Source organism: Schistocerca gregaria, chromosome 3, assembly GCF_023897955.1.
Source record: "Schistocerca gregaria isolate iqSchGreg1 chromosome 3, iqSchGreg1.2, whole genome shotgun sequence".
NCBI classification, from domain to species: domain Eukaryota; kingdom Metazoa; phylum Arthropoda; class Insecta; order Orthoptera; family Acrididae; genus Schistocerca; species Schistocerca gregaria.
Window position 1 is genome coordinate 189,272,705 of NC_064922.1, and position 72,089 is coordinate 189,344,793.

The window sequence follows — 72,089 nt, forward strand, 5'->3', positions numbered from 1 at the left end:
ATATAGTTTAAGTCATATAGTTCGTCAGATATGACCTCATAAACATTCGCGTGCACGACCAACAAACCTTTCTTAAGACTTATCAAACGCCTAATTTTTGAGTAGTACGTGGGTGACTAATGCGGAACCAATAAAACCAAAGTAAGTGGGATTTTTCGTGTTGTACCCTCAAGATTTTGCATGTTTAACGTCAGATAATTTACACATTAACTCATCTGCAAAGTAATGAGACCTCTGAAATTGTTTTACACATAAGAGCGCACTTCCTTAAGGAATGGGTTGTTAGGCAGTTACTGATTCCCATAAGAATTTTATGTAAATGAAGAATACATTAGTGTTAATCACACTTACTTGGAAAGCGCCGGATTTAACTTGGGTTTCAAAAGATACGTTTCCATCCATTACTATATTATAGCACGATCCCTCTCAAGAAATAGTGAATATGCAACGATTTTCCACATACTGATTCAGGCAAATTGGACAGGCGGCTATTAGTAGAAAGTTTTCCGGTCTACTGGAAATATAGGAATGTGTCATATTTCCTGTAGTTTCATTAGCAGTAGTGAGTAAGTTGTTATTCATAGGAACAAAATACGTCGGTGAATGTAAAGTAAACAAAGTAGACTGAAACGTTTCTATCTCTTACTTTTCTCTGACAACTACCTATCTCTGTTGAATCAGTTAAGAGAGTCAACGGAGAAGTCACACAACTAACCAGTTGCAAATATTTGTTTAATATATTGACCCAGGTTTTGACACCTGTAAGGATTTCTTCTTCAGAATTAAAATATCATGCTGCTGAAGACATCCTTACAGGTATCGAAACCGAGGTCGATGTACTATTTGCAATCGGTTGGCTGTGTGATTTCTCCCTCTAATCTTATGCACAGTTGCTGAGAAACAGCCATGTTGAAAACTGTAATTTGAGAATGTTTCACACATTTTAATTAAGCTTCTAGGTCATTGATAAATATCACAATAAACTTACTGTCATGAGCAACCTAAATAATTACTTTCACCTCCCTGCCTCTAACTCACAGATAGTAAGTGTTGTGGTTGGCAGGAGAGCCAACCCGTATAACTAAAGGAGGCCGTAATGCACGCGTTTTAGCTCACGCAGGCTGGCGTGAGGTCTGGAACATGACAAGGGAATTAGAATTGAGAAAAACGGACGTAGCTGGTGGAATACTTAACTTTAATCCATTAATGGAGGACGTCGCTCTTTATGGTACATGATTCACAATATCAATAGTACGGATACTGACGCCTTGCTAGATCGTAGCAAATAACGTAGCTGAAGGCTATGCTAACTATCGTCTCGGCAAATGAGAGCGTAGAAGTCAGTGAACCATCGCTAGAAAAATCGGCTGTGCAACTGGGGAGAGTGCTAGGACGTCTCTCTAGAGCTGCCGTGTGGCGGCGCTCGGTCTGCAATCACTGATCGTGGCGACACGCGGGTCCAACGTATACTAACGGACTGCGGCCGATTTAAAGGCTACCACCTAGCGAGTGTGGTGTCTGGCGGTGACACCACAGTAAGAGTTCGCTAGACAGTCACAAATTGATAGCAAGGTGATGCACCGCATGGCCACAACTAAACCTGCCTGACCAAAATTGATTCATACTACCACGATCGTTTTTGACAGATACATCTTAACACGGAATGCTTTACATCAGAATGACTATATCTATTAAATCATCTGGTGGCTAGCTTTCCTCTTACGTCTAACTGCAATGGGCAAAACAACAGTCCAACAGATAACATGCACTCTTACAAGAGAAAGAATACGAAGATATTCATAGATCTAATTAAATATGCCAGAAGATCTACTGTGGTGGTACTTACTAAAACGGTAACTTTGCAATTGAGAATGCTTATGTACTGAAATATATCAGTTACTTTTGATATAACATTGTGCAAAAAAGCAGGTTAATAGATGTGTTCTACCGAACCGTATTGACTGTCCGGCACCATGTAAGATATTCGGAAGTCGGAAGTAATATTAGTTTCTTATGAATATGCGAAGCTTAACAGGAGTTACGTTACTGCAGTATAGAATAACAGTTTTCCCAGTGAGAAAACTATTTATAAATAATAACCAAAGAGCACGGTTGCTACGAAACGGACGACGTACGTGTAGATAACTTTGTCGTATCTCATGATACGTCCCACCATTAATCTCGTTTTGTTGGGCGACACTACTTCAGATTTTCAACAATATAGGAAAAGACAGATTGCTACTTAACGTAAAGTAGGGAAGTTGCAGACAGGCACCACTAAAAGACACTCACTCAAAGACACACACATGTAGCGTTCGGCTACAGCCTTCGTCAGTAAAGATACACACACACACACACACACACACACACACACACACACACACACACACACAATCATTCACACACACACACACACACACACACACACACACAAGCAAGCACACCGCCAACTCCAGGTTCTCGGCCCGGAGTACCAGTTTTAGTATCTTGCGGAGGAAGCAGAGGTGGCACTGGAAAGCCTGTGCCATGAAGATTTGTTTTTGTAGTACCTGGTTTGTGAGGGTCAGGGATCGGCAGAATCTGAAAAGATTTAAGTCAGTGTGAAAGGAGGGCTGGGATTCAAAGAAAGGAATCTTTACAGTCCGGCCGTGAGTGTAGGTGTGGGGGGGGGAGGGGGGGCGGATGGGGAGGGGGGAATTTCCATGTTTGAGGCATCACTTGAAGCACTTGAGAAACAGGATGTAGGACTGGGTTTTAGCCAGGGAAAGGGTCACTTTTTTAAACTGTTACAGATAGATGGTGCAAGGACCCAGGAATGGTGCAAAGGAAAATAAATATGCCAAATAGGTATTGACTGTCTTGAGAGGAGCTGGATACGCTGAAGGTCGCGTATAGAATACGTAAAGATACGTAGAAACACGCACAGATACGTAATACTACGCACCAAACCGTAAAAACACGCAAAAATTCTTGAAACCACCTGGAACCACTTAAAACTACGCACAAATACGTTAAAAACGTTGGTGATATGGAAAGATGAGGAACGGTAGTGTGTGAGTGTGTGTGTGTGTGTGTGTGTGTGTGTGTGTGTGTGTTGCGACAAGTGATGAGTGGGGGTAGGTGAGTGGGTTATTTCGAAGACCATGTGCCACGGGCAGCTGTGGAACAAAACTCTAAAGAACGTTAGGATGCAGGGCGAAGTGGGATGAATGGGTATAAGTGCAAGTAACTACCGGAGGAAGTATCTACGGCATTAGATGGTGAAGTAACAATCCGTGAGCTCACGGAGTCTCTACTGAACGATCGAAGAAAGCGTCTTATATGGCAAGACCGAAAATTTTGTGAGAGAGCTGTGAGTACATCATGAAATTCATATGGAACAGAATTCCGTTGATTCACTGTGAACTGTGCAGCTGCTGTAATGTGTCGTGTACGATAATACTTAAAGGTGAATGTGTTAAAAATACTGATTTTTCAGCTGATACTGTTTAGAACGCATGTTGTAATGTTTATTGACCTTTGTACGAGTGTACATGTATAAAAGTGGTAATGTGATGAATAATACAAAAAATAAATAACAAAGTGTATTAAATATATTCTGTCTCCGGCAGATTCGGAATAGTGTATATATCCTGTTGTGTACATGGTACACAACTTTCCCACTAGAGCGCGCCCCGCTAAGTACAACAGCGCAGGCGCAGGCTCTCGTCCGTCTCCGCACTACGAGATGGCACTGTCTTAGAGACGGACCAAATTCTGCTTCCGCCGATCCGCGTATTAATATGTAACGCAGCCAATGAGATTGCTGCAAACGTAGAAACTTTTCTCCTTGCGGATCACACTTGCGCAGTGATACCTGAACGCGCGAGGTATTATAATGAGCGTACAGACCTCCGATTAGTCAGTCTGCATTAGTCTGTAATCAAGTTTCAGTCTGCGCCTAATACGACTATCATATTCGTGTACATAGCCATGAAGAGAAATGTATAGACACTTTGTCAAGTATCAGAGATATGTGAGAATAAGATTAACGTACCAATACCAAGGTAACTTCAGATTGTCAATTGTAAATAGCATCCAGAACCAAGTTAAGTAACTTTTATGCTTGTTATTATTTTAATAAATGTATGTGAAAATTAATCAAGTTGTGCTTAGTGTTGGTCACCGTCAATATGCTACTCTAAGCGTGCAAGTGGCATTTCTATCATCTGACCTAACGGCAGAAGATAAACACGCCACGATAAGACCACGACACATATTACTGACACTCGCCAACTTCGCTAGACCGACGAGTCAAACAATCTGATGGTGTGTGTACCTAAGGTCTTACAGTACGCACACCACATATTCGTTTCAAGTTTCTTGCTTCAGATGATCGTTACCGCCATATCACCCGATATTGACCTTACCCCCTGGGACACACTTCTCACCATCTGTCCTCTGACATTGAAGGAAGTTCTTTGCTACCATCGTGCTGCTGTTGCTTTTAAAGACTGCAGGGGCACAGAAAGCTGACGGTTTCTATCTCATCAGTCCATACATTATTTCCAAAATGCAAACTCTTTCAGTGTAGGATGTGGGACTGGATACTGCTGGGTAAAGATTTACGCACGACTTTACCCTTGCAACAATGATAACGGTGCGCATATGCGTATTACTAGCGAATCGTTTGTTTCGTTAATCTCACTTTAAGCAACGCTTGCTTTGGCCCTTACACAGATCAATGTGGCTAGAAAAAAACCTCATGGTTCAACACCCAAAACAGTAACTCTCCGTCTCCACTCATAAAATAGCCCATAGATTGAGTATAATTATGTCCTTTCTCTGCTGTGATGTCCGAACAAGACGTGGCAAGGACAAAAGCACCATAGGTCCAAAGATGCGAGCTGGTGCCAGTGGCATACAGACTCGCCACATTCGCGAGGCTGAAGGTATCGACTTCGCCTCGGCGAATTGCCGGCCGAGTACAATCCGTCAATGACTGGACGACACCGGACAGAAGCCTACTCGGAAGACCAAAGAGCAGCTCTCGCCCAGTTGGTCATAGATCATCGTCCAGGGCTGACTTACACAGGGGCCGTCGTTAAGTGAACACTTAGAAATGAACAGACAGTTGCTGTTAATTGCATTTGCCATGTACTGTGACTTATGCCGACGATTATTTACGAGGTGCGACAATAAAGTAATGAGACTCATGTGAATAAAAATGTTGCTTACCGCTTTAGTCAAGTTTAGTGTTCTCTCCTTCAAAGTAGTTCCCTTCAGATTGCAGTACTTTTTGCAGCTCTTCTGCCATTGACGGTAATATTTCTGGAACTCCTCCAAGACATTCGTCACAGCTTTTTGGACATCTTGTGTTGTTTGAAAATGTTGTCCCTTGACCGCCGTTTTGACTCTTGGGAATAGGAAAAAGTCATACGGAGCGATATCTCGTCAATAAGGTGGCTGTGGTAGTACTGAAATTGGTTTTGAGGTTTAAAATTGCTGTTCTGACAGAGCATTATCGAGATGCAGAACCAATTATCAGTAAATTTGGCACGGACACGAAGAACCTTTCTAAAATTTTGTTGTAGTAATATTGGTTAACTGTCTGTCCAGGAGGCACCCACTCTTCATGAACAATTCCTTTGGAATCAAAGAAGCACACAAGCAAGCATTTCACTTTTGACTTGGACAAGCGACTTTTTTCGTCTGGGCGATCCCATTGAGCACCAATGCGAAATTTGGCGTTTGGTTTCTGGATCGTACTGAAAAAGCCAACTTTCATCACCAGTGATAACACAGCTCAACAATTCTGGACTTATTTCCGTTTGATCTAACAGATCGGCTGCCTCATTTTTCCGTAATTCTCGCTGTTGTGGTGTATGAGTTTTTGGGACCATTTTTGCACAAATCGTTCTCTTACCAAGCTCTTCAGTTATTATTAGACGAACCGTTTCTCGATTGATGTTCAGTTCTTCTGCAATCATTTTTGGCCAAGTTGGCATCTGTCCGTGAGGTTGATGGTCGTCCACTGCGGTCTTCATCTTCAACATTCGTTCTGCCTTCACTAAACGTTTTATACCAACGAAGAACTAGAGCTCTTGACATAACCTCCTCTCCAAAAGCCTTCTGAAGTTTACCGTAAGTTGTCGTCTCGTTTTCAGCCAATTTAACGCTAAAAGAAATGGCATACCATTGCGCAATATTATGGGGTTCCATTTCCGTGACAAGGGATACAAACACATTTTAAAGTATTGCAGTACAACTCACGACTCAGCAGTTGCATCGATGTGCTGCTTGGACTAGAAGCAGCGTATAGACCAAGGTCAAAGATATTATGCCTACGCAAGCCTGCAGGATTGCAACATCTTGCAAAGAAAATCAGCGTATTTATGGTTGCACCTCGTACACTTAGACATTGAGGGGCTTTTTTGTGTTATATTACATGAGGTGTTGCAGACTTATTCTACAAATCACAAAGATAAGCAAACTTTTTAACTCATTTTTGTGACTTTGTTACTAATTTGTTGGAACATTGCAGAATCTTCGTTCTCCTATCCTGGTATCAGACCTTGGGGCATAGCTATCAAATAGTGGCAGGGACAAATTGTCTTAGCAATGTACGGCACCAGATGCCATTTCACGAGCCCGCAAGCTCGGCCTACTATAACAACAGTGGCAACTCGGCGACCACAATAGTAGAGACGAGACCTTTACGTAACTGGCGACGAGGGTTTAAAAAATCCTCTGTCCAATATAACACGTAATGTACTTCGATATACACCTTGAAGTAATCAAGGTGTATTTGCGTCCTCTTGATGTGATTGCTTCTGAGTGCAGGTTGTGTTAGGTAACGACTGCTTCATCTCCATGTTTACTGCGCTGGATCATGAAATAAAAGTTCTCTCCTGTAATTTTTCAGGGCGCTTCAACTGTTGCATAATCCTCTTTCTGGTCGGGATTCTGAACAAATCTTCTCGAGATATTGGTAAGTTATTGCAAGAATAATGAATCTACTTCTTTCGGGAAAGTTCTGAAGTCTGCTTTATTCTTCACCTTACTACTGACTTTTCCATCTTTATTCACTGTCCCTGTTCTCTCCTTAGGCCCTTTCATTTTTCATCCCTACAGTTACTCTTCTACCTTCAAGAAAATAAGTCAAGCCCTCCCCCACCCTCCACCACCGCCACAAAAAAAGAAAAAAAATACGCCATAGTTACATATAACTATATTGAAAGAATGACATTATTCTTTATACAGTTTTCTTTATATAATTCGACGGAACAAATAAAGGAAGGATACACCTTTGTAATAAATTCCTGCTAGGTATTAAATTGGTGAGACGATATTGAGTAATTCACACAGAAGGTTGGAGATATGCCCGTTATAAGGCAGGTCAACAGAGCACATTAAATAAAAATGCTAATCTCTTAAATAAACATGATAGCTACAGTTTCACCAATGAGAATTACATAGACTGGAATCTAAACTGAAGGAACTAGCTTGTCTTTTTGAAACATAAACTGCAAAAATAGGGTCTTTACGAACTCCGTACCTTTTTAATTCTTCTGTTTATAGCAAGCAAGTAGGTGAAGGGAGATACCCCTAAAAATTAGGTGTACCTTTAAGTAGACTATGTTAATTCGAAAATGATCTTGAATACCATAATATTCTTCAATAAGCAAAGCACACACTACACCTCAGGTACACGATGCTAAACTTCATTGTAACGCTTCTCTGCGTGGTCAGATGGGGCGTTGCATCCTCTTGAGTATCGGGCAGCATCGATCTATATTAAGTGCACGAATATTGACACTATGGACGCGTGCAGAATAATAAAGCTTGCAGTGTCATCAGTTTGTCGACTCTCTGTAGCCACGCGAGCAGTTACATTGTGTAATAACACATTTTACGGCTGGCGGAAACATGAGGTGTCACGTTTCGCTCGGTAACGATCATGCTGCAAGTTTGTTGTTAGATACTGTGTTACGGGAGCTTTCGCTTATGTGAGCTTTAAAACGACTGTGCACTTCTGCCGTATACGTACTGGGCAGTAACTACGCTCTGGTGTAAAATGACAGGAAGCAGTATACGGTTCCGTAACAGCCATCTAACCGTGGCGTAACTGATTTGCATGTGAAAACATGTTTGCAGGTGTCGGATGTTCATTTATTCTTAAATATTACTTGTATTTTTCGGCAAGTGTGAGTTGGTGGCGGCTATGTACATGCTCTTCAGCCACACAGTCTTTGAAAACAATGAAGCTGGAAACTACACTGTGTGATCAAAAGTATCTGGTAGCAAGCTTTTTTATAGAAGACTGAGAAGAAGGCACCTGATATCGCAGAACATAAATAAAAAGACTTGTCAGTCCGGGGAAGGGAAGCTGTCACGCTTTTTGCAGCATATGCATTGTATCCACTAGAATATCGAGTTTACAATGGAAGTGGAGAAGGGCGGCTGTCTGACATATCTGGAAATCTTGACAGTCGGAAACTGAATGGATCGCTGGGGCTCTCAGTTTACCGTAAGTCCACACATACAGTCCTCTTGAGTATCGGGCAGCATCGATCTATATTTAGTGCACGAATATTGACACTATGGACGCGTGCAGAATAATAAAGCTTGCAGTGTCATCAGTTTGTCGACTCTCTGTAGCCATGCGAGCAGTTACATTGTGTAATAACACATTTTACGGCTGGCGGTATTAGCAGGTATCTAGTTGCCGCAACCCATTACAAAGTATGGGCGTCCTTCGAACGTTGGTACACCGGGCATGAATTTTGTCTGATGGCATTGCAAAGGAACTGGAACACCAACGATCGCCGTGTCCAGATAACGGATACTCTCCACATGATATCACCACAGCTCTAAGGAAGAAGAAACGTGACCAGCCACAAGATGAAGAGGACAAGGAGCGGATCAAGTCCAGGGCGGTTTCCCTGTACGTCGGCAATATTTCGTCGAAATTAGACAGAATTTTAAGAGAACATCACGTCAAAGTAACCTTCCACTCTCCAGAGACTCTTGTGCTCTTCTACGTCCAGCAAACCGAGCGAGGTGGCGCAGTGGTTAGCATACTGGACTCGCATTCGGGAGGACGACGGTTCAATCCCGTCTCCAGCCATCCTGTTTAGGTTTTCCGTGATTTCCCTAAATCGTTTCAGGCAAATGCCGGGATGGTTCCTTTGAAAGGGCACGGCCGATTTCCCTCCCAATCCTTCCCTAACCCGAGCTTGCGCTCCGTCTCTCATGACCTCGTTGTTAACGGGACGTTAAACACTAAGCACCACCAACAACGTCCAGCAAAGGACGATCTGGCATTGCAGAATGCTGAAATCTACAGAATAATGCATAATGCGTTCAAAATGATCACCACACTCACCTTTCCCATCCCAGAAAGTCAGCCATAGCCGAGCATTGTACCTCCACAGGATATTCTGCACGGAAATCTTTTCCTCGACGAAATAATTCAGGGATTCAATTATTAAGGAATCAATGGAAATACGTTTAGTGCAAGATCCTATTAATTGTTATGGCGGCCTTCAGCTAGGTAAGGCGGGAGACCAGATGTTTTCTTTAATTTCTTCAGAAAGAGAATATTTTATGACCAATGACACTTTTTATCACCAATGGCACTTCTAGCGACAGTTACGTTTATTAATTCCGACCTTTGAATGTTAGCTACGCAACTACATATTGCAACAGAGAGCGCGAATCTAGTATCACATTACGCATGCGCCTGCGAGCCACAGATGGAGCAGTAGTGGAAGAGGACGGAAAGCTAGGAGGAGGTCGTTCATGTAGCTGCTACCTTTGCGCATGCGTCTTCACACCAACTTGTGGTATAAACATAGAAATGCGAACTAGCCATCCACAGGGCAAAACACTCAACTGAAGCTGCCTAAATTGTTGTCAGTCAAATTGTGGTGGCAGGAATTCTACGTTATACAGCCGCAATTACTAAACTTCATAGAATACTCTTACTCCGATAAAATTTCAACAAACAGAACAAAAAACCTAATACACTACTGGCCATTAAAATTGATACACCAACAACAAATCCATATGAAAAACGGGTATTAATTGGACAAATATATTATACTAGAACAGACATGTGGTTACATTTTCACACAATACATACATCCTGAGAAATCAGTACCCAGAACAACCATCTCTGGCCGTAATAACGACATTGATACGCCTGGGCAGTGAGTGAAACAGTGCTTGGATGGCGTGTACGGGTCCAGCTGCCCATGAAGCTTCAATACGGTACCACAGTTCATCAAGAGTAGTGACTGGCGTATTGTGACGAGCCAGTTGTTCGGCCACCATTGACCAGACGTTTTCCATTGGTGAGAGATCTGGAGAATGTGCTGGCCAGGGCAGCAGTCGCAAATTCTCTGTATCCAGAAAGGCCCGTAAAGGACCTGCAACATGCGGTTGTGCATTATGCTGCTCAAATGTAGGGATTCGCAGGGATCGAATGAAAGGTAGAGCCAGGGGTCGTAACACATCTGCAATGTAAGGTCCACTGTTCAAAGCGCCGTCAATGCGAACAAGAGCTGAACGAGACGTGTAACCAATGGCACCCCATACCGTCACGCCGGGTGATACGCCACTATGGCGATGAAGAATACACACTTACAATGTGCGTTCACCGCGATGTCGCCAAACATGGATGCGGCCATTATGACACTGTAAGCAGAGCCTGGATTCATACGAAAAAAGGACGTTTTGCCATTCGTGCACCTACGTTTGTCGTTGAGTACACCATCGCAGGCGCTCCTGTCTGTGGTGCAGCGTCAAGCATAACCGTAGCCATGGTTTCCGAGCTGATAGTCTATAGTGCTGCAAACGTCGTCGAACTGTTCGTGAAGATTGTTGTTGTCTTGTAAACGTCCCCATCTGTTGACTCAGGGATCTCAACGTGGCTACACGATCCGTTACAGCCATGCTTGTCATCTCGACTGCTAGTGATACAAGGGCGTTGGGATCGAGCACGGCGTTTCGTATTACCCTCCTGAAGCCACCGATTCCATATTCTGCTAACAGTCATTGGATCTAGACCAACGGGAGCAGCAATGTCGTGATACGATAAACCGCAATCGCGATAGACTAGAATCTGACCTTTATCAAATTCAGAAACGCGATGGTACACGTTTCTCGTCCTTACACGAGGCATCTCAACAACGTTTCACCAGGCAACGGCGGCCAACTGCTGTTTGTCTATGAGAAATCGGTTGGAAACCTTCCTCATGGCAGCACGTTGTAGGTGTCGCCACCGGCGCCATCGTTGTGTGAATGCTTTGAAAAGCTAATCATTCGCATATCACAACATCTTCTTCCTGTCCGTCAAATTTCGCGTCTGTAGCACACTATCTTCGTGTTGTAGCAATTTTAAAGGTTAGTAGTGTATTAAAAATTCCTGGTGTCATTTACTGTGGGCCATATATGCATATGCACTAGAAGTGCAACGCAAATTTCAAATCGATGGCGCAGTATAGACACAGTAGCTTTCACTCAGCTGTCTTGGCATTTAAAACGTAGCTCACAGGAAACACTTTTCAATATTCTCTCGACTCATGACAGAATCTGCGCGGCAAGTGAGGCGAGAGCAGCAGGTGAGTTCTGGCGTCAAACCAACCTTTGACCGTCGTTTGAACGAGGAGAGTCGCCCCGGGTGCCGTGTCGTCACCCCTCATCCCACTGGCTACCCCCTCCTCCACCCCGAACGAGGTCACTCTATCCCCACCCTCAGCTCCAACCGTCGGCCCGCGCAAGAGTCTCTCCTGCACCGCAGTCGACCACCTGATCAGATTTCACAGCCTTCCGCCCCGCCCCGGTTTCCGTGCCTTGACGCGGCCTAAAGCAAACCCTTGTCACTCAGGTACAGAACGCAAACTACCTCTCGTCTTTCACACGTTTTGAACTCGCTTCGCCTTCAGTAGCGCGGCAGACCCGTAAACATAATTTGCGGAGGTAAGTGTTCTAGCTACAGTGTATATGCCGTCACTAATTTTTTTGTGTTGCTAGCCGTCACACTGTCGCTGTTAACCGATGGAGTCTCTGTGGATTGTGACTGAAAACATAATTTCATTACATTTCTTTTCTTGTAGCAGTGCCTTTGCGTCACATACCCGCTATTGCAAGACAGACACTTTATTGATACAATGGGTTACTTCTACGAATGTATTGCATTGAAAAACTGTAAAAATAATTTTTTTAGCGTTCAAGGCAAAAGTCAAGCGGAGATTGGGCTAAGCGATTTTAGGAAATTCTATCATTCTGTGTTCTTTATTAAAAAAAAAAAGAAAGGAAAATGATACTGTCCGTATTGAGTAGACTATTGAGAGTCAATGTAAGTATATTTTAGTTACTTTAATGTAAATATAAGTGTTTACTACTGCATTTATGAGTATTATCGAAATGAAATCACTGGGGCAGCATGTAGTGGCGATACAAAACTTATTAAATTTTAGGGACATTTTTCCTTATTTAGGACGATAATTCGCTTTAGACATTATGAGTTCACAGAAGATTCGAGATGTAGGATTTTGTTTAGCAAAGATGCGAATCAGCTTCAAATACGCGACACGAAAAAGTTAGTGGCTGTGACCAAAATTATCCGGACACCCTCAAAACCAACGTTTTTCACATTAGGTGCATTGTGCTGCCACCTAATGTCAGTTACTCCATACCAGCGACCTGAGTAGTCATTAGACACCGTGAGAGAGCAGAATAGCCGGCCGTGTGGCCGAGCGGTTCTAGGCGCTTCAATCACGAACTGCGCTGCTGCTATGGTCGCAGGTTCGAATCCTGTCTTGAGTATGGATGTGTGTGATGTCCTAGGCGAGATTTCCACACTCCTAAACATCCCTACGTCACTGTTCCGGTGTGATAGTGTAGACTGACATACACCACCGACAGTTGAAGAGGGTCGCAATGTGTAATAGGCAAACATCTATTCAGACCACGAGAAAGGAATTTCACACTGAATCAGGATTCACTGCAGGTACAACGACAGATAGGAGGGAGGGGGGAAAACTTGAATTTCATGGTCGAGCTGCTGCTCATAAGCTACGCATCACGCCGGTAGGTCACAAACGACGCCTCGCTTGGTGTAAGGGGCGTAAACATTGGACGATTGATGAGTGGAAAATCGTTGTGTAGAGTGATGAATCACGGTACACAATGTGGCGATGCGATGGCAAGATGTGGGTGTGGCGAGTGCCCGGTGATCCTCATCTACGTGCGTGTGTAGTGCGTACAGTGAAGTTCGGAGGCGGGCATACATTGATGTTTTAAGCATGTTCTTCGTTTCCACTATTGAAGTGCAATTCGGGGATGGCGATTGCATCTTTAAACATGATCGAGCACCTGGTGGCGCAGTGGTTACACGACATTAACATCCCGGTAATCACTTTACACACCGCGTGGCATGACACAATTCTTTATAATACCACTCCCGCTAACACTCTCGCTAAACCGCAAATCAGAAACTTCACTGACGTACAGAAATAGTAATATATTATTTTCGTGTGTTGATAAATAATAATAATTTTCGTTTTATGTGTCTTTTATGTACTAGTTACCATAAGTAGTACCTACAGAAACTAATTTTATAAACTGAAATAATTATTTCGAAACGTTTTAATTTAATATTGAAACGAGGTGAGTATATATAAAATTACTGATACACGCGACAGGATAACATGCATACTCATTACCTGCACAAGTATAGAAAATATGAATTTTGTGCTACGAAAATGATAAACTGAAACCATAGGTAACGCACCGACGGCCGTTCAAATCAAGTTCTTCACCTAAAATACGGCAATCTTCGTACACACTGTACAATACAGAGAACAATGCGTGACCGGTACCCTTTGTAGTAAGATAAGCAAACTTCTATCCTGTGCAATTTACGCCTTGAACGACAGAGTAACACTTATCGATATGCCTTAGAATGAGATCTATATTTTCTTATTTTCTTGTTCCCTACTTGAAATACGAAGTGATGGCAGCAGAATAAACAAATTAAGGTGCACAGTCTTCCTGAAATAGCGGCCCCCGAAATTTCACCCAGAAAGTATCACGAAGTCTCTGTCATCTGTATTCCAAAGGCGCCCATCCAACTTTTCGAACCACTGTTACACTTCCGCATTGTGTGTTCAATCTGATGTGATCCCAACAAAGCGCCTTTAAATTCTGTGGATTTCTGCTATGGTCCTGTCGTTGAGGCTTTCAGTCCCAGTACTGCTTAAGGGAAACTCTCACCATTAGAATGCCTGAACATCTCTTAATCTCTGCAAAGCTGAACTTTCTTAGTGTAGTTTCCCTTAGCTTTACATTACAGATTTTAACGCAACAGCCCCACTTCCATCGTTTTATTGGCACATCGATTAGAAGATGAAACAGATCTACTGAAGAGATTGTCTGCACTAACCTAGTTTCTGCTTTTCTGGAGTTCTGCTACGCAGTACAGGATGCTTACCTGATAGGACTGACGAAAGATATCGAAAAAATTCACAGACTAGCTGCTCATTTTGTATTATGGAGAAACAGAGGTGAGAGTGTCACGCATATGATAAGTGAGTTGGTGTGTCCTCTGATAACGTATTTGTTTCTACATAGCTACTGTAACCTACAATCGACTGAAAGTACTCATAGTTATTCTTGGTGTTCCACTACAAATTGTAATCCCCCTGCCCACACAGCCGTCAGTCCATTACCAAGTACGTTGTTATCTCATGGCGTGACCTATCAAGCGATCCATAGGTTTATTGAAGTAGTGCCATAAAGTTTTTTTTTCTTTTAATGCAGTTCAGCGCAATACTTCTTCACTAGTTTTACAAACGACTTATCTAACCGTCAGTCTTCTTCAATAGTACCACAATACAAAAGACTCTTCTCTCTTCTCTTCTGTACTACACTGCCGGCCAAAAAAAAAAAAAAAAATCAAGATGAGTACAACTGCAAAGACGACGTAGATTTTGGTCCGATAACGCCATATGCCATCTATGGCCTAGAAGATATACTGATAATGGTTTCAACATCGTCCATCAACCGAAAGCGTAGTGGTATAGCTAACAGTGTAGCCTTTAACAAGGAATGCTAACAGCCATAAGGTTCAGTGTGGGGTAAAAGTGTGATGCAATCAGGCAACCATACCACGGAGACGCTCCCCTGCTTTCTACAGCCAACTGAGCGAGTTTGAAATGGGTCAAATTCTCTCCTTCCGAATGCCGGGATTGTAATTTCGGAGAATTGCCATTCAAGTTGGACGTGCTGCCTCACTTTCGCTACGATACTAGTGTCAATGGTCACGTGAACATACATCCGCAGACGAGGTTCTGGATATCCATGAAGTCCAGAAGCTCGTTAGGATCATCGTATCGTAAGGACGGCAGTAGTGTACTCAACGACGAACCTGGTTGCAGGAATGGCAAACCGACACTTTTTCGTGTGTATCCAGGTTCCGTTTACAGCATCACGATGGTCGCATCCGTGATTGGCGACATCGCGGTGAACGCACATTGGAAGCGTGTATTCGTCATCGCCATACTGGCGTATCACCCGGCGTGATGGTATGGGGTGCCATTGGGTACACGTCTCGGTCACTTATTGTTCACATTGACAGCTCTTTGAACAGTGTACGTTACATTTCAGATGTGTTACGACCCGTGGCTCTACCATTCATTCGATCCCTGCGAAACCCTACATTTCAGCAGGATAATGCACGACCGCCTGTTACAGGTCCAGTACGGTCCTTTCTGGATACAGAAAATGATCGACTGCTGCCCTGGCCAGCACATTCTCCAGATCTCTCAACAATTGAAAACGTCTGGTCAATGGAGGCCGAGCAACTGGCTCATCACAATACGCCAGTCTCTACTCTTGATGAACTATGGTATCGTGTTGAAGCTGCATGGGCAGTTGTACCTGTACACGCCATCCAATTTCTGTTTGACTCAATGCCCAGGCGTATGAAGGCCATTAATACGGCCAGACGTGGTTGTTCTGGGTACTGATTTCTCAGGAGCTATGCACCCAAATGGCGTGAAAATGTAATCACCTGTCAGTTCTAGTATAATAGATTGGTCTAATGAATACCCGTTTATCATCTGTATTTCTTCTTGGTACAGCAATTTTAATGGCCAGTATTGTCCGTATCGCATATCACCTACGACATACACAAAGAACGCAAAAGGCGCTATATAACCACTTCTCCCGTCGTCTTCCATTTGCAAAATTTTCCATACACCAAATGGTACCATAACACAGCATATTTTCGTAGCGCACAATGTAAAATAGGAGAATTACCAAATACAACAATCAAGAGTTTCACAGAGATTGGATATAATCCGGCGTCCACTCGGACACTGTTTCAGCCATTCACCGCACAAGAAAGCCGATGTCATTTGAAACTGTCATACATTATTTATGAAAGACAGAAATTGTTGCACCAGTCGGCAACCATTAAAATTGGATAACTAAATGAAGTCATTTCTCATTCATTAAGCCTCTATTCGTTACGAAACTAATGACTTCTCATTCTCCCTCATTTAGTTATGAACTCCCAATTATTGAATTCAAAGGTTTGCACCAGGAGACGGCACGAGCAGAAACAAACAAGTAATCTAGACGGAAAGTACATAATCACACATGCCGATTTAATACTGCATTTGAGTCCAGTCGTGCCAAGACGAACTGTGGCGAATCGGTCATTAGCACATTTGCATTACTGGCACATACATCTCTAGACCATCTTCCGTTCACCCCACAACGTCGACGTGCGCGACTAGGCTGGTGCTGTCAGAGGATCACAGGCAAGATAGAATGGCGCGCCGTGGTCTTCAGTGATATAAGCAGATCCCGCCTGCTCGCAAGTAGTGGTAGTTTCGGCGTATGACATAGACTTGTCGAGTGCTGTCTTGCTGTCTAAGACACACTGGTACCGCACCCAGGCGTTATGGTGTGCAGTGCGATAAGCTACAACTCTCGCTCACCTTTGCTGTTTCTGGAGGGACGCTAGACAGAGCTCGGCAGGTGCAGAAAGTTTCCAGACAAGATGCTGGTGTATTGTTTCTACAGGTTAATAGTCCCCCATACACTGCTCCTGAAACTCAAAGCAATCTGCAACACGTGTAACACCATTTCTGGACATGTCTCCCATCAAACACTTGTGTGTTATGACGAGTCCCGAGTTGACTCGAGCGACTCGTCAACCAACAACTTTTACAGAACTACCTGAACACGTCGAGCAAGCGTGGAATAACGTATTCCAGGACAGCGTTCGCCCTGTGTTCTATCGACTGGTTGCCAGAGTCAGCTATTGCGTTCAGCCCTGGAGGCTGTACCAGGAACTAGTATGGGTGTTCCAGCATGGGTGGATGCCTGGCACTTCGGAAGGCCTTGTGCTAGTGATCTGTAAAGGTCATCATTTCATATATCCGTATACATTCTTGTTACAGTAAATCGTGGGTGAAATGGGAACTTCATAAGGGTTACTCACTTGTTTTTTCGGCAGTGTATTTATCGTCGTCCATCTTTTACTTCTGGGAAAGGCTTCCTAGGAGACAAAAACTTTTTCATGGTTTCTTTTACTTGTGCCCTCACCAGATAGTTCTTCTCCTCGACTGAGCTACAACTGTCATTACAATTTGCTTATTCCCTCGGCACAACCTGACTTTTTCGACTTTATTCGGTATCCGTTGTTTTACATTCACCAATGTTAATCTTATAACATTTTCTAGTCATGCTCTTCCATGTCTTTCGGCGTCTCGAATAAAATTACAGCGCAGTTTTTGTTTCTTCCCGTTAACGTTAAATGCCACTACTCCAATTTCAAGTTTCTTTATTATTCGCTCAGTGTGGGAACAGCGAGATATTATTTTAACGTCAAGTAACATACTTTGTTAGCACAGAAGGTCTGTATCGTGGAAGTTACGTAACATCTGTCATTAGCAAAGCAGAGAAACAATAGAATTCATTTTTCTCGCCCAGCGTTGTATTTGGACAACAGAGGGTAAGTCTAAAATGCTGTCTCACTACTTTCTCAAGTTCTGCCTCCATGTTCACTGTTGTAACCGCAGTCTGGTTTCTGAACTGTAAACGTAGCAGTAGTTTTCTTGAATTAGTAGCGCTGTAGTCTCTTTGTGATTACATTTAGAGATGCTCCTCGTTTCTGTTTTCCCACTGCAGATTTCAAATTTTCGTCCAATTCTGTATCGATTTTTGGACTTTTCGAGAGATATCTGCACGATGTGACGTGCCACAAATTTTTGCCACAAATCTTTCGCTTGTTATGGACATCGTCTTGCATTTAACAGCATTAAAGTGAGCTGCTGATAATCACAACAGGTAGAAATTTGGACTGGAACTTCCTGCATCTCTTACGACACTCTAAACAAGAACATGCTTGGGGGAGTGGATGGAACATCAGCGCTGTCAACGGTCAATGCAATACTGACGATAAGATGTTGCGAGCCTAACGGTTTCGTCGTATTCCTCTTCGAACGTGTTCTCTGCTCGACGTTTCAATCCCTGTGCTGGAATCTTCTTTAGGTCTACACTGGTGTTCATGGATGTCTGAAATCTGTGGGAAGACAGTGTGGCTACTGTTCCGCGCTTTTCCGGAGAAGCGGAGTTACCTGGTAAAGAAACTTCCTGTCACCATTTTGCCGCCTCTCGTCATTGGGTAAATACTGAAAACAGACACTGAAAGAGATATTATTATTGTCGCACCGACTCGGTTGGTTGCTAGTAGCTACTCTGATTACGTTTCTCGCTCGCCATAGCTGGGTGTTCCCTTCCATGACAGCTTGTTTACATGAAGACAGAAACCGGTAGCGTCCATCTCTATTGATGTTGTACTTATTGGTTCAAATGGCTCTGAGCACTATAGGACTCAACATCTGAGGTCATCAGTCCCCTAGAACTCAGAACTACTTAAACGTAACTAACCTAAAAACGTCACACACATCCATGCCCGAGGCAGGATTCGAACCTGCGACCGTAGCGGTCGCGAGGTTGCAGACTGAAGCGCCAGGAACCGCACGGCCACAGCGGCCGGCTTGTACTTATTCTTCAATATTTCGATTGCTTCACGGACTTTACTTCCATAGATATTACATTCACTGGCTAGCATGCGTATATTCTTAAAATCCACAAACTAGTCGAACTCTCCTTGCTGCTCCGTTACCGATGAACTTATATTTTATTGAAATAAGTGTGATTCTCGTGCTCTTGAAGGCGTTCTTTCATTGTCTTTTTTCCATGTAATTTGCTATAATCACATGTCATTTCATATATTCTTTCAGGGTGGAAGCGGTTAGGTAAGTCCGTTATGGGTCGGAAGATGTATTTTCTCTTGTGGTGACTGAAAATCGTAGATTTTAAAGCATTGTTCCATGGGATTTAGCCTATGCGGTTGATATTCTACACAAAAACAGAAATCTCGCACAATGTGGAGATTCCTCGTCCAGCTTGTCAGTATTATCGTTACTAGCGCTTGGTTCAAGTGCCCTGTTGATGGAGGGGTTACCATAACCGTTGGCCATTAACGTTCATCTAAGGAGATCTAGGTCTATTCGCTCATCTCTTACTGTCACTGAAGCGGGTTGCACACGAAGATGAAGTGTTCATAGCAACTTACGTATGTTCTGGGTGGTGATGCTCGTACCTGTTCGTGTTTGTAGGTTTACTATAAACTCCGTGCCATATTGTCAGGTGCTCTATAGATCAACACAACTAAACACGTGAGGTCGATCTCACTCCCCATCTCCATGATGAAGCTGGTCTTCAGATGAATGTTGTTCAGAAGACTGTGGAACTGATGCAGCCCTTCCGTCTTGCGTTTTTATGCTACAGATGTTCCAACCACATAGCGGAGCCAGCAAAATGGCTTTAGCATTACTCCAAGGAAACGCGACAATTACTTTAGATTTAGTTGTATACCACAAGAAAATGGAACTTCAAAGGAAGGAAGAAAGGAAGGAAGAGAAGGGTTTGAAGTCCGGTCGACATCGATGTTATTGGAGAAGAATGGCACTTTATTCATTTCGGTAAGAAGATGTGTATCGTCATTTCATTATAAATTCAATGAACTACACAAAAACGAGCAGTTCAGTATAAAACATGAAATAGAGTACAAGCAATTTTGCTCCCCATTATCATATAGGGATTAACACATTTAATTTTTTTCATAAAACCTACGACACCCAATGAGATATTCCACAACACAATATGCCCTCCCACGACACAGTAAAAAGAGTTTTTTCATGCCATGGTACACAGAATAATCGACTTACCATTAGCTAACAAAAAAATTGAAAATAAAATGAGTGTATGATACACACAGCTATGGAATATGGATTCAATCCTGAGATAGTTAACGAAATCGAAAAAAGATAGGAAAATTAAGGACTGCATGTATAAGAGAAAAAACGTTAATAAATTAACTATCTAATTTGTTAAACGAGTAAGAATTGTTTTTCAGACCGGAAATACAGTTTAGTCCTTTATAAGAGATGAATCGTATATCACAGCCTACTATCCACACTCTAAATAAAAGGCAAAGAGATGTATGTTTTCAGGTGGGATATACATCCGGCAAATAATTATTAAAATTCGTGGTGAAACCTTCCGCAATCATTACTTTTACACAGTTCTCCACTAGTAGCGAAATGTGAAAAACAAAACAAAAAAAGCCAGCTAAAGGTTTTACCATGAATTTTAGCAAAAACGAAGACATTTTGACAGAATATTATTACCAAGCGTATGCTAGATTATACTAGCCATCTTTGCCTTTCTCTTTGTATATTCTTTGGATAGTTGTCTGTAACTGACACTCTACTCATCCACACCACATTATTCATAGATATTAGATTGAGATTTTTTGTTTCAGAACGTATATCTAACTCTCGCTATTAAGAAACATCTGTAAGCATCGCTTGAATGTATTTTATTAATATTTTCAACAACTCTTTTTGCACGAAATTTTCCTGTATCCGTGACATGTGTAGATTAGGTTCTGGCAACTGGTATTTGACCGAAATGTGTCTCACAATGCAGAATAAAGTGAGCCGCAGCTTTTTTCAGTTTTTAAAATCTGTGGAGGGCAGTAAACAGAAAATAATTTGCTCTGAATGTTTCTCCTCGTGTTAAAATTTGCAGAAGTACAAAGATTAAAATTTATACAACTTTTTTCTTATTCTAATTTGGCGAAATAGAACAAGTTTACACATTTTGAGGTAAATTACTGATCTAAGTACCGCTCAGAAAGTCAAGTTTGAGTGATCGTCGAAACGAATAGATCTCACAGCAAGATATGGACAAAGAGGTCTGACACGTACTGCTATTTGGCCATAGGTAAGGCTAAAAACCACGCTTGGTGAACGAGAAATCCTATGCGCATTGAACCATGCAGACATCCAGTCATTTAATTTAAAAGACACCCAGTTACCTAGTTTGGTCCGTATATGGCTCATCACTCTCTGGTATTCGAATCGCTAATCTGCTTCTACAGGCATATTGAAATGGTTCTGCAGCGCGTATGCTTAGTTCTGAAGTTCCGGTGCTCTGACCTTGTGTGAGTTAGTCCACATTCTGTGGCGGCAGCCGCTCCATGGACTTGGCTAGCTACGGGGCGGCCGCTATTGTAGCATCAGAGCTATGTGATGCGATGTTACTACGCGGTCGGTAAGCCGCGGGCAGCTCATATTGGGATAGCCGGTCTCTATCAGGAGCGTCTGTTTGCTCAGCCTCGCGCCGCTAGTAGATAATCCATCGGGCAGGCCGCGCTTGTTAGTGTTTGTGTAAGGAAAGCTTGAAGAGAAAACGCCGTCAGACTGTAAATAAGGGAACCACCGTGTCGACGAAAAACTAAATAAATTCAGTAGTGTGGATCTCTACGTGGATGCTGTGCGACAAGGAAATTGTACTCCCTAACCCTGTATGTGTTCCTTACAACGTTTGGATGTTTATGTTCATATGTAATAGTGGCGGATGAGATTAAACAATAGATGAAGGAGACTGCAGATGCGAATTCTCCATACAAAAATGCTAACAACATTAGGTAATAATGCCAGGTAAAAACTATATTTCTCTTATTCAGAATGTACTCTTCCAGATATTAAACACAAATATTACTCTTTTTACGATTCTGAGGTAGCAGTTGTATAATATTTAGACACTTTAATTAATTCAGTCACAAAACGTCTTCGTCAGTGTCTTTCGTAGGGACAGTTAGTGAAATCTCCGTTATGTTTAAACGTCTTCTTGGAATGCTTCTTGTCTGAAGTACATTGGCGTGATATATGTCAATTTCTTACTTTAGAATACTTATTTTAATTCCTGCTCACCCTGTATCCTTGAGCAGATATGTAATCTTTAATTTTGTACTTAAGCTTCAGCATGCTTGACTAATTGCGTATTGTTTCCAAAACGTACAATAACGGTCCTAACCGTAATTACAATGTCGTCTCTCAACTGTGTCTCAGTAAATTGGTTGTTGCTGTCTGATTCTACAAGGATGCGAAGTCTTAGCGAAATTTTCAGAATTACGGAAAAATGCTCCGAATTAGATTGCCGTGTGTCATGAAACTGTGCTACGTTTTATTGCAGGGACTGGCAGCCTAAATTGCTAAAAGTGAAACGATACAGCTATTGCTAAAGGTATCGCTGAAACACTTAATCTACGACGACTACTCCACATACAGCAAAATCTTGAGATAGTTAATATGCATATGGTTACTACAAACGATCACCGTTTCTTAATCACATCATACCTGAATTCGTTTTGGCCTTAATGTCGATCCACTCAATTCAACTCTGATCAGATACTTGAAAAAAATTACTGCGCAGCACGTAGCTGAAAGAAATTAGCTCACTCCACTAGTGAACTTACTTAATATTGAAGAACTCAGTGCTCATAATCAATGCAGCTACCAGATCACCCGATAGTCTATTGAGCGTCCGCAGCGTCCTGTTTACTTTCGAAGATAAAGACGAAATGTAATAATTTGGAATTGAATAAATTAAAAGGTTGGATTAAACTGAAGTTTACTGCATCTCAAAACCACAAAAAAAGTCCTACTTTAGGCTTTGCTAGAAACAAATCGACAGAGACAAGCACGAACGACAGAGAAGTATATTTTCAAAATACATTTTAAAAAGGCGCATAAAAATAATTTATCATATGTCCGAACACATGACTGATAATCACTAAACGAACACGAAAACAGAGATTGTCGATTGTTTTCATTTGTCGCGCAATAGTAACTCTCGAAATTAACAATGACGCCGAAGCGAGTATTACTATTGCTGCTTGCAGAAAATACAGAAAATATGATACACATTACCTCACTCCATAGGGACGCATTTTAACAAACACCAATCACATATGTCATGTCGAATCTCACCAATGGCAAAAGATTCCGGACTAGTCCCCATACTAATCACCGGGAGGGGAATGTCAAGGGGGAGGTGACCGTAAGAAAAAGATTACATGATCAACGAAAGGACGCCGTTCTACGAGTCGAAGGATGTAATAGCAGAAAAAACTAGAACATATGAAAAGAGAAATGCTAAGCTTCAGGGGTTAGTGAAGTAAAACGGAAAGAAATGGATTTCAGCTTAGGCTTAGGCGAGAATCAACAGCAGCAGAAAATCGTATAACGGGAGAAGGATTTATTGTGAACAGTAATGTACAGCAGAGAATGAGTTACTGTGACTAGTTCCGTGATAGGGCTAGCCTCACCACAATCAAAACCAAATCAACACCTACAAAAATAGTTCCGGCACACTTGCTGACGTCACAACGAGAAGATGAAGAGATAGATAAAGTATATGAGGATATGCAACGGGTAATTCAGTTGACCAATGAAAGAAGGAAGTACAAAAATGTTCATGGAAGTTCAGTAGTACAGAAAAACTAGTCAGTGAGGAATGAAATATACAGGAAATGTAGGGAAGCTAAGATGAAGTGGCTACACCAAACATGTGAAGGAATCGAAATAGAAATTTATTGAAAAGTCAAGAAAGTCTTTGGTGAAATTAAAGGCAAGAGCGGTAGCACTAAAAGTGCAACGAGAAATCAACTTCTAAGTGCACAGGAGAGAGCTGAGAAGTGAATGAGTACACTAATGGCCTCAACGAGAGAATGACTTTCACATGACGTGATAGTAGAAGAAACAAGACAGGGAGGAGATAGTGGATGCAGTAACAGAATCAGAATTTAAAAGAGGCTTTGAAAGACTAACTATCAAATAAGGCAGGAGTGTTAGACAGCATTCCATCGGAATTCAGAAAATCATTGGAGAAGCGCGGCCCGACAGTTATCCCAGATATTGTGTAGCATGTATGTGACTGCCCATATACCATCAGACATTCAGAAGAATAACATCCACACAATTCGGAGCACAGTAAGGGCCGAGAAGAGCGACAACTATTGCACAATCAGATTAACAGCCCATGGTTCCAAGTTACGGTCAAGAGTAATATACAGAAGAATTGAATCGGAAACAGAGAATATGTTAAATGGCGTAAGGAGAGGCAAAGGGACCTGACGGGCAGTTCTAGCGTTGCGGTTGATGATGGATGAAAGATGTTCGAAATTCTAAGAAGATAGGGGTATAGGGAAAGAGGGGTGGCATACAAAATGACAAGAACGAGGAAGAAATAATAATAGTGCTAAATCAACACCGAACTGCTCGGATTAAAAATGGTGTAAGACAGGGATTTATTTTTTGGCCCTACTATTCAATCTGTGCATAAAAAAAGCAGTGATGCATATAAAAGAAAGATTCCATAGTGAGATTAAATTTGAAGGAAGAAAGTTATAATTAATAAGATTTGCTGATGACATTGCTGTCCTCAGTGAAAGTGAAGAAGGACTACAGGATCCGTCGAATGAAATGAACTATCCAAAGCGCACGAATATGGATTGAGAGTAAATCGAAGAAATGCGAAGTCAGTTACAAGTATCAGAAATGAGAACAGCGAGAAATTTAACATGAGGGTTGGGGATCACGAAGTAGAGACAGTCAAGGAATTTTGTTACATAGGGAGCTAAATAATCCATGACGGACGGAACAGGACATAAAAATCAGATTGCACTGTCACAAACGGCATTCCTGGCGTAGACAAATCTACTATTATCAAGCAGAGGAAGAATTTTCTGGGAATGTAAGTTTGGAGCATACCATTGTATTGTAGTAGAACATGGACGGCGGGAAACCAGAACAGAAGATAATCCAATCATTTGAGATGTGTTGCTACTGGAGAACATTAAAAATTATCTGAACTGATATGGTTAGGAATGAGGAAGTTCTCCACAGAATCAGTGAGGAAAGAAATGTATGGAAAATACTGTTAAGAAATCAGGGAATTTCTTTCACGATAGTTGAGGAAGTTGTTGGGGGTAAAAGCGGTAGGAGAAGATGGAGATTGGAATACATCCAGCAAATAATTGAGGACGTAGGTTGCAAGTGCTACTCTGAGATGAAGAGGTTGGCACAGGAGAGCCGCATCAAACCAGTCAGTAAACAGAGTACTCAAAAACAAATATAAAAAAAAAATTGTCAGTCAGGTCGCTTCATACACAAGATAAAGTGGGCTGTTGTTCTCATAGCGTAGATGGTAGCGCAGAAGGCTGCTGAGGCTTTCACTAAGGTTCGGTCCTTACTACTGTGTTAGTGTTTTGCACCGCTCACCGCTCTCTTCCTTGGTGAATACGTTTAGCGACATCATCTCTGGCGGGCCGCTAGAAACTGAGGTCGTAACGGCATACTGGTTAATTTCAATGCTAATTAACTCGGAAGCACCACAACGTATCGATTTTTTTCTTACTTTTTCAGCACAACCCACTATGTAACAGCCTTACAAGCTTTTTGGACAGTTTCTTACCCTGGTACATATGCTCTAAAAAAATATCGTTGAACAGCCGTGTGGATTGAAGGCACTATGCAGTATAATCACAGAAATTGTGTAGAAGCATATTGGTTTGATGATGATGGGTTCCTGGATCTTGTGGGTGTTATACATTTTAATTCAGATACTTGAAGAGCTACGAAACTGTTGGATCAGGTATTTACCATAGCACTCATCTTTAAGAACTTGACTAACAGAAGTGAACTACACTACTGGCCATTAAAAGTGCTACACCACGAAGATGACGTGCTACAAACGCGAAATTTAAGCGACAGGAAGTAGATGCAGGTATAAGCACATGATTAGGTTTTCAGAGCATTCACACAAGATGGGCGCCGGTGGCGACACCTACAACGAACTGATATGAGGAAAGCTTCCAATCGATTTCTCATACACAAGCAACAGTTGACCGGCGTTGTTGTGATGCCTCGAGTAAGGAGGAGAAATGTGTACCATCACGTTTTGCATTGTTCCTATCGCGATGTCGGTTTATCGTATCGCGACATTGCTGCTCGCGTTGGTCGATATCCAATGACTGTTAGCAGAATATGGAATCGGTGGGTTGAGGAGGGTAATACGGAATGCCGTGCGGGATCCCAAGGGCATTATATCACTAGCAGTCGATCCCTTAGTCAACCAATGGGTACGTTTGCAAGACAACAACCATCTGCAGGAACAGTTCGACAACGTTTGCAGCAGCATGGACTATCAGCTCGGAGACGATAGCTGCGGTTACCCTCGACGGTGCACCACAGATAGGAGCGCCAGCGATGGTGTAGTCAAGACGAAACTGGGCGCACAAATGGCAAAACGTCATTTTTTCGTATGAATCCAGGTTCTGTTTACAGCATCATGATGGTCGAATCCGTGTCTGGCGACATCGCGGTGAACGCACATTGGAAGCGGGTATTCGTCATCGCCATACTGGCTAGCACCCGTAGTGATGCCATTGGTTGCAAGTCTCGGTCACCTCTTGTTCGCATTGACGGCACTTTGAACAGTGGACGTTACATCTCAGACGTGTAACTACCCGAGGCTCTACCCTTCATTCGATCCCTGTGAAACCTTACATTTCAGCAAGATAATGCGCGACCGCATGTTGCAGGTTCTATACGGGCCTTTCTGGATACAGAAAATGTTCGACTGCTGCCCTGGCCAACACATTGTCCAGATCTCTCACCAACTGAAAACGTCTGGTCAATGGTGGCCGAACAACTGGTTCGTCACAATACGCCAGTCACTACTCTTGATGAACTGTAGTATAGTGTTGAAGCTGCTTGGGCAACTGTACCTGTACACGCCATCCAAGCTCTGTTTGACTCAATGCCCAGGTGTATCAAGGCCGTTATTACGGCCAGAGGTGGTTGTTCTGGGTACTGATTTCTCAGGACGTATGCACCCAAATAGCGTAAAAATGTAATCACATGTCAGTTCTAGTATACTATATACTATATTTGACCAATGAATACGCGTTTATCGTCTGCATTTCGGTACGTGAGAAACAGAGTGCTGTGGCCGAGTTTTGAATTCGAAGACTTCGTCCACAAACGAAGCACCCTCTTCTTCAGCACGACAATACGATTACACAAACGAGCGCTGAGACGTATCCGGCGCCCTGGCTTCACCGTCATGAATCATCCTTCATAAAGTCCCTACTTAACCTCATCTAATAGTCATTTGTCTCGAAAACGTAAAGAATACCTTCGAGGACCTCACATTGATAGTGATGAAGTGGTGCAAGCTGAGGTGAGCTTTTGACTCCGTCAACGAAGTCAATTTTTTTACTGTGACGGATTAAACAAATTGTTCTCTCGTTGGGAGAAATGTTTGCCGGCCGGAGTGGCCGTGCGGTTCTAGCCGCTACAGCTTGGAACCGAGCGACCGCTACGGTCGCAGGTTCGAATCCTGCCTCGGGCATGGATGTGTGTGATGTCCTTAGGTTATCTAGGTTTAATTAGTTATAAGTTCTAGGCGACTGATGACCTCAGAAGATAAGTCGCATAGTGCTCAGAGCCATTTGAACCATTTGGAGAGACGTTTTCTTCGGCGTGGTGGCGATGTTGAGAAACAGATATCTAGACGTGAAGAATAAAAATGCAGAATATGAAGGAAGTTAATTTCACTCAAGTAGTTAAAAGACTTCTCATAAAATATTTCGGAATCAATACTTTTAAGCGCGTTCTTATATGTCCATTGTATGCAGCCTCCTATTCCTAACTTGCGTAACGCTAATGCATGTAGTTGTATACCACACTATAAAGTCTGTAAAACGAAAAGCTCCGGATGTAGAGTTAGTTAAATTTTTGGCATTTCGTTGTCTTACACAATACACTATTTCCAAGAGTTGCAGCAGATGTGATTAGCTACATTCAGCGAGTCAAACATTTTTCTTCCTAAGGCATTGAACTCTTTTTGACATCTTGTTTACAACACGTGCTTTAATTCACTAGTGATTTTAAATGTAGAGTTTTACGTGTGTATCCGTGTGAAACAAATCATCCTCATGCATTAAAACTTGAGTATATGTTTTGTTAAGTTCATAAAATTACTTGTTTCGAGGCTAAAGCTTTGAGAAAGTACAAAGAACACTCAGAGCAGCTCCGTTTCCCTTGGTTGTATTTATGGAAATGTAAGGATATTCGAAACAGCACTCTGCTACCTTTGAAATGCTAATTGGCGTTATGACCATGGCTCCACATTCATCACTAAAGGCAATTTTTCATCCTACTATCCGATTATGAACAGTGTAATTGTAATAGATCTATAAAGTGCAGTGCAGTTTTTATACTCACTTGACTGGATAATACGTGAGTGAGCCTGTAATTCTCGTTAAAAGCTTTCAGCGTTTCTGCCTGTGGAGTGCAGCGGTGTAACGGTAACCGATGTGCCGCACGCATCGCGAATCTTTGAAACGTCAGCTAGCGCTGCTCTCGGCAGCGGACACAAACGCTTGCTCAACTGAAGTGAGCCGTGCACTCAATGAGTGACGTGTGCGTGGTGGCGACGTCGGAGTGAAAGGCAAAGCTGTTTAACGGTAGAATGCCGGCCATGAAAGGCAGGCCAGAGCCGCGGCAATTCCCTCGCTATACTCGGGAGCGGCTAGGCGCTGCTGAACGTGGCTGCTCTGCACACACAAACACACACGTGCAGGATGTGGGTCGATGGTGGTGGCGGTCTGGTCCTAATTTGCAGGCGCCACTGGCAGCCGCTTCACACATCGGCTAATGAGACTGACCAACCCGCAGGACTGTGAAATGCTTGCTGCTCCCCCCCCCCCCCCCCCAAACCCCATCCGGACACACACGGCAAGGACTCTGTCTTACGTAATGTCAGCCGGACACAGCCCAGCTCTGCGCCCGTTCACGAAATGTAATACCCCGACAGGGAGATAAATTAAAACTTATTTTTCACCACCTCTGTTTCATAACTGTTTTTGTTGTATGGGTATTTCATTATTTTTGTAATATGACTATTTTTTATCAAATTTAGTGACATACATAATGATGCGTAAGCGACCCTTAGTGCCAGTACTACATAAACAATGAGATGCATAAACAACTGACGCACCATGCACGACATTTACATTTACACTACTGGCCATTAAAAATGCTACACCACGAAGATGACGTGCTACAGACGCAAAATTTAACCGACAGCAAGAATATGCTCTGATATGCAAATGATTAGCTTTACAGAGCATTCACTCAAGGTTGGCGCCGGTGGCGACACCTACAACGTTTTGACATGAGGAAAGTTTCCAAAGAATTTCTCATACTCAAACAGTAGTTGACCAGCGTTGTCCTGTAAAACGTCTTTGTGATGCCTCGTGTAAGGATGAGAAATGCGTACCATCATGTTTCCGACTTTGATAAAGGTCGAATTATAGCCTATCGCTATTGCGGCTTAGTGTATCGCGACATTGCTGCTCGCGTTGTTCGAGATCCAGTGTCTGTTAGCAGAATATGGAATCGGTGGGTTCAAGAGGTTAATACGGAACGCCGTGCTGAATCCCAACGGCCTCGTATCACCAGCAGTCGAGATGGCAAGCATCCTATCCGCATGGCTGTAACGGATGGTGCAGCCAAGTCTCGATCCTTGAGTCAACAGATGGGGACATTTGAAAGACGATAACCATCTGGACGAACAGTTCGACGATGTTTGCAGCAGCATGGACTATCAGCTCGGAGACCATGGCTGCGGTTACACTTGACGCTGCATCACAGACAGGAGCGCCTGACCGAGCGAGGTGGCGCAGTGGTTAGCACACTGGACTCGCATTCGGGAGGACGACGGTTCAATCCCGTCTCCGGCCATCCTGATTTAGGTTTTCCGTGATTTCCCTAAATCGCTTCAGGCAAATGCCGGGATGGTTCCTTTGAAAGGGCACGGCCGATTTCCCTCCCCATCCTTCCCTCACCCGAGCTTGCGCTCCGTCTCTAATGACCTCGTTGTCGACGGGACGTTAAACACTTATCTCCTCCTCCTCCTCCTCCAGGAGCGCCTGCGATAGTGTACTCAACGACGAACAGTGATGTCCGAATGGCAAAATGTCATTCTCTCGGATGAATCCAGGTTCTGTTTACAGCATCATGATGGTCGCATCCGTGTTTGGCGACATCGCGGTAAACGCATCGTCATACTGGCGTATAACCCGGCTGCCACTGGTTACACATCTCGGTCACCTCTTGTTCACAATGACGGCACTTTGAACATTGGACGTTACATTTCGGATGTGCTACGACCCGTGGCTATACCTTTCATTCGATCCCTGCGAAACACTCCATTTAGCACGATAATGCACGACAGGTTTTTGCAGGTAATGTATAGACCTTTCAGGATACAGAAAATGTTCGACTGTTGCGCTGAGCATTCTCCAGAATTGAAAACGTCTCGTCAATGGTGGCCGAGCAGCTGGCTCGTCACAATATGCCAGTCACTACTCTTGATGAACTGTGGTATCATGTTGAAGTTGCATGGGCAGCTGTACCTGTAGACACCAAGCAAGCTGTGTTTGACTCAATGCCCAGGCGTATCAAGGCCGTTATTACGGCCAGACGTGGTTATTCTGGGTACTGATTTCTCAGGATCTATGCACCCAAATTGCGTGAAAATGTAATCACATGTCACTTCTAGTATTGTATATTGGTCAAATGAATACCCGTTTGTCATCTGCATTTCTTCTTGGTGTAGCAATTTTAATGGCCATTCGTGAATTACTTCCGTGCTACTAACTTATTCGCAATAAATGTCTCAGACAGTGTCCACATATGTCTCTAAATGCACCTACAATAGTAGGTCATGCTACCACACATAGTTCAACGGATATAGCGTCACAGACTCTGAGATGCGTGAGAAGCTGCCACATTGTGCCTGAGGTTTAAATTAATTATTTCTTTTCTACTTATTCTATTCGTAATACATTTTGCAAACAATATCAATGTACACCTATGAGCCAAAACATTATGACCACCTGTTTAACAACGTGTTGGTCCACTTGTAAAGGATTCTACCAGACCTTGACAGGATTCCAGATGCATCTGGCCCCAGATTCCTACAGTGGTTTTTGGGCAAGTAGCCGGTTCCCGACATGTATTCCAGTGGGTGCATATCAGAGGTACTTGCTAGCTAAGACGTCCTTGTGAGTTAACTATCATGATACTCAGACCACTGCAGCACGATTCAGGCCTTGTGTCGCTGAGAGTTATCCTGCTGAAAAATCGTCATCGCTATCAAAGACGACTTGAACCATGAAGGGATGCGGGTGGTCCGCAATAATGTTCACGTACGTCGCACAGAAGCCCAACTAAATGTACCTGTAGCATTATTCTGCTCTCGCTGGTTTCCATCTGTACCGTGGTGCCTGTTTCAAGCAGCCATTCGACTGAATGACGGCGTGTAATGACCCAATGACCTACCTGGTGTCACAGGAAATGCGAGTCATTCGACGGGCGACATGTTTCTATTGACCCACAGTGAAATCTCAGTGATGCTGTGCCCACTGGAACCATTAACTGACGATTTCTTTGGGTCAACACAGGAACACGTAGGGATCATGTGATGTGGAGCCCAATGCTCGACAATGACCTGTGAACGGTAGGCTCCCAAATACTATTATTAGCACCAGCACTGTGATGTGTCGTCATATCTACCACAGATGGCTGCTTGTCCCGCATTACACAGGGAGGGAAACTCCGATCGCTATGTTTTACGATGAGACGTTCGTGTCCAATACCGTACGGCCTGCTCGTTATTTCACCATCCTTCAACCACATTTCAGAAGTGCCCACGACAACAGGATACAAACAGCCGAGCAGCTATCCCGTTTCAGAGACTGTCGTTTGACAATGTGGCCTTCGTCTAAACGGCTTATATCAGTATGGGGATGGTATTTGCAGTTTCTGACATGTCCGAAAGAACAGATACCATTGGTGACCTTGCAGCTCTCGAAGAATGAAATTACAATGAAATCAGGCCCTTTAGTTGCTTACAGGCGTTGATAAAAATCAGCGCGGACAGTTGAAAATGTGTGCCCCGACCCTTACTCTAACCTGACATCTCCTGCATACATGGCAGACGCTCTATCCGTCTGAGCCACATTTCCTAATTTGCGGCCCATATTTTATCTATAATGACTCTCTTCCGCTTACACTTTTTGCTTATTGCGTCAAGTGCCCGCAACTCGATCAGGAGACATTCAATTTAGCGGTGGCAATGGTCATAATGTTTTGGCTCATCAGCGAATGCCGCTGAATGAAGGTGCAAAATGTATCACTGTATACACATAGATCAGGATATATGACGTCATAAACAGTGAGATCGGTGAAAATCTGCATCATGCATGACGTATAAATTTATTATTTTTTTACTACTGTTTCCATACGCAACATATTTCGCTGACAATATCCACATACGATGCTAGACGTACATAGACTAATATATCACTGTACGGCACGTAGTTTAAGAGATATGATGTCATAAACACTGAGATGCGAGAAAAATTGCCACATACTCTACAACTAAGACACTCCTACAGTCGAGTCAGCTTAGGAAATCCCTGACACTTGGCAGTGCGTTTCACAGATTTCAACTCCGAGGCGCAAACGGGTGTAGGGGAAAGCCTTTTGTACAGTTAGGAAGCGGCGTTGCCATTGAAACGTTTAAAATATTGCGTTGTAGACAAGCGAAGCAGCTGCTCCCAGCGTACAGAAACTATCGGGAATCATGTTTCTTAACTTGGATTCTCAATGAATTTTTTTCGTTACTTCACTACAAACTCAGCTAATTTTTTGTTTACTTTCTAACAGGAAACTGGGAAAATGAACACCTGTGTAATGCCGGGTTTATCAGCTAGAATAAAAACCAGAGTATCATATATGTAAATGAAAACCAGGAGGATATAGAAGGCAATAAGTAAAGCACAAGAGTAGAATGTAAGGTTGTAAACTAACAAACAGGACTAACAGCATAGCTGGAAAGGCACATTAAATTGGAACGAATTAAAAAAATTGTAGTATGTAGCAGACGAGGACAATGGTGGTGGTTCTTAAAATCATTCCACACAAAGTACATTTTTACCTGCGGACCCTTGCAAGTTGAAAACAGTCTTTGCTTATAAATATGGAGTTGAATTTTTATATATTTTGAAGTCAATTATTAGCGGACGCAGCAGTCGAAAACTTTGGTTTCAAGTTACCGTTCTTCACTTTTTAGCGTTTCAACAAACCACTTTGCATTTTGCTGTATTTACGTTCGTTGCACTTCGCTTCACCTTTTAAAACTTCATCTACATCTACATCTACATACATACTCCGCAATCCACCATACGGTGGTGGAGGGTACCTCGTACCACAACTAGCATCTTCTTTCCCTGTTCCACTCCCAAACAGAACGCGGCGAAAATGACTGCCTATATGCCTCTGTACGAGCCTTAATCTCTCTTATCTTTGTTGTCTTTCCGCGGCAGTAAAATTGTACAGCAGTCAGCCTCAAATGCTGGTTCTCTAAATTTCCTCAGTAGCGATTCACGAAAAGAACGCCTCCTTTCCTCTAGAGACTATCACCCGAGTTCCTGAAGCATTTCCGTAACACTGGCTTGATGATCAAACCTAACAGTAACAAATCTAGCAGCCCGCCTCCGAATTGTTTCTATGTCATCCCTCAATCCGACCTGATCCCAAACGCTCGAGCAGTACTCAAGAATAGGTCGTATTAGTGTTTAAAAGCGGTCTCCTTTACAGACGAACCACATCTTCCCAAAATTCTACCAATGAACCGATGACGACTATCCGCCTTCCCCACAACTGCCATTACATGCTTGTCCCACTTCATTCGCTCTGCAATGTTACGCCGAAATATTTAATCGACGTAACTGTGTTAATGGAATATTCAAACATTACAGGATTCTTTTTCCTATTAATCTCTGTTAATTTACATTTATCCATATTTAGAGTTACCTGCCATTCTTTACACCAATCACAAATCCTGTCCAAGTCGTCTTGTATCCTCCTACATTCACTCAACGACGACACAAAGATCGTCTGTTCTACATTGAGCCACACTGTGTTTTTATATGTTCATTTGTTTTTTCGTGTTAACACGCAGAAACGCATTGCTTCTGTAAGATACTTTCCCAAATGTAGTGTACTCATAAAACGTTAAAGACGTCACAGACGATTTCTAAGTCAAATTAAATGTGCTAACATGTTGCATTCAGTAACAAATGGTTGAATATCTTCCTCAGTAAGAATCTATATCTATAAATATTATTTTAAAGATATGTTTTGCTATATTTACAACATTAGAAATAGAAAATCGGGCAAAACGTCCTAATAATCTTGATTGTCAGTAAAAAGACTTATCCTCACTCGTCAGCTTCCTGCGGCTCCCGCGACTACACACCAAATCATTGATACGTAAAGGTTCTTCGTTAGCACAGTTATTTTGTTCTTTCCGTCAGTAATCGAAGGCTCTCTTTCTTCCTATAAAACATCGACGTGAGGGATGCGTAGTTCACGAGTAAGTGAAGGAGTTCCCTTGCTTAACTAAGTTCTGCTGCCCTGTCTTACTAGTGAACAACGTTTCCTGATATGTTAATTACGTTTTCTTACAAAATTCAGCATTTTGCAGTGCCGAATTTGTCATTTATATCTATACTGCTCGAAATAATACACTTATAAGACCACCGTGTTTTCCTGTTCGTCTCTGAACATGCAATTCTCCAAATATACTAGATAAATTGATAGGTTACATGAGCTTAGTTTGGGGCATCTTACAGGGATTAGTTCATCAGCATATGCTTACGGAAAAATTTTGATTTAATGTTTTACTAATATTTTCTAGTCTTTATGTCTCTTTATTTGGATACACTAATTTCTAAATCCACGAGACGGTTGTTTGCTGGTACCTTCAGCGCAGGCAGCGTCGCTGTATCAGCTACATTTCCCCAAAATATGATCAAGAAAGAAAGGGATATTCCTACGGACTATAAAAATGTATATACATCTACACCTACATGGTTACTCTGCAAATCACATTTAAGTGCCTGGCAGAGGGTTAATCGAACCACTTTCACAATTTTCTATTATTCCAATCTGGTATAGCGCGCGGGAAGAATCAACATCTATACCTTTGCGTAAGAGTTCTAATTTCCCTTATTTTATCTTGGTGATAGTTCCTCCCTATGTAAGTCGGTGTCAACAAAATATTTTAGCATTCGGAGGAGAAAGTTGGTGATTGGAATTTTCTGGGAAGATTCCGTCGCAACCAAAAACGTCTTTCTTTAAATGATGTCCATCCCAAATCCTGTGTCATTTCTGTGACACTCTCTCCCATATTTCGCGATAATACAAAACGTGCTGCCTTTCTTTGAACTTTTTAGATGTACTCAGTCAGTCCTATCTGGTAAGGATCCAACACCGCGCAACAGTATTCTAAAAGTGGACGGACTAGCCTAGTTTGGGCTGTCTCCTTAGTAGGTCTGTTAGATTTTTTAAGTATCCTGCCAATAAAACGCAGTCTTTGGTTAGCCTTCCCGACAACATTTTCTGTGTGTTCCTTCCAATTTAAGTTGTTCGTAATTGTAATACCTTGATATTTAGTTGCATTTACGGCTTTTAGATTACACTGATTTAGCGTATAACCGAAGTTTAACGCGTTCCTTTTAGAACTCATGTTGATGACCTCACTCTTTTCTTTTTTTAAGGTCAACTGGCACTTTTCGCACAATTCTGCTATTTCTTCTAAATCGTTTTGCAGTTTGTTTTGATCTTCTGATAACTTTATTAGTCGGTAAACAACAGCGTCCTCTGTAAAAAACTGAAGACGGGTTCTCCGATTGCCTCCCAAATCGTTTATATAGATAAGGAACAGAAAAGTGCCTATAACACTACCTTGGGGAACGCCAGAAATCACTTCTGTTTTACTCGATGACTTTCTGTCAATTACAACGAACTGTCACCTCTCTGAAAGGAAATCACAAGTCCAATCACGTAACTAAGACGATATTCCATAAGCACGCAGTCTCACTACGAGCTGCGTGTGTGGTACAGAGTCAAAAGCCTTCCGGAAATTCAGAAATACGGAATCGATCTGAAATCACTTGTCTAATAGCACTCAGCATTTCATGTGAATAAAGAGCTAGTTGTGTTTCAGAGGAACTATGTTTTCTAAACCCATGTTGACTGTGTGTCAATAGAACGTTTTCTTCGAGGTGATCCATAATGTTCGAACACAATATATGTTCTACAATCATTCTCCATATCGACGTTCACGATCTGGGCCTGTAATTTAGTGGATTACTCCTACTACTTCTTTCTTGAATATTGGTGTGAGCTGTGCAGCTTTCCAGTCTTTGGTTACGGATCTTTCGTCAAGCGAACGGTTGTATATGATTGTTAAGTATGGAGCTAATGCATTAGCGTACTTCGAAAGGAACCTAACTGGTATACGGTCTGGGCCAGAAGACTTGCTTTTATTAAGTGATTTAAATTGCTTCACTAAAAAAATGTTCAAATTTCTGTGAAATCTTAGGGGACTTAACTGCTAAGGTCATCAGTCCCTAAGCTTACACACTACGGAACCTAAATTATCCTAAGGACAAACACACACACCCATGCCCGAGGAAGGATTCGAACCTCCGCCGGGACCAGCCGCACAGTCCATGAGTGCAGCGCCTTAGTTGCTTTACTACTCCGGAGATATTTCCCTCTACGTTACTCATGTTGGCACTGTTCTCGAGTCGAATTCTGGAATATTTACTTCGTCTTCTTTTGTGAAGGCATTTTGGAAAGCTGTGTTTAGTAACTCTGCTTTGGCAGCACTGTATTCGATGGTATCTCCATTGTTATCGTGCAGAGAAACATTGATTGTTTCTTGTCGCTAACATACTGGGTGATCAAAAAGTCAGTATAATTTTGAAAACTGAATAAATCACGGAATAATGAAAATAGAGAGGTACAAATAGACACACATGCTTGGAATGACATGGGTTATTAGAACAAAAAAAAATACAAGCCTTCAAAAAACGTCCGACAGATGGCGCTTCATCTGATCAGAATAGTAATAATTAGCAAACAAAGTAAGACAAAGCAAAGATGATGTTCTTTACAGGAAATGTGCAATATGTCTGCCATCAATCCTCAACAATAGCTGTAGTCGAGGAGTAATGTTGTGAACAGGTCTGTAAAGCATGTCCGGAGTTATGGTGAGGCATTGGCGTCGGATGTTGTCTTTCAGCATCCCTAGAGATGTCGGTCGATCACGATACACTTGCGACTTCAGGTAACCCCAAAGCCAATAATCGCACGAACTGAGATCTGCGGACCTGGTAGGCCAAGCATGACGAAAGTGGTGACTGAGCACATGATCTTCACCAAACGACGTACGCAAGGTATCTTTCAAGCGTCTAGCAATACCTTTTTTTTTTTTTTTTTGCTCTGATAAAGCCCCATGTCAATCCAAGCATGTGTGTCAATTTTTACCTCTCTATCTATATTATTCCGTGGTTTATTACGTTTTCAGATTTATACTGACTTTTTGATCACCCGATACCTCACATGTACTTATGTCACACATCTCCTGCAAAAGCACAGGACCGATATAAATCAAACTTGTCACAAATATTAATCAAATGTAAAGAATCGCTCTTGGAAGGTAAGAAATACCTACCTATAAAGGAGGTGAAGGTGGGGGTGAAGAATAAGTGTAGGTCTAACAAGGCAGAAGATTTCACCATCAATGACAACCGGCACGTAAGGCTGCAGACCTATTTTAGACGAATTCTCATAAGACTGTATCCCCGCATTTGCCGAGACTTGGGCGTTAATGACCTCTGCTATTACTTCCGCGAGCGCCACCCCTGCGGCGGCATTAGCTGCGCCCCGCTGCCGCGCCCTGCCGCTGAGGCCGGCACCCCCGACTCCGCCGTTTCAACCCCCGGCTGCCCCCAGCGCCGCCCCTGATGGGCGCGCATTAGCCCCCGTGCCGGTGAATAACTCTGCCGGGGGCGCCGCCGCTCTGTCTCGCCTTGTCAACCCGCGCCCCGCCGCTGGCCTTCGATTTCCTGTCACCAGACAGGTGCGAGCGTACCTCCGCTGTTCCCGCCGCACTGAGGCATCTCTGCGATCCTTTCAGCTGTCATATAGTACGCAGGCCTATGCGCGTTTGCTCCCTGCTGCCAAAATCAGTCGGGCGTCTCTTTGCTTGTATTGCAGTGCCATGTCACGCGAAGGAACTTCAAAAGGTACGATACACATTATTCTGGGACACCAGCTACCATTTTAGGTCTCCGTGCCTCAACTGGTAAAAACGGAACCCTTATAAGATCACTTTGTTGTCCGTCTCCGACTGTTAAAAACTCTATTTCTCAGTTATCGGTAGACGCGTGAAGCTGAAATTTACGTCACATTTTAAGGTCCATATATCCCTGGCTGTGTAAGCTTCTAAGTCAATGCGGTCGAAAGATACGGCCATTTATGTCAAATATTTTACTCTCCAATTCACTCATCAAAAGCACTAGCGCACTTCCCGGTGGCATAAAATCGTTACAAATTGCTGAAAGCCAGGTCTCACTGTATAATGAAAGGGAACAATGCGAAAATTCTTAGTTTGTATATGTAACACATAAATAACAATGCTTTTCTGAATGCTGAATCTGGCTTCGAAGTGCCACAGACGCATGACCCTAGTTTTCAGCATAGCCGCCAAGTCTGTGTAAACTACGGTCGGGACGTTCTGCCAGGAGTATGCTGATGTAATAGCTCCTCATAGTCTTATTTGACATCTCGTTCGACGAAAGATCCGTACCTAGATACTGGGTAGTTGCACAGATCACATCAATGGTCAAAAAAGGAAATACGAGTAATCCACATAAATTACGGAATGACGTAGAATAGCAGTAGGATTTTGGAACCCACAATTTGTGACTATAAAATAAAGGGACTATTTATGTAAAAAATGTGATTTTAAAAATAGTTATTTAGGTATTTTCACCCTCGACACACTTCCCTCCTCTATCCCTACAACGCTCCATACGAATTTCCCATTGATAGAAAAAATGCTGGGAATCTTCCTCTGTGAGTTCCTTAACGACATCTGCCGCTATTATTTTTATTTTTTTATACTGCTTCAATCAAATGAAATCTCGTCTCTTTTCATGAAGATTTCACCTTGGGAAGTAGACAAAAGTCACATGGTGCTACGTCAGGCAAATACGATGGGTGGGGCTAATACATGGATGTACATCGCCATGGAAAAGATAATGGTGTATGAGCCGGTGCAGTGTCTTAATGCAGAACCAATGAATTGTTTTCCCACCATTCGGATCGTTTTTTCCTTAATTTCTCACGAAGTTAAACAACAGCCTCCAGGTAGTAACGTCGATAAATAATTTCAGCTTCAGGAAGCCAGTAAATACACACAGTTCCGCGAATACAAACAAAAGAAACATGGTTTTCAATCATTTATTGCTCTTTCGAGCTGTTATTTGCTCTCGTTGAAGTTGGACTCTTCCAGTGCATGAATTGACGCTTAGTTTCAGAATCATAAGTGAAAAACTAAGATTCGTCACATGCTGTCGCTATTTCCAAGATATTATTATGAGTTTCAGTGCTAACAAGTGAAACGCCTCTAAATCACTCAGGGTTAACAGGTAATTATGATTGTGGAAAGGGCCATAGGAGTTGCAGTCGGATTCATTTCACAATTGTAATTTATTATCAATTACTTCACAAATATACTTTTGAAAGGATTAAATTTCTTTTGCGGCTGAAGGCCGCCCAAAAGATGCTTTAGAATAAGTTCAATTTTGAAAAGACACGACACACAGTTAAATTTATGAATAAGATAAATCATATTCATACATGAGATGAGCATGCGTAGTGGCTGAAGGCCGCCGGATTAAATCTTAAAAATTCCAAATACACTTTGATGATTACTGAAGGCAGAAGGATACAGAGCTTATAGCCCACAAGGTCCACAGGAAGAGATAAACAAACGCGATAAGATGGCTGAAGGCCGCAAATTTAAATTCTGTAAACTAACGAAATGTATATTGCAACAATCGGTAAAAAATACAATAAGTTTAAAAATGTCCTGTTTGAAATACCAACGGTGGGAGACCCACAATAACTTGTAAGATCTTTTGAGGAAATTACAATAACCTTTCAAGAGCAGAAGGCTATAATGTTTGGACTTAAAGGAAACTCTGGAAACATGTTTCCAGGGCTAAAGGCCAGCAACCAACCTTTCCAAAATAAGTTACAGTAAAATTACAACAACATTAACACTGCCAAAAGGATAATTAAGAGAACGGTACTCAGGAGTCTCCAGTGAATTAGTCTGCCCTTGTTCACTTAGGCGTGACAGGTGGTGAGTCCAGCAACACTTAATTCGTGCGAACCCAAACAAGGTACAGTCACAGACCTACCGACCAGCCGCTTGCACGCCACGACGGAATACACGAGGATTCAAAGCCCCCAAAAAATTACAAATGTCACTACAAACGCATATGTGAACTCAGCTGCCAAAACTACACACCATGTTGGGCAACAACAACAGGTGAGGAAACGACACTACCTAAAAACTACCTTAGAGGCCAGGGCAGGTAACCAGAACACTAACGACCACAATGCCATTCGTGCACCAAGGTTCGTCGTTGAGTACACCATCGCAGGCGCTCCGATCTGTGATGCAGCGTCAAGGGTAACCGCAACCATGGTCTCCGAGCTGATAGTCCATGCTGCTGCAAACATCGTCGAACTTATCGTGCAGATGGTTGCTGTCTTGCAAACGTCCCTAACTGTTGACTCAGGTATCGGGACGAGGCAGCAAGATCCGCTACAGCCATGCGGATAAGATGCCTGTCATCTCGACTGCTGGTGGTACGAGGCCGTTGGGATCCAGCCCACAGTTCAATATTACCCTCCTGAACTCAACGATTCCATATTCCCCTAACAGTCAGTAGATCTCGACGAACGCGAGCAGCGATGTCGCGATACAATGAACCGCAATCGCGATAGGCAATAATCCGACCTTTATCAAAGTCGGAAACGTGATGGTATGCATTTCTCCTCCTTACACGTTTCACCAGGCAACGGCGATGAACTGCTGTCAGTGTATGAGAAATCGGTTGGGAACGTTCCTCATGTCAGCACGTTACAGGTGTCGCCACCAGCGCCAACCTTGTGTGAATGCTCTGAAAAGCTAATCATTTGCATATCACAGCATCTTCTTCCTGTCGGTTAAATTTCGCGTCTATAGCACGTCATCTTCGTGGTGTAACAGTTTTAATGGCCAGTAGTGTATGCCACTGGAGAATTCGCCGTCTATTTTTTCAGCTCAGTTTCCGCTGTTCAAAGTAGCGACTTGGACTATTGGAAAGTATTACGTCACAGTTTGGAAAATATCGCCTTCTGTTCGACCTTTTGTCGAACCCGTGATCTATTGAGTCTTAGTGGAGCCATACGACCTGCCTTAGAGTTTGTACAGCACTGTGGATTTTAATAATAAACATAAGAGTGAGACCAGGTCTAAAATATCTTCTAGGGCATGTGTCAAATGTTTCTGTCAAATCCTCGAGCTTTCAATCGGGCCAATCTATTGACATCTGATGGTAGTATGTCCAAGACGATATTTCGGATGTAATTTATTCTCTCCATAGGAATTACAGTTTACCATGATATATTTCATTTGTTAGAAATTTAATTTTTCAGTAGTTTTCTTCGTTGTTTTATGAGAAGTAAATCGGTCAAGTACGATCCAACATGTTTAGTAAATCGGCCAAATACTTTTAGAGAAGTTTGGTAACAACCTTTGCCCTTTATATATTACACACATATATGTTTCAAGCCACATTACGACATCTTATTTAGACAGTGATCTTCCTTTAGTCTTGAAGATAAAGTGCGCAATATATCATCAAGATCGGAATGAAACTATATATTTATGTAAACTACAAGTAAAGAAACGGACACATTTCTTTATACATTTCTTAGGAGCCAGTCTGAACAGCCGTCTTAGACTGACTACAGACGGTAGTGTCATTTACCGACGAGTAAAGACATCAGAAGATAAAAACAAATGGCAAAATGATTTCGACAAGATATGTGTATCTTACGGGAAGCGCCAACTGACCCAAAGTAACGAAAAGTATGGCATCATCCATATTAGTACTAAAAGGACTCCGCTGAAATTCGTTTACACGATAATTTACAAAATTCTAAAGGTTGTTCAAACGGTTCAAATGGCTCTAAGCACTATGGGACTTAATGTCTGAGGTCATCAGGCCCCTAGACTTTAGAACTACTCAAACCTAACTAACCTAAGGACATCACACACATCCATGCCCGTGGCAGGATTGGAACCTGCGACCGTAGCAGCCGCGTGTTTCCGGACTGAACCGCTCGACCACAGCGGCCGGCTTGAAAGGTTGTCGATGTAACTAAATATCTAGGGACAACCATTACGAACAAGTTAAATAGGAACCATCACATAGATGATATTGTGGGGAATGCGAACTCAAGAGTGAGTTTTATGGGCAGAAACCATTAAATATTCATAAGCCCACTGAAGATGCTGCCTGCACTGCTCTTGTCCTTCGTCTCCTAGACGCTATGTGGTATAGCTTCATTACTACTAAAAGAAAGGTGTTTTTCATTGCGGCGAGATCTTTCCACGAAATTTCATTCACCAACTTTCTCCTTCGAATGCGAAAATATTTCTTTGGTGCCCATATACATAGGGATAAACGATCATCGTCATAAAATAATAACAACCAAGGATCTCAAGAGCTGATTTAAATGTTTGTTTTGTCTCGTGCGCTATTCGAGAGTGCAGCGGTAGAGGAATAGTGTGTAAGTCGTTCGTTTAACCCCGTCCCAGTCATTTAAATGTGATTTGCCGTTTAGTCATTTATATGTAGATCGACGACAGAGATCAACTCATTGGTCACGAAGCCATTCCAGAATCGCTATGTTGACGTCAACGTCCCTATGTTGGAAAATATCTTTTCTCAGATCGTATTTCAGCTTGTCGAAAAGATGTAAACCACTTGGAGAGAAATCTGGAGTACACTGACAGACGCTTCCAAGCCTCCTATCGAGATATTAGCAGAGCTTGTGTTGTGCGCACCATGTATGTTGTTGCACTGTTGTTCACAACAAATATGCTTGTGCTACATTTTTCACACTTCTTGTTCTCTATGACGTTGCACATTGACGCCTCATTGCAGTGCACGAATGGACGTTAATGTTTTTGCCCTTTGCCGTAAACTCTGCCTGCACAACTCCTTCACAGCCGCGGAAAACGATAGTGAACCTTCGAGTATCCTCTACGGAGGCGAGAATGTGTCTCCATTCCACAATCAAGTGGTTCCCAACCTAGGAGTAATTACCCCCTGAGGGAAAAAATGAAATTTTCTTAGGGGTAAAAACTAAACAGTTCGATTCTGTCTCAGTCACGAAATCAAATTATTTTGTAAGATTCTAACATTGATTTTATAAGTCATTGATAATTACTTTTTCTCTAGTACTAGCATTAATGTGGTGGAGGTTACAGGTTCCTCACATATGTTGTGCTTTGTCTAAATGCCTCACGAATATGTCTCCCGAAGTTGTACACTGTACCTGCAGTAGTCCATAAATTGCTTCATTAATCGCTTCAGCACGATAAGCAGTAACTACATAAGGGCTACTATAGTGTTGTACACAGTTTTATTATTGTCATTATTATTATTATTATTATCGTTGTTACTATTATTAGACTGGTGAGACACAATCCATTAACAGCAGTCGTCAAGCATGTGCAGTTCAGAAGTAAGGAATCTAGCAATCAAGTAATTCGCAGACAGTACATATAGTGCACACATATGAACTCGTTTCACTTTAAATGAGGTTGCAGGGCAAGCAAGTTCTGCAGTGGAGAGGAGTAATGCAGGGGAAGCATGTTTTGTAACAAGTGAGTACTTCACTTTGGATAATTAGATTCCTTTTCTGAGAAGCAGTTTTGGGTAGCACTTGCAATGCACCACGAATTCCTTCCTCATTCATTTTAAAACCATACACAAACTAAATATAATTCTTGTTTCATGATTTTAAAAATAAAGTGTTCCAGAGAAAAGTCTTTCATTTTACAGAGTAATTAGGTGTTGAAGTTGGTGATAACGTGGGGAAAACGGGGGGGGGGGGGGGGGGGTTGAGGGCAATGGCTGACAAGGGGGTGGGGGGGGGGGGTAGGGTGATAGTACTAGCCAATGTCTGATTGCGCTCACAGTAGTAATGGGTTAAGAAGGTTGGGAACCGCTTCCAGAGATGCTCTGTTGCAGGTGCGAAATGATGAACTCGCGTCTCATCGTCCGTATGGTTCGGTTTAGGAACTGATGGCGTTCCATGTTCAACGAAGTCCAGAGACGTCATAAGGCTAACATCTCGGTGCACAGATGACACTGATCGCGGAACCCAGCGTGAACACAACTTCCCATACTCCACATAGTCTCGAACGATGGAATATGCTCTGTCTAATGTGCATCTGTTGAGCGATGTCTACGATAATCACTGCGGAACAATTCCTTGACTGCCTGGAAATTCGGACCTGTGGTCGAGGTCAATGGCCTTCATTCCCAGTCATCACTACCCGGATCTGTGAAGCCTTGGACAAGTGGGCTCCATTTCGCTACTGCAAGTCACGATAGTCCATTTTGTCCAGAATTTCACGGTGAATCTATGTGCAGCTTTGACGTCTTGCGTCCGAGAGCCGTACTGTCTGATACACTTATACTCTGGAGTACGTTGTGAGCGACTGCGTCGTTTCACTCACACAGTATTGTGCACCTATTATCCGTAAAGCAGCAGAACTGTGTCTGCAGGAAACCCGGATCATGCACACTCTCCTGACAATGCGTCACCTTTATTGTGCACCGGTCATAGCTTGGGATGCCATGTGTAATTTACTTTTTTATGTCCTCTCTTTTGCACTATCGCCTCAGTATTGATGCACAGCATCAAATGTAGATGACAAGATGAGTGAGTGGAAGACACTGTAGTAATCTTCACGAACCGGTTTTTCCAGCCCATTTAACCCCAGACCAGCAGTCGTCACAATTCGTTACTTTTGTGTGTTTGGTTTTCTTTCTGTTCCATCAAATCGTTCTGTTGTACAGATGGTTCTGAGAGTCACCAGAGGTCAACGACATGTGAACAGCATAGTTCGTAGCCCACGCCTTCTTGATGTATGCCGGAAGGAATGTGCAATATATAATCTACTAAATATGTAGAATGTAAATTCTTAACGTTTGTTAAAGTAATAGCTGATGACGAATACGCTAGACAGCACAAAAATTGACGGCAGAAGGATGTGGAGTCTCAGGAAAAAAACTGTTCAACGTCTTAGCAGTATCGTAACATTTTCAAAGACTGTGCGTGTGACAGCTGCTTTTGATTTGTCACGAAATGGATATAAGCAAGAAGGTTGATTAACTCTAACGGACGATTTTAACAATGATCTTTGTCCACGGAATGTTCTTGTGATACATTGAAACGTCCCCTTAGGAAAATTATACAAGACTGTGCTTAATCTGACACACAATACTTTTTTAGCGCAACGCAATCTGACTTTCAAAAATCCCTACAATGGCCCTGACTAACATTAACCTCTAGGTTTCACAAATCACTTACCTCACAAAAATCTTCGTTACTCGATCTACTGCAATACAGCGAGCGCCACTACTGCCAGCTGACTAAAAGATTCAAACTACGGAAGGCGCTAACTACTGATAGGCATAGTTAGCAAATGAAAGATTTTGATAGAGAAAAAAAATGTATTTACCTCAATAGTGAACAAAAATCATAATGTATACAGCAGTTCATGACATCCAGTCTTACACATTTCAAAACTCCGCCATCTCTCTCCCCACATTCACCACTGCTGGCGGCTCACCTCCAACTGCGCAACTCTACGCGCTGTTAACAGCCAACAGCCCAACACTACAATAGCGAATATCACAACAATGCCACCCAGCCACAGACTGCACACAGCACAGGTAGTGATTTTCATACAGTGCGCTACGTGGCGTTACCAATATAAAAACCTAAACAGCCTACTTACATAGCCCCCATGCTCCCCACAAAAAATTTTACAAATTGTTTTGGGCAGTGGCCAATACAGATTTGAAATAATTTTTCATAATTACAATAACAAAGATATCAAATGCACACACTTATTGATACAATGTTGGTCAAAAGCTAAAATTTTCTCACAGTCCATAAAGACAGTCCTGATTCTTCATCACAGTAAAATTGCAGTGTTTTTCTCAAAGTCTGAGCAATAAAAGAAATTGCACTTGGAAGTAGTGGATTTCTAAACAGTCTTGAAGAAGTAGTGTTGTCCTTCCAACGGAAAGACAGTGCTGACTCTCGACATGCAGACAGGTAATATGCCACAACAGAGCAAAACCACAGCAGAGTCAGTCGACGTTTCCAAGAATATTGGTAGGTAGGTCATCGCAGAACAGACCCACTGTAGTCCTGGTAGAGATTACGGTATTGGTGGGGCACCAGAGATGCAGACCCGCTGCAGTCCTTGTAGAAATAATGGTATTGATGGGTCATCAAAGGTGCAGACCCACTGTAGTCCTTATAGAGACGGCCAGCAGCCATCTGTTGCAACTGTGGAGGTGCACAATCACCATCGAAGAATCTTGCAGAGAATATAGCATGTCCATAAACCACCACTTGTCCACTTACAAAGAATTTGTTTGAAATATCCTTAGAACCAGCAATGCTGTTATCCAGTCCCTTGCTGAATTATTAACACACGTGCCAACACTATTAGTCCCTACTTCTCACATATTGTCTATATACTATGACCAACAGAAATGTGTGCAGTGAAATGTAATTTATAAGTTACTTAATTTGATGAACTGGTGTCAGATACAATTTTATAACACAAGAATTCAATAACAAAGGTACAAAGTACATCATTAAAGAACATAAAAATACAGATACGATTTGTAGTAATGGGTGCTTTACAGAAGAATAGAAATAAACATATACATCAGTGTTTCACGAATTATGACATAAGTGAATATATAAAATAATGAGAATAGTTTTCGGAACATTAATTTCACACATGAGCATTAAAACAGAACAGAATAAATAATGTCTAAACATCTTTACAAGGTAAAAATAAGTTAGTATTTGAAAAATTCTACAACATAAATCTTATTAGCTAAACACATAAAGACAAGAAAAAGACAAATAAACAGGGATACATAAACACATAGCGGAATAATACACAAGGAAAGACAGGTTTCGTTTTCAGGTTAACATTTGGTACAGCAGTCCAACCCAAAACTTCGTTCTGTTGATGTTTCCCCTTATTTAAAAATTTGTTTCCACAAAAAAAATCCTATCCAAGCATGCTTTCTGTATTCTGTTCACATCCTCTTTCAAAATTCTTTTAGGCCAAACCATTTTCTTATAGTTTCCCAGTGCATTTCTTCCAATGAACCACAACTCGTTCTCACATATAGCCTTCCCCATCTTATGCTAACTTAAATATACTGAGCTCAGATGCTAAACTAAGGGACGAGGCAATGCAGCAGCACAAAACAATTAACACAAACAGCAATGACAAAAAATGCAAGTAAGCAGAGCGAGCGGCAATAAATGTAATAACTTATACCTAAATATGACAAACCCACAATCAGAAAAAAATAGTACACTAAAGACAACAACGCAGATAAGGGAAATGTATATTCACATCTTAACGTCTATATAATTAAAGTGGTGCACCACAAAACTTATTCTATGAAATAAATTACCAAGTACTTGAAAAGAAAATTATGTATGCATTTCCTGTGAAGGGTAATGTCTTTGTGTGCTCCCTCATTTTTTTTGGAAGTATATCACATTATTATTATATACTAGATCTGTAGACACAAAATATTTATATTAGTACATCTATAAAATTTTATTTTAACCAATGCTGCAGTGCAGCTAGAAACTAGATATTAAACAAAATAGACAAAGCAAGGTGTGAAACGTCATTCACTAGCCATATGACGTTTCATAGTAAATGCAGTAAATAATCTTTCAACTAGCAATACAGTAGCCATGAAATGTTTCTCATCGTTTCATTAGGCATTTTAGTAAATATCATAAATTAAGAGCTCCACTCTATAATCATATGTTTTCAAGTTTGAGTGTGTCGTATTTACGATGCTTTCTACAAAGATATATCAATAGCGAGGATAATGGCCTTTTCTTCCCTCCACCCGTGCCTCTGGAAGGCACACACTAATGGCTTTTTTCGAGGCGATTGTCGCGCAGCTGCGTGCCCACGACGCAATACGTGAAGGTGGTCACTTAACTTTCTCACCGAAATATTTACGACACCAGTTGGCACTACAGTGACAGTCTCACATAAAAAAATTTCAGAGGTCGGGAATTTGCGTTAAAAATCTGTAGAAACAAAATCCTATAAATATAACAGAATCCAAGAAATTTTCGCCAGCATAGTGATACATTCACGCATATCTACACATTTCACAATTCTTAAAGTACGATTCTCGGTTTCCAACATCCTTTTTCACAAACCAGAGTCCCTAACCACTACTTATTATTCCTTGCTTTATTACACATATACATATTCCTAGACACTTCTTCAATATTTCATCATAATAAATACGTATCATAATCAAATTCCTCACATAGCATCAGCTTATTGATCATAAACATACCGCAAAGCGTAATACACATCGTCATCATAACATCATAAAACCTCAACCAAATCTCAAAATCGTCCTAGCTTCCTCCAATAATTTCAAAAGCTAAAAAAAATTCTCTGCTCGTGTCAAAAGCTTCATCAACCTCAAACGTACTTTAAAAATCATGATCCCATACCAAATACATCATTCAAATCTCTCAGAGTATCACAATGGTTCCGAAAAATATGAAGGGTTCACACAGCACAGACAAAATACAATTTCGTAAGTGTAAAGTTACCCAGTTGTGTAATTGCGTAAACATCTGTCACTGACATAGTAAAAAAAATGTTTGTCTCTCTCAGTTAAATGATCAGATAGCTGTGTGATTTATGTGTTAGCGAAATATGGTACCGATGTGTAAAGTTGTATAAGCAAATACCATATTAGCTAGGGCTCCTTGTGTTTGCCAGACACATGGTACACAAAGTAGGCGTGTACCCCCCTGAGGATTAATGTAATTAGACCCTCAGGTGTTACAGATTACAGCAATGGAATGAAATGTATCACGGAAAACTTTCTTTGTAATTCAAAAATCTTGAAAAATAAATGGTTCACATACAAAATTAATCACGCAAATGTGTGTCCTGTAGCGCTAAATGTGCGTCTTGCTGTAAGATAATCTCTGCGGAAGTGTTGTAGTTATCGTCCTCAAAAAGGTAAGTTCTGCACAAGTCAATGAACTTAGCTCATGATAAACAAAAGTGAAATGCTTTGCGTATAGATATCTTAGTTATTACGCTTATTGCTGTGATGAAGAAAGTACTTTGCTGTAACGTATTGTTGTGCTACGGAAAAGGCTGTCTCATTGTAGCTATACCACAAAAGTTACTACTAAAACATGTTTTTCTTTCCAGAATAATACAGAAAAACTGTGCAGATAAAAAACAGATAAGGGGCAAAAGCAACATTGTAAATTGTCTCTCATTAGTAGCGTCGTGATATAATCGTGTAGCTGTCACATAAACTAACCACTGTGTCATCTGGTATCTCACAGAAAGTACTTTAAATCCAGAATGTATTTTCAAGTAAACCAAAATGTTGCATTAAAATGTCATTAGCAGTGCTGGTAAATGTTCTAAGTATGTGAGCCTTATAGTCGTTACGTAATTGTGCAGCTAACAAGCAACAGCTTTACCACTGTGTCGTCTGTTCACGATAACAATGCATTCGTAATTTCTGTTTAAATAAGTGCTCTTGGTTCTTGACTGGATATTTAACTTCAAACATTGTTGCAGGTTAACAGATGCTAAGTCTCACAAAGCATACTACTAATGTGAAGTGAAAAGTTATATGGCAAAGGCAAAGTTAAAAAGCAGATTATCTTTCAATAAACGGTTTTACATGTGAAATTTGGTGTAAACCTTTACTCTTCCTGGTACACACAGTTCAACGTCAAAGCAATTATCATGTTTTGTACGTCCGTAAGGAATGCTAAAATTTTTCTCAAAGTTAGCGTCTATGTTATTTTTCCTGAGCCAGCCGGCGCACTTGGCTGCCTGTGGTGCGAGTCATTGTCTGTCTCTTTGTTGGCGCACGTCGTTATTGGAATTAGGAGACCTAACTTCTACAAATACACCTTGATGAAAGGGCCCCGCTCTGATTGAGTCCCGCCAGTTCTGATGCAATTCAGGTCTGTCGTTACGATCATATCGTCTGTCGTCATGTCGGTAGATTCCATAGTTTCTTTCTTGTCGGTCACATGGTGGAGAATTTCTCCCTGAATCGTAACTGCGGGCTGGAACGTTGCGTCTAAAGTTATTCTGTCTCCCTTGATAATAATTATTTTGGTTCCCATATTGTCTGTTTCTCTGATTGTCTCTGTGATAGTCACTACCGCGGAGAGGTGATCTTTCCCTGTAATTATTACTACTCGGCCAACGGTTGTCATACGGGTGGTGTCTGTTTTGGTCACGATTTGTATTGTGAGAATAGCCTTGTCGTGTCCAGTCATTATTTCTTTCATCGCGGAATTGTGACGGATGTGACCTGTAATTGTTGTGTTCCTGTTTTCGCGTTCCGCGATTGTCAGTGTCAATTTCCAATTCTTGTAACAGTCCCTGAAGTGCTTCCATGTCGTCTTTGCAACGTCCTGCCAAAATAATATGCCGTAAATGTTCAGGTAATTTGATTAAGCAAATGCAGATGAGTTCTGAGGGACTGTATGGGTTTGACAGGTACTGATTCTTGAGCAACATGTCTTCAAAATATTTCACAAGACTGGAAAATTCAGATTGTTCGAAATGTTTCATCATTATGATGCTATGTATTACTAGATCTTGTGTAGCTTGAGACCAATATGTTGAGAGGAAGGCATGATAAAAATCTCATTGACTGTGGCAATCGTGAATGACCGCATTCTCACAGCTGGTTCATTCTGTAAGAAGCCACACATAAATACTAATCTGTGTTCTAATGATCAGTTGGGAGGAAAACAATGAGAGATTTCATGAAGCCACGCTTGTGGATGAATGTCGTTGCCAGAATTCTTAAATGTTTAGAATTTACATGTAGTAATGAACAGCTTATAGTCAAAATCGTTGTGTTGGCGAGTCGCATGCCGGTCATTGTTACGTCGTTTCGGCGGTTCCATCTCAAAATTCGGTGTACCTTGCCAATTTCTTTCATAATTTTCGAATTTCCTTGTGTTATTATTTTGTGGCTGTACCGTATTTCTATGTCCCTCTACCCGTATTGGAGCGCGAGTGTCCTCTGAAACAGGTAATTCTTCTTTTACCTGTGTCAGCTGATCTTTTACTTCCCGGATTTCTCTTTGGTGTTGCGTATTAATTTGATTCTGATTTTGTTTGAATTTTCTAATTTGTTCGAACTCTTCTGTGCCATTAAAGACTACCGGTTTTGTGTCATTCAGATTATCATCTACCTTCGTAGATAAATTATTTTGCTGATCCGAAAGTTCAACTACTTTCTCTGATAATGAATGAATTTCCTCCATGTGTCTTAATGAACCAATTTTCAGAGCATCTACTGTCCTTTAAGTTTTCCTGTGTTTTTGCAAGTTGCGTAACCGAATCGGTAGATGCATTTGAGTCAATTTTAGCTTGCAAAGTCTCATGATTTTCCTGAACAATAGTTTGCAGTTCTTTTATGAATGATTCATGATTCTGTAATGCATTTCCATGCCGCGAAAAAATAGGTTTAAAATGCTCACAAATTTGTATTTTACGTCATTACAGACTTTTTGACATTTCGATTCGATTTTATGTAACTCAGTAGTTAAATCTTCACGTGTTTGTTCAAGCGTATGTTGCATTGAGTCTAACTTTTGAAGCTTTTGTTCCATTGTGTCTAACTGTTGCTGTGTTTGTCTCTGATGTTGTTCCTTTGTGTCTAACTTTTGAAGATTTTGTTCCATTGTGTCTAAGGTTTGAAACTTTTGCTGTGTTTGTCTTTGGTGTTGTTCCATTGTGTCTAACTTTTGAAGCCTTTGCTGTGTTTGTCTCTGATTTTTTCCATTGTGTCTAACTTTTGAAGATTTTGTCCCATTTGTTTCTGATTTTGATCAAGCGTTGTGTCTAACTTTTATAGCCTTTGTCCCATTTGTTGCATTATCTGTAATAACAGTGCACTGGTGTCTGAAACATGTTCCTCAGTGCTATTCAGCAGTGCCTTTGAATCGACAATATTCGCAGTTTGAAAAGCAGAAAATGTGTCTTGATTTGTTTGAGAAAACGGTGAGGACGCAAAATCTGACTCTACAGTATCTGCAAGATTGTGTCCTGTCATTTCGGAATCGCGAGCTGTTGCCGACCGATCGATCGATAATTCTTCCCTGTTCACTAATTGTTTCACTACCTACACCATACTTTGCAGCCCTCTCCATTTCCCTATGCACAATTACCAGATTACTACCTTGAACATTACCTAATTCATTACATGGTGGCGCTAACATACTGATTTCGTCTTCATCGTCATTTCTCAGTTTACTTTAGAGCCTAGTATTACGTTTTTCACACGCCATTATTGTCACAATATTTCACACGACAACATAGAAAATCACAATTTGAAGAGCAAAATAAGAGAACACATTAACGTAGCACTGAAAATAATATCTAGTTAATTGCAAACGTAGCTACCAAATACTTCGTGCAAATCTACATGCATGCCACAACTGTTTTATTGTACAACAAAAAACGGCTATGAGCACTATGCGACTTAACATCTGTGGTGATGAGTCGCATTGTAGAACAATGAAAAACTAAAACTACAGAGGAAATTCTCTCTACAATTACGCGCTAGCAATAAACAAAGGCTACACTAACTACACAAACTACAAGAAAAAAATCAAAGGATTCCAGTGAGGTATCTTCGGCTAAGGGTCGACATATGAAACGTCCCCGTAGGAAAATTATACAAGACTGTGCTTAAACTGACACACAATATTTTTTAGCGCAACGCAATCCGACTTTCAGTAATCCCTACAAGAGAATGGCCCTGACTAACATTAACCTATACGTTTCACAAATCACTTACCTCACAAAAATCTTCGTTACTCGAACTACTGCAATACAGCGAGCGCCACTACTGCCAGCTAACTAAAAGATTCAAACTACGGAAGGCACTAACTACTGATAGGCATAGTTAGCAAATGAAAGATTTTGATAGAGCAAACCATGTATTTACCTCAATAGTGATCAAAAATCATAATGTATAAAACAGTTCATGACATCCAGTCTTACAGATATCAAAACTCCGCCATCTCTCTCCCCACATCCACCATTGCTGGCGGCTCCCCTCCAACTGCGCAACGCTACGCGCTGTTAACAGCCAACAGCCCAACACTACAATAGCGAATATTACAACAATGCCAACCAGCCACAGACTGCACACAGCACAGGTAGCGATTTTCATACAGTGCTCTACGTGGCGTTACCAATATGAAAACCTAAACAGCCTACTTACAACATCAGTGCAATATGTTACAGTGTGACAATTACTGCACTATATGAAAAAAACATAAATTAAACATAAATCATCCAAAGCTACCCTTTATTCAACACCTAAATTTCACTGCAGATATTCGGACATGTTCCAGATGTCTTCCATCATCGGCGATGTGTGGCGCAGACGAATAGCGAAATTCTGCATGACCTGCTAAAGTGTCGGAATTTCGATGCAACCGATGACTTCCTGAATGGTTGTTTTGACATCAATAATAGTTTTGGAGATATTTGTTAAACCTTGTCTTTAACATAGCTCCACAAAAAGGTGTCGCATGTTTTCAGAACTGGAGAATATGGAGGCCAATCGAGGCCAATGGCAGTGGTCTATGGCTAACCCAGACTCAGAATGCGGTCTCCAAAGTGCTCCTCCACGACGTCAAACTCTCTCCTGTTTCGGTATTCTAGAGCTCTGTCTTGCATTCACCACATCTTGTCGATATCAGAGTAGCTTTGGATAATTAGGACGAAATCATCTTCCAAAACCTTCACATACCGTTTGGCAGTCACTGTTCCATCAAGGAATATCGCACCGATTATTCCATGACTCGATACTGCACACCATACAGTCACACAGTCACCCACTGATACAATAGCGATGTCTCTGCTGTTACCATATTAATTTCATGATTTGCTTACCAACGTTTCCACTAGAAATTTCTGTGTGGTCCGACAGAACGTTAATTCAACACGACAGCAATGAAAAATGTTACCCCTCTTATGGAATTTTATTTTTTGTGGCTGATTACTTTTACTTTTCGCCTTAAAATATGTAAGCCACCAATTTATAAAAGTTGAGAATGTTCGCAAATCTTCGCTCCAAATATGTAACGCTGCAGGCTTTTTTCATTTGTTGAAATTGGAGAAATAAATTCATAAACCAGAGAAATTATTCTAATATTAATTTTTATCTATTTTCATAACGACATTTAGGAATTTTATTTTGAAAAATGGGCTGAATGACATTCTAGACGAAAATAAGATATGTCTATTTGTTTTTGGGATTTGTATTAATATTTGAAACTATCACTGATTGACAGTATAAGAAGTGGAGAGGAACTTCACCCATATAGTTACGTGATGATTATTATAGTAAAGTCAAGTATTCAGTCAAATCATCTAAGGCAATTAAAATGTTTGAACGATACGGACAGGTAGCTGAATTTATAAACAGTAAAGAGAAAAACTGAAGTGATGATTTAAAATATTGAAATTTAGACGAATGTGAAATTTTATCTACTATGGATCGATACATAACATAGTTCGTAAGTACGGAGCCACATTTCTAAAACAAAAAAAGGAGATAAACCAATATTTAAAGTAGTATGAGATGGGAGGTTATCAGGCCATGTTACAGATATGGTAGCAATAACAGAAGGTGAAATCTTCGAAAAAATTCAAAATATTCAAAACCAGCGTGGGTCATAGAACATTTGACAGAGAGCTACACAAGAGAAACGACGGTTCGTCCCGTTTCAGCATAGCTTTATTTATTCTTTGATTTCAAAACTGATGGCATTACCACAAATCCATTACACTTAGCTCGTCCTGACAATAGGAGAAGGGGATATTCATGTTTTTTCCCAAAAGACCAACGCCACCGGGAGAGACCATCTATTTACTCACATTGTGATGGATAAAGCAGCTATGAATAAAGGAACATAAATCGCTGTTTCGACGTCGCTCAGAAAGACTCCAGAGTGCCACTTCTAGGAGGAAACTGCGGTCAGCTGTACGTCAGTACTGAGAAATTTCTTTTCACATAAATTCTATTTTTATAAAATACACATGTAACGGAGGACGCTGCAGGTCTTTGGCTTCAGTTTTCAGTTCTGCTAACACGCAAGTTGAACAAAAACCGTCGTGTTCCCTACGATGTTTTGTGTATGGATGAAGCTATTTTATACATCCGCAAATGTAAACTAGCAGATTCACAGACGCTGGCCAGATGTCAGCACTCACGTTACAGATCCATCCATGGTAGCTTCCCCATCTAAAGTGATGCGTAGATGACCAATGTGAGGTTCTTATTTTGTTGTGTCCTTAATCACTCAGCGTACAGTAACTACCGCCAATTATCTGACGGTGGTCCCCAACCTTATTGCAGGATAAGGGTATATACAAAACCGCGGTGTCCAGTATCCCCAGAGATGGTAGGTTACAAAGTTCCCAGGAATGAACTCCATCAGATTTATGTGTGTTAAGACATGTAAAGACCACTGTAAACGTGATGATCAGAAACCTTGCATACCTGAGTCAGAGAACTGTTGGTGCTCGTTCGTTCATTCCAGTACACCTGCTGGTTATAGTCCGTAAAGAATTGGTGAAGCATGTAACAACAGTTTATTATGCGTAGGATATGTCGTTTATCAAATCCTGTAGACCTCATTTACTATCGCCATCATTTTCCTTGCTCTCTATAAAATATGATATGAGTCGAGAAGGAATAAAACTATGTTCATACATGAGGCTTCATTATTTTTCTCCTCGAATGTGTATAAGTTTGACACGTCACGTAGCACTCTTCCCAGTTGAAAATTATGAATTGCACCCAAGAATCGCAATTTCAAAAACGGCTGCCATGTCAATAACATACTCCCACAACGCCTCCCTCTCTCCCACATCATACAATTTCTGTGTGTCCACCTGTTTTTGTTTTAGGAACGTGCTTCCGCGTGTATGGATCTCCCTTTACTACAAAGTGATTGGAGGATGATACTAGCCTACAAAATATGGTGGACGAAAGATGCCTTCTTCAATAAAAGCTGCTTAATTGTTTCCCTTACAGATTTGAGGTAGAAATTTCTTAATTTCTATGTTGGACGGCAACGTTGTGTACAAACGAGTCGTAGTCTGCGTGACAACCAAATGGGCAGAATTTAGATCGTATACTCTAATTTAAATCGTATACTCTTCCCATTTAGAGTGGCACGATGCTGACAAAACGTAAATCGCCAAATACCAGAAATAAATGAAGACGTTCTATACAATAAACTAACTGAAATGTTGTGCCAAAATAAGGTAATGATGTAACAGCAAACCTCGTTTGTTATCACCACTTCCTAAAGGCTAAGGCTTACCTCTACCACCACCGTTCACTGTTTGGTTTTGTCTTCAGTTATTAATAATTTTGACATTTTATTACCTCCAATATGTCTTCTACATTTTTATTTCTTTATCATCCATCCCCTTGGTTATCTTTTAAAAACTTTTCCTTTTTCTTTTCTTAAAATTAATTTGCGTCTTCATAAATTTTTATGAAGTTGCTTTTTGTTTTGTTGAAAGGCTTATGTGAGATTTCTTCGCATACTGGTTTCTTTCAAAACACTAGATTTGGCAGACTTAAATGAGCACACACCTGATAAACGTCTTGACAAATGGTCTTTTTTTCCTGTTCCTTATGAAACTGTTGTTACACTAGCAACAGTCTTCTTGGTTTTGTAAATTCGTATTTTTATTTCGAAGTTGCTTTTCTTGCCTTCTGTATATATGGTGCCTAAGCAACAACATTCGTTATCTTCTCATGTTTTTTTTTTTTCCTTTCAGTACTGAGATCACCTATCATCTGCTTCTCATCACAATTTTAATCTTTTTAGTATTAATGGTTAAGTTTTAACGTATCCCAGTTGCTGCGAATTTAGAAGGTATATTCAGCATACGCTCCTTCTTTTCTTATTTATTACAGCAATATAATTCTAAAACACTAGTAGCAGGCAAATAATAGAATTTCACCATAACAATGATTAAAGGCTTTTCGAGTTTGCTTTGTGAATCTTTTGCACTTCCCGATCACCAATGAATTACAGTTACAATGAAACCAAACAGTTGCATAGAATATTTAAGTAGCAACACATGAACAACATTTTCTACTATTCCTTTCATTTTATAGCACAATGAAGGGAATTTTAATTGCTCTTGCAACTGATAGAATGAATTTTAGGGTAGAAATGCCTCCAACAAGGATTTGAAAACATTCTATTTGTGACAAATCATTTCAGGCGTTCTGAGCGGAAGAACATAGCCGTTTTATAGATGCAAACAGCTACCGTTACAGAGAAAAGCGTTCCCCCAAACATGCGGAATAATGTGTTAGTATAGCAGTATATCTTGCTCTGAGAGTGAAAATAATCATACAGACATACATAGATACATACATTAATATTTGTTCCATAGCTCATGAACATGACATTTCGTAAATAAGTGGAACGGGTCACTTTATTTTAAAATTTATTTACACAAAATAATTATTTTTTTTACAATTACTGCTTCATGTCTAAAAATTTTTGTATTGAAAATGGTTCAAATGGCTCTGAGCACCATGGGACTTAACATCTGTGGTCATCAGTCACTTTTGTATTGAGTAGAAGGAGTTGCCATTCAGAAATTCATTCAATTTGTTTTCAAATGTTGGTTGGATATCTGCCAAAATTTTAATGCTATTTACCAAATGACCAAAAATTTTTGTGGCAGCAAAATTCCCCCCTTTCTGTGACTGTCAGACTTAACCCAGAATACTGAATACATAACGGTTGTAAAAGGCATAAAGACTGGATTGTGGAAAGTGTTTAAGTTTGAATTTTGGGAGTAATCCATGAGGATAGAGTTTTGTGTAATGAACGGTGTATCACGCCATGTTACCGCACAGTGAATCATAAACATTGACAGATGTCTCTGGAATTAAAATGCTTGAAAAGTTACAGTACCTCTACCTGAACGCAATAGTGATATTTCGCTGTGTTGACAATGGTGAGTGGTAGAAATATGATGACATAGTATTTCACGGCAGACTGAAAGATATTTCAGTATGTGAACAGTGCAGACAAAATTGAGTTATGCTTGTACTTAGAAAACAGGAAAAGAAACTCACTCGAAGTAGCCTTCTGCACATCAACAGAAAAACCCAGCAATCATCACAGGACCGGTATATTCCATTTAGAGTATGAAAACTGCAGTTCAGTGCACCTGGGGATGACAGAAAGTTGAGAAGAAGGTACCATGAACGTAAAAAAATATGAAAGTGTGAGCACTATCAGTTATCCTTTACTGGGCATTAAATAAAACTTCGAAATTAACCATCAAACATAGAACATACTATAACAGTTACGAAAAGGAATTACCGTAACAGGAAACTGCTAAAACTGCCTCATATTTCAATACACAAAAAGGCTTTTCAAGGATTGAAACAGTAATGTGTCACTGCACTGATAGACAATATCAGCCACCAAATCACTAACAAACGGATGCATGCAAAAATGACAAACTTACCTTTAAGTCACCTGAGGTTACCTCCACTCCACTTTCATCTTTCATCAGTAATAAAAGAGAACAGAGAGAGAGAGAGAGAGAGACAGAGGGAGAGAGAGAGAGAGAGATAGAGACAGAGAGACAGATAGATAGAGAGAGAGAGAGAGAGAGAGAGAGAGATAGTGGTGAAGGGGGGGGGGGGGAGAAGGGAGAATGGTAAAAATTTTAGTTAGTGATTTACTACACAAAAATTCTTCCTCTTCGTCCAATTCCTTACATCCAACACGCACTAATATAACCATACTTACCCATTTTTTTAAAAAAGAAGAAAGAGGTCTGTATGGAAAGTATCAACCAGTATACCAAAAAAGGACGACACCACACGCACCATTGCAGTTGATAATACCACAGGCAATAAACACACTTGTCAGAACACAGATTACAGCGAAAGATGCTATGAACTCGTGGTCCGTTTATGATAACGGAACACAGTTGAATCGAGGACCAATAAAACTCCTAAGTAAAACCTTGAACGTCTGCGCCATAAGTTGATTTAAATCTTATCGTAAGAGGCTAATGACAAAAATATGTACATCTGTCGCACTATTTCCTTACTATGTACAATGTGCATGGAAAGAGAAGCTAAATGTGCATGACAGGCTACCGTGGATGCTTAAAATAATACAGTGAATTGCATCTGGCAATAATGTAACCTTTCGAGGAAAGAAATAAAATTTCTTTGTGTCGAAAATGTCGCCTTGAATTAATTAGTCTGTATGTTGATTTAGTTTTAACTTGTCATCCAGATAGATGAGAAAGAATTTTGTCTACGATACTTAATGGATGTTACGATGGTTCATGCCTTCACCTAACTGCAGTTTGTGTGTTAAAAATTGGAACTAAAACGTTTGCTACGAATCAGTTACGAAACTGTTTGCCTATTTCTAGACTGCATCTGGTATGGTTAAGGCTGATCCCTTGATTACTCTATTCATATGACAAGCAGAAAATTTCTACTGCAGGTCGTATCTTCCGCAGACAATCGCGATACCTCCCATTGAGATACACGTAACAGCCGTGAGAGAAGAAAATTACAGCGTACCTGCTAGCTCCAATGCAACAATAAGTACGGTACTTGCTTCTGTTCCTTGAAACTCGAAATTGGAGAATTGTTTTCGTACGGCTCTAAGGTATTCTGTATAGAGAGAAATTAAAGTAACTCGAAACAGATCCCAAGAATAAACAGTTAAAGTCGTCTAAATTTGTTTGAAGAGTAAAAGACGTGAAATTGGAGTTGCTAAAAGCAACGGATCCGCTGCACCTCTCTAACATAATCACCCCTCACTCGAAAATAACGTCTGTCGCTTTCTCTCTGGAGAATAAATACTGAATTCCAGAAACGTTCTCTGTTTGTACTGCTGTACTGACAAGGGATGTCTGCAGAAATTTATCGTTTAAGTGCACTACTCTGAAAAGCCCCTCTGTGATGTTGGCTCTTCATGACGTGGAACATAGCATTTAACAAGAAGTGTGACGCAATTACTACGTCAGTGTAATAAGTAAGACATAGATAAAGCCATTGACATTATTTGCAACTTACGCTTACGTTTCCACCGTTGCGACATGGTAAAGACTGAGGTTTGACAGACACGAAATGTAGCTCAGTATTATAAATTAAATTCAGTGGGTGTCACACGGCGTGCGGTAGTTTCTGATACTGCTGCGCGTTGATGCATAGAACCGGACGAACTTCGTCCGGTACTGAATGCATTGTTTCTTTCCTAACTTCTTGCATTGCATCAACGTTGGGGTATGGGTATTCTTTCTCCTTATTGGTTCTACATTTATTCTACTCCAAAACAATCCATTGTTATAAGTCTATAGCTGACGAAAAGAGGGGCTATCAATGTCTTTTCACAACAGTTAGAAAATAATAATTTTTCTGTGTGGAGACTTTATGTTTTAAATCCATCTGTCCTATAGTAGCGAGATCGACTAAAAGAGAAAAAAAGTTTTATATGTTTTAAAACAGAAAGCCATCATCTTTGAGATTTGTAACATATATTATTATTAATTATTATTATTATCACTATTTGGCCTATAGGAAAATTGTTAACTAGAATGTTACATGATTATTCAGCTTTTTTTGTTTGTTTCTTCTTCCCCGCTTCCCTAACCCTCTTTATTATTTAGCTGTGTTCCTGTTTACTTTGCCTGGTCCACATCTTAACTGTTTTCTCCCTTTCTTTTATTTCTAATATCCCGTCCATAATTTTGTTTCTGAATTACTCTGTTTTATGTATCATTTCAGTACTGATCACTGCTTGATTTAGGTCTTCTTCTATTTCTTGAAACCAACTGGTTTTTTTCAATTAATTGTTTACTAAATCGAAAATCCTCTTGGTGAGTGTGTTGTTATTCATTCTATGTATGTGTCCATAGAATATTAGATGGCTTTTTCTGATCATGTTAGTGAGCCTGTGCGTTCATATACGAGGGTCGGTCAAAAAGTAATGCCTCCCATTTTTTTTCTACTTAAAAAAATTAAGTTAAGTGAAAAATTTGAATTTGGCGCCATTCCTCAAACCGTCTTCTGCAACCCACTGCAGTAGTAACTTTCTGTGTCAACAGGTGGCAGCACAGCAGAAGTTTGTAAGATGGCCGACATCGATGTTCGTTTGAGACAGCGTTGTGTGATTGAATTCTTGAATGCAGAAGGTGAAACGCCCATACGCATTCATGAAAGACTGAAGAAGGTGTATGGTGTTGTGACAGTGGATGTCAGCACTGTTAGACGATGGGTTCGTCGTTGTAAGGAAGCTGAAGGGCAAACACCGTTGACTGACGAAAAGCGGAGCGGCAGGCCGGTGAGTGCAGTGACTCCACACAACATTCAGCAAGTTGATGACATCATTCGTGGTGACCGTCGGGTGACTGCAGATGAAGTGTGTCGCATTATTTCTCTTAGTACAGGCAGTGTGATCACGATTATTAAACAATTGGGGTACTCAAAAGTTTGTGCACGGTGGGTTCCAAGAATGTTAACCGATCAGAATAAAGAGGCAAGGAAAACAATAGCCTCCCAACACTTGCAGCGCTTCCGTTTGGAGGGAGATGAGTTTCTGAAAAAAATTGTGACCGGGGACGAAACATGGGTGCATTTTTTTGAACCCGAATCAAAGTGGCAGTCAATGGAGTGGCGTCACACAAGCTCGCCGAGGAAGAAAAAATTCAAAACTGTGCGATCGGCAGGGACAGTTATGGCAACAGTTTTCTGGGATACAGAGGGTGTGATTCTGGTTGATTTTTTGGAGCAGGGATGCACAATAAATTCTGTTCAATACGTCACAACCCTCAAAAAACTTAAAGCATGTATTCAGCGAGTTCGCCCAACAAAATCAATGGCAGATGTTCTTCTTTTGCATGACAATGCAAGACCACACACCAGTCGTCACACCTCTGACGAGATTGTCAAAATTGGATGGGAAGTTTTGCCTCATCCCCCATACAGCCCTGACCTGTCACCATCAGACTTCCATCTGTTCGGGCCACTAAAAGAAGCTCATCGTGGGATTCATTTTGAAGATGAGGAGGCCGTCAAAACATCCGTGCGTCAATGGCTTAGGAAGCAGAGCTGTGATTTTTACCGTGCTGGGATACATGCCCTTGTTCAAAGATGGACCAAAACTGTAGAGATGGGCGGAGATTACATCGAAAAATGACAAAATGATCCTCAATGTTGTGGTTTTCAACCTATGTAATTGCATTTAAATTTCCTGACAATTAAACGTAGAAAAAAAAAATAGGAGGCATTACTTTTTGACTGACCCTCGTAATTCTTCGGTTGGTCTCTTCATCCATGTATCATCTTTGTGTAATGACCCAAAAAAAATTCTGAATATTTGCCGTTGTCTTTTTTTTTTGCCTCTGTGACGCCTGATGGTCGCATTGTGGTCGATTCTGAAGCATAGAGTGCTTTAGGTAGTACAAATGCACTGTAGTACATGAGTGTGGCTTGTCTCGAAATATTTTTTGTATTGTATTGTGTCCATGTCAGTTTGTACCTTTTCAGAAGCTTTTCTGTTCTTTCTATATTGGATAGCTTCTTTGATCCCACTATTTGCATATATTCTTCACGGTATTTTAATTTTTCCTCTCTGTTAACCTTTCTGTACTTTGTCCATATGTTTTGGTTGTTGTTGTTCTGTTTTTCGATGTAGTGCCTTTACTTGTACGATATCTGTAGGTCTGCTCTTTGTGCTTTTTGTCTATTGGTGCTAATACTTCCAGGTTATCTGCAAATGGCAGACATTTTATGATAGTCGTCTTTGCAGAAGTACTTCCCAAATGAATTCCTTTTACTTTCTCTTCCCATTGCTTCGTAATTTTGTCCAAGAGCATGTTGAATAAAACCGTTGACAAATCACCCCCTTGCCTGACACTGGTATGTATCTCGAGTGGGTCTGAGATTTCTCTCATAAATTTTATTTTGTATGTGGTGTCTGTGTCTGTTGTATGAAAATCCTAGTTTTTCTGTCTATTCCATATTCTTGTACGTGTCAAAGAGAATCTGCCTGTCTGTGGAATCGTGGACATTCTTAAAGTCCACGAATATGAGTACAGTGTTGTTTATCTGTCTGAACTGCAAGAGCGTTCGCAGGTTCCAAATTTGTTCAATACAGGATCTTCCTCTTCTGAAGCCTGCTTGGTCTTCAAGTATCTTAGTATCGGCTTGTGGTTCTAGTCTGTTCAGTAATACCTCGGAGAGAGTTTGTAGGTGACCGGTAATAATGAGGTACTTCTGTAGTTGTCCTGTGCCAAACATTGTCGGTTTTCTTCTTCTGACAGCACGTTTTTCTTTGAATATATTCTTCTGTGAAACACGTCTCTTGTACTGCGAGGATTTCGATGTAAAAGATTTCCAGAACGTCCGTAACATGTCTGAGTTTGCAAATCTTGACTAGCGTATTTGTGTTGAGCTTGCCACTACAGTGTTTGCGAAGAGATTTCGAGAAGGAAGGAATATTTTCCTTCTCTTGGTGTTCCTAGTCTCGCAGAATCCGATGACCAGGAGTGTCCAGTGTATTTACTGAGACCTGGGAAAGTGGATATTTTTCTTGTTGTGCCATCATATCTTGTCTTTCTTTTTTTCCAAGTTGAAAGTGATTTGGTCCACCCTGCGTGTTTCATCTCCCCAGTACCAGCCCTATCTAGGAACCTTTACTCTATCCACCAGCCTGGAAGTGGCCCAATGGCGGATCTAACAGCCCCACATAGGTTTGTAGTATGCAAAGCGTATATTTTGCTCAGCTAAAATAGTTTTTTTTTCATCTTGCTCCCTTAAAATAAATTTTATCAGATGCACTGAATGAAAAATTGTTTTTATCAGTGCTTTGTAACATCATTGTAAAGTTCTTGCTGAAGGCATAAGTTTTACATATCCCCATAGATTTCGGAGATATTAGGTACAGGTTAAATTTTGTAAAAGGAACCATGTAAAATTTATTTAAGAGTGCAGTCACGCTCTCCAAGAGCTACTCAAAAATGTATCACACTGTACCACTGTATCCACAAACTAGTATTTATGGAAAAGGTAAATATATGTAATTTCTCTAATTCAAATATCACTTTAGTGTATTTCATTAACTAAATCATTTAATCCCTTTCAAGGTGCGTTTGAACGTTTTGCAGATCACCAATAAATATTGAAGGCAACAGTACTGCACTGTACAGTAACTGAATCTTGTTATTGTACGGTACAGTGTTGGAGTACTTATGACAAAATAGAAATAACATGGCCCTTTATAGTAATACCACTACACGGAAACCAGTGCGTTTCCATCGTACGCCCAAACTGGTGATCATTGGCTCATACAATAGATTAGTCTGTGGGTGAACGACGACCTACATCGCGCTACTTCTTCCTATCTGTTGGGTGTACAAGGACTAGAAATGCGTTGCTTGAAGTCCCTGGTGTTGTTGGAACAATCTGGTAGACAGCGTGTAAGCTCTGGAGAATGGGGAGGACAACTAAATGGCCCACCACGTCCAATCCACCTACAAGGGTATTTACGATCCAGAATTCGTCGTGCTCGTGAGGTGTTATGCGTGGCGCATCCATCATGCTGATAACAGATCATGCTGATAACACATCATGGTGATAACACACAATGTTGATAAAACACCATGTTGATAACACATCGTGTTGATAACACGTCATGCTGATAACACATCATGCTGATAACATACCTCTGATTCAAAGGTATAGCGTCCAAGAGAACAGCAAGAGTTGTCTTTTGGGACATATTGTCTTCCATTTTGGTTGCCATTTACATAGAAAGGTCGATAATAGAATCTGCAATAAATCCACACCAAGAATTGTCGTTGCATGAGCACAGACGCTTTACCTGTTGGAGCCATCGTGTACAATTGATGGAACCATAATGCATATTTCTCATGCTGACAATTCCTTTGTTGGAGAATGACGTGTCTTGATTTGAGGATTCATGGTTTCGGCAGCGAGCACAGCGACCTCAGTAGCTTCGTCTGTTTTAGTTCTATGAAGATTTCGAGATCTCGCATCTAAGCTTCACGTAAACGAGGAATGAGACGACCGAACATCCAGCAAGAAGGAGATGGCTTGTTGGGGAATCATCTGCTGTACAGTAGTTTTGCCTGAACAGAATTTCGCCCGCCTTCAGCAAATTACAGTACTGTAGAGAACACGATAGATATAATAACGTAATAAACTTAGGGTTCTCTAAGAGTACTGAACATAAAACTGGCAAGTTATAAAATTATTTCCTGTGAATTTACTTTCTATCTACTCGTATCATTAGCATTTCTATTTTATCGTCATGCGTGTACATCATACATCTTTTGACAGCAAAAACAGTTTTCATAACGTGTACTACTGCCACGCAGTTACTAAATTACTCTGATGCATGACTACACTGGTAATCAGCGTGGCTTGAAGTGCACTCTACGATAAAGCAACAGCAAATGACGTGCGCGGGGGTACATTGTGATACATTTTTGAAGAGCTCTTGGAGAGAGTAAATGTGTTCTTGAATAAAATATACATGGTTCCACTTTTACGTCTACTCCGTATCTCCTACACCTGTGGTGATACATAAGACGTACACCCTCAGCAAGTACTATCCAGAACGTAACTTTTCATTTAACGCACCATAAAAAGTTGGTTTGCGTGAGCAAGATAAATGAGACATCATATATTCATCATACGCCTGCGGAAGCTAAGTGGTCAGTGCGACAGTGTGTCAATCCTAAGGGCCAGCCGGCACGGTAGCTCAGCGTGTTCGGTCGGAGGACTAGCTGCCCTCTGTAACCCTATGTAATAAAAAAAAAATGAGCGTACGAGTGTCATGGAACTCCCGCCCAGAAGAAATCCAACGAACAAAAACTTTTGGTCTACACTGTTCACATCCTGAAATATCTTTTAGTTTGCAGCAAAATAATATTTCATCATAGTTCTACCATTCACCATTGTCAAGTATAGAGAAATATTGCTTTTGCGTACAGGTAGAGGTATTGCCACTTTTCGAGCACGTTAATTCCAGAGACATCTGTCACTGTTTATGATTGACTGTGCTGTAACATGGCGTGACACACCGTTCATTTTCTCCGCTCAAGGAATGAGTGTTGTGTATTCCCAATCATCATCAATTCATCCCCGTCGACGAGCAAGTCGCCGAAGTGGCGTCAAATCAAAAGAGTCGCCCCTTGTGAACGGTCTACCGGACGCACTAGTCACACGACGTTTGCATTATTTAAACATGCATCGACTTAATTCAATCAAAACAGAGGAATTAGCACCATCAAGTGTTTTGAACGACTATAGAATCAAAAATAAGGTACGGAAATCGTAAAAATGCGTTTTTGAGTAGCTATGTAGTGAAAGATATCAGAAAACTGGTTACCGTAATGTTCAGTCCAATGGGAAAAAAGTCTGTGTCACTGGCCGAGAACTAACGTTTGCTAAAACCAAGAGGAACACTACATTGTACTGTACTTCGTATAGTGAACATCAAAGTAGGGAACAAATGGTGCCTAGTAAATGACATGAGGCAGTCGTTTAACACTACTGGACTCCACTAAGTATTTTGGACTCTGGGAATGTATTACTCATCGACGGGTGTATTTATGACCTTTTAACACTTTTGCACCTTATGATGCGACTTCAGGCCACGAAACCAGTTGTATATCAACAGCAGAATAATTTAACATCTGTCAGAGGAATTCTTCTCAACGTCTTGAGCCATTATCAGTCAAATCTCACGCGGTCAACAGTGGTCTCACATTAAAACCAGAAGTTTGTGGGGAAACTTACAACGCTTAAATTGTCTTTTGTAGCGACAACGTACTAGATTAAAACACAGTATTACAGCTAGCTCCCCGTTACTGCGAAGCCTAGACAAGTGTTGAGAACAATGCAAACAGTGGACGGCCGATAATTGCAAGAGACGGCACTACCGGTGTCGTTATTGGTAATATTTTACTAGAAAGTCGGTTTTAAACATCCGAAGACGTCGCAAATATTTTACGGTCAAATATTCGGCAAAAAAAATATTAAAAAATAAAATCGGTCCAACTTTCCGCTTCTGGGGTTCTCATTCTGTATGATAACGCTCGACAGTGTATTACCGAGAGTATAAGCTATATTTTGTATAGTAATGGATTGACAAATACTTCCCATTGCTGAGTACAGTTCTGAGGTGATACCACCAGATTTTTGTTTGTTTCCAAGAAACTACATTTAAGGAAACGTTTGAGAGCTATTGGGGAGGCTTCTGATGGGGTGGCCCGAGTAATCAGACACGTCAACAAAGACGGGGTCCTAACGGAAATACAAAACTTGCCGAAACGCTGAGTAGCTACTATTAAGAAAGAGGGTTACTTTCAAGGCCTTTAAAGTCATTTTATGAAAGAAAAATATTGTTTCAAACTCAGTTTTACGCACATGATTCCCCATTATAAGGTAAATTTGAAAATAGGGCTTGTAGTCCCAAAATCGAATACGCGATAGAGAAATTAAAACACCATCTTGTCAGTCAGAAGTTAATTCATTCGTAACTGCAAATGACTCTTACCCTGCGTTCCCGCGCTCTACTACGACGAAAAGTCAAAATATATATCTTCTTTGAAAGATTCCATGTCCATGTTGAGACTACTGTCTGATGTCTCTGTATCGTGAAATGAAGAACACAGCGGGAAAAGGACAATAGGTAGGTGTCGTCAACCAAACTGTATAAGAACCAATAAATGGTGGTTTCTGTCTTACGTTTTCGCTAATATTACGACAAAAATTTGCTGTCACATATTTACAGTTACCCTTAGTATGAACTATAACTTTGAAATTTTCAGTGGTATGTAAATAAGTTTACTGGCAATAAGATACAAACTGTAGCATCAACCCTGCTGTAATTACACACACGCAATTCATTTTCTCCTTTGTTCCTTTAAACAAACTTCTTCATCTATTTCTCCATTAGTCATCATAATGCAGTTTATTATAAATGACGTAAGTCGCCCGCATCTCGTGGTCGTGCGGTAGCGTTCTCGCTTCCCGCGCGCGGGTTCCAGGGTTCGATTCCCGGCGAGGTCAGGGATTTTCTCTGCCTCGTGATGGCTGGGTGTTGTGTGTTGTCCATAGGTTAGTTAGGTTTAAGTAGTTCTAAGCTCTAGGGGACTGATGACCATGGATGTTAAGTCCCATAGTGCTCAGAGCCATTTTTTGTCATAAGTCGTTGTGCACATTCACAATCTTACAACTTAATGCTGATGGTATTTCATCTTATATCTATGAAGAATTTCCGTAGTAATGAGTTAAATCGCCCGGTATAGGACTGTCCCAGCGACAGAAACAAACACCGGGCACGTTTGAGGCGAGTACGTTACGTACGCTACCGCTCCAAGCCGATGTAACTTGTCCAACTTTAACTCGTGAATGATTTACTACCGGAAGGTGGAACACTGACGTGACGTAACTACTGAACATGCCGCTTTGCTGCAGTACAACTAGCAGACTTAAAGTCAAAAGTAGCGCTCGGAATAACAACGACCTAAAATAGACGCAATACACGGGTAGTCAGAAACCTATTGGAATCTACACTAACACATACGCTTACACACAGAAGAACATAGAAAGTCATGTCGTGTCATGTATATGCACTTACACCACGCTATACCTCTTCAACATTTTCTTTCAGTATTATAGGAAAAAAAGCAAATATTCGATGAAAGGAAAATATTTAGTAAAGCTATGTGTGGACTTATGTGTACTAACTCGAAACAATAATGCTTCTTTAGTGGCAAGATACTGAATCTGTAAAGACACTAATAGGTTCGTCAATATGGTTGGCTTTCTAATATAGACATTAACAATTTTAGATTTCTACGTTTCACAGAATACTAAACTCACTCAATTACTGTTTTTCAGGTTTTCAACAGTCAACAGTTTTCGCATTGTGTGAGGTTGAACAGCACTGTTTTATTTACAATAATGTTGTCACGCCGTGGCCCATTTCGCCTCACTGGATTAATCCTTTTACTTTGATAGAACTTATCTAGGAAACGTAATTACTGGAAGACTGTTTGACAGAAGCTGTCAAATTTTTCACCCTCAGGGCTGTATGTTACAGACACCACACAGAATAATCGGAATTAAATTCGTGTTAATTACGAAGAACACACGTATAATATTTGTAGCATTTAACTTTATTATATATTCGTAAATTGTATATTGTCTGTGGTGTTTACGAACTTCTATACAAAACGTTTTACTTACTTGGCTGAATGGTGAGGCAACTGTCGGGGACACTGGTACCTACATCTACATCTATAAATCCAGAAAACTACAGTGATGTGTGTAACTAAGGGTACTTCCCTTAGTATTTATGACATATTAATGCGAGGCGGGTGATTGCTAAGCTGCCAATGTGTAAATGTAAATGTAAGTAGCTTAATCTTGTCTTATTGGTCCCTATGTGAATTGTACTTAGGGGTCAGCAGTACTCATATATTCCAAGATTCATCATTTATTACTGGTAGCAAGCTTTCAGGCATTAATTTGCATCTTGTCTTAAAGCCAGATCAGAAATTTCAGTATTTTTGCTCTTCTCTCTAGTAGATTCAGCAAGCTTGTCATCATTCGTCTGTCCAGAATTGCCTGTTTATCTCGTTTGGTACGCGTCCCACACTCTTGCAGTGTTAGGGGATGGGTCGCAGATAAGTGTTGCAAGCGATCTCCTTCGTAGACTGGCTGCAATTTCTCAGTATCTTGCCACTGAAAGGAAGTCTCTCACTTGCTTTTCCTACTACTGAACTCATCCGATAATTCCACCTTGAATGCCCTCATTGCAGATGGCTATGACATAACCGTCTTTTCAGAGGAAAATAATATTTGACACATACATGTATATTCTACAGAGCAATTTCATTTGTGTCTAATTTTAATTAACGGATTTGCGCCGGTTATAATTGCATTGCCAATAAAACGCACGTAAGCCCAGCCCAGCGGCGAAGTTTTCATTTTATACATAGTAGCCTACCACACCTCACCTGTAAAGACGGCTATAATATTATTCGTCAAAAGTGTCTCCAAACTTTCTAAAGGCTTCTTACACATTTAAGTAACAACAAAAGCAACTGAAGTTCATTTAATTATTCCGATTAGCCGACTTATCGCTCAGTTATTCGAGTGTCACATTTACTTTCTATTTTTTTAATACATTAAATTCCTACTTCAAGAGACAGAGCCAGTTATTCAAGACCCGCCCTGTTGCGTAGCCTAGCTGTTCTCAGTTATATAGCATTCTAATGGCAGAGACAGTCACAAAAGGGAGGTTAAATCTAACTCTAGCGTTAACTTTACAACGAAATGGAACCTCCCATAAATTTTGGTCGGAACTGGTAGTTTGGGCGTGCACTACTTAGTGTTTGTTCTGGGGCTCATACCTTGGGTTCTGTTGGTGATAGAAGGTAGAGTGAAGTGTCACTGTCCGTCTGCTAGGCGAATGGAGCAAATCGATTGGTTCTTTTTGCAACTGATGTGGTCTACAGTGAGCGTTAAGGGGCTGATGGTGGTGCTTTTAGTTCATGGGTGGTTCCCTCGAAAATCTCAAAAACGGGAGTTTTACTATTTTTCTTACAAAAACAGAGCCGCTGATTCCAAAACGGATGTGCAGAGCAAATGGTTGACATTTTTACGGTGTATTCCTAAGATCTTGATCTTAAACAGTCTTGTAAAATTTCCAGACATCTTTATCCGTTTGTGAGTTGTAGGCGTTCAAATCTGACTTACACGTGTGCGTGAAATTATCTCGTAAAATCCGGTATGAGGTGAAAAAATAGTATATAAAGTGACGTAGCATAGCAAATATGCAACAAAACGTCTCTATTATCATCGTAAGGGTGCTGGGAACCTCATGCACGAACTACTTAAGTACACGCAAAAATTTTGTGCTCGTAAAGTTAGTTTCAAATTCACTTATGTAAACCAGGGAAATTATACTGACCCATGAAGCTCTTTTTATACAGGGTGACAATTGCTGAACTATATGAAATAAAATCGTAATGACTTACGAGATGTTTGCGTTCAAACTGCACGGTATGTCGTGGGGCATGACGGAATGTAATAGCGCATGTATGGTTTGGTTTAGCGACGAAGTCCACTTTCATTTTGATGAGTTCGT